Source organism: Hyla sarda, chromosome 1, assembly GCF_029499605.1.
Source record: "Hyla sarda isolate aHylSar1 chromosome 1, aHylSar1.hap1, whole genome shotgun sequence".
In the NCBI taxonomy this organism is placed as follows: domain Eukaryota; kingdom Metazoa; phylum Chordata; class Amphibia; order Anura; family Hylidae; genus Hyla; species Hyla sarda.
The window spans coordinates 379,364,607-379,436,695 of record NC_079189.1 but is presented as its reverse complement, the minus strand read 5'-3'; positions in this window follow the sequence as shown (position 1 = coordinate 379,436,695).

Sequence of the window (72,089 nt, the reverse complement as noted above, 5' to 3'; positions counted from 1 at the left end):
TCAGTCCTTAAAGTGAAAAAGGGCTCAATCCTTAACCCCTTAAGGACCCAGCCATTTTACACCTTAGGGCCCGGCCATTTTTTGCACATCTGACCACTGTCAATTTAAACATTAATAACTCTGGGATGCTTTTAGTTATCATTCTGATTCTGAGATTGCTTTTTTCGTGACATATTCTACTTTATTTTGGTGGTAAATTTTTGGCGTTACTTGCATCCTTTTTTGGTAAAAAAAAATCCCCAAATTTCATGAAAATTTTGAAAATTTTGCATTTTTCTAACTTTGAAGCTCTCTGCTTGTAAGGAAAATGGATATTCCCAATAAATTTTATTTTTATTCACAAATACAATATGTCCACTTTATGTTGGCATCATAAAATGGACATATTTTTGCTTTTTGAAAAAATAAGAGGGCTTCAAAGTAAAGCAGTAATTTTCGAAAATTTCATGAAAATTGCTAAATCTGAAGGGACAGATGTTACAGAACTACAACTCCCAGCATGCCTGGGCAGTCTAGGCATGCTGAGAGTTGTAGTTTGACAACATCTGGAGGGCTACCGTTTTGGCACCACTGTAACAGTGGTCTCCAAACTGTGACCCTCCAGATGTTGCAAAATTACAACTCCCAGCATGCCCAGACAGCCTTTGGCTTTGGCTGTCTGGGCATGCTGTGAGTTGCAGTTTGGCCTTCCTAGTGGTTGCCACAGTAAAGATCACTATCACTTTCACTTTCAATTCCCCCCTCCCCCACAGTAGTTTCCCTACCTGACCCAGGATCCAGCAGTCTCCAGCAACGATCGGGGTCTCCAGGCATCTTCTCCTGCAGGTACCGACCTCCATCTTCTTCCCACGATCCCCTCGACATCCAGAGGTGGCCAGAACGGGGGGTTGCCATGACAACCCACTGTCCTGCTCTGCCATTGGTCAGAATCAATTCTGATCTGGGCTGTCACTGACAGGTCAGATCATCACAATTTTCCGGGTGATCGGGTCACCAGAGACCCGATCAGCCCGGAATAGGAGAAAATCGCATGTCTGAATTGACATGCGATTTTCTGCGATCGCCGACATGGGGGGTCCCGGGACCCCCCTTGGCATTTGCACGGCATGCCTGCTGAAGGATTTCAGCAGGAATGCCGTTCTGATCTCTGCCCGGCGTGCGGCAGAGACCGGAGAAACACCAGGACGTCCTGGAACGTCGTTGGTCCTTAAAGCCCAGGGTGCGGGGACGTTCCAGAACGTCCTTGGTCCTTAAGGGGTTAAAGGGTTAAGGCTCTCTGGGTCAAAGTGGAAGGGGAAGCCACCTCCAGAAGGTGTCACTGTAGAGCAATTTTTTCCTTCTGGAAATTAGCTACCTTGCATACTCTTTTACCAAGGAACATTGCACAGCTTGTATGACTCTACATGCCAGTTTGGTAGACTCCTTTAAGAGACATACTAGTCCCCTAATCCCATGGATAGAATTCCAAATCCCAGATATATCATAAAGAAGAATGTTTAATGGAACCTATCTTGCTGGACTCTTTGCACCATTGTGATTATAAGATACTTTTATTTACTTATTTTTATATGATATGTGTTTGTTAATTTATTTTTCTATATATTTACGTATAGAATTTGCTCGTTTGTTTGAGGTTATTTAAAATATATTTCATACAATCAATACTAACATATGTATAATTTCTTTGTTATATTGTAATAGACAATGGTTTATGTCATCTGCCATTATGTGTATATGTAAAACATGACCAATGTTCTTTCCCACAAATGTCATTACCAAACTGAGTGTTGTATGTAATTGTATACAGGTTAATAGAATTAGCCTCTCATGGCTGGGCTATAAATCTGTCTCACTAATGTTTTGATTTATGTACATGTTCATTTTACCGGTTATTGATCTGTGTGTTGATTATATTTCTGCATTCTCTTAATGAAGGGGAATGTTTTTGTAATGTGTGGATGGTCAGCCTAAATGTATTTATAGTCAACCTGTCAGTGTGGGTTCACGTTGAACACTCACAATGTTTTATGACCCCCATTACTTATAGGGGAGCTATGCTGAAGAGTAATAAAATTGCAACTACATTTAATACAATTTTGACTTATTCGGTTTATTGAATATAGTAATTTTTTTGGAGTTCTTTAACTTCAAATGATCTCTGGGATTTTATCATATCAACTACTGGTTTCTTGAAGGTTTTGCCATCTTGTAAAGGTCTCCCCTAGCCACAAGATAGGGGATAACTAACTGATCACAGGGGGCCAGACCAATGGGATCTCCCTGCAAACTCAAGAGTGGGTACCTCAATCTCCTCTTAACGTGTAGCATGCATGTCATTTCTTTAGTCTCGCGGGAAAGTCCCAGGCTTCAAAGTTGCTGGGAATTTTTTACAGATATCCTGTGATCATCATCGGAGGTACGCTTTCAGTTAAATTTTCTTCCAAACATTAAAATGTTGCCACAAACAAACTTGACTTGTGCCCCTAATATCGGCATAATGTGAACTGCATGAGTCTGTTGGTGGCAGAATTAATGTTTGGAAAAAAATAAAGCTTGAAGAGAAGCTCTCACCATCTTAAAACATTTTTTCTGTCCATACCTATTGCTAATCTATCCCTAACCCCCTCCCTGCCTTTTAAAAATTGTTTCCTACCTATAAATGTCTTGGCTTCCGGCAGAGCTACAGCTGGCAGCAGAAGAAGACTTCCCCAGCAGGCGCAACGTCACTGACGCCTGCTGAACGCCGACTTCCGCCCTCACCTCATCTATGCTGCACTCCTGTCGGGAGCACGCATACATGAGCGGCCATTAGCATGGCAGGCTTCTCCGGGGTTTCCTCCTCCCTGTTTAGCAGATCATGTGCTACCCAGGGAGGAGGAGTATAGGAGCATCGCCATCCTGCTATGCAAGATATCCCTGCCGGGGGCGAGGATGGGCTGCGTGTGAGGCCAGTGAGCCAATTCGTGCAGCCCCGGCGTTCGCAGCGCTCACTCCTGAATTGACTGGCTGACTGAATTAGGACCGATTGCCCGGCCGGCATCGGTCCTAATTCAGTTGTGACGTCACATCAGGCTGCAGCCAGCCACTAGGAGTGAGACCCCCTAGTGGCCGGTTTTCAAATGTAAAATAAAATATTTTAAACAAAAAATAAATAATGGATACATAAGTACTACAACATATCCAAAAAAAAGTTTGGTGGCAGTGCCCATTTAAGTTTTTGAAAACAAACCTGACACCACCTTTGTCTATACTGTATGAAACTACTTACATTGCAAAATAGAGCAGTGGTGTGGAGCCAAAGCATGTACATGTACTGTAACAGTTTTGTCAGGACAAAACCATGATAGCAAAGTCACAGCCGGAAAAAGCCATTCTGTGCGCAAAACGTTCGGTGGTAGTGGCTCATCTGACCCTCCCTCAGCCACTTGGTAAATTATTGTATTTATGCTTTTTTTTTTCTCTTTTTTTTTTTAACCACAGGTTTTAATCGATAGTATACTTTTATGCAGTAATGCTTGTTATCATCCCTGCCTGCACTTTGCTATAGCAGCGAATCAGGATTGGCACTCACTTCTCTTATATATTTGACTATTATTATTCATACCCTGGTGGTACTGTGAACCTTTTTCTATTTCTTCTTAGTATATCTCCACAGTCTCTGTTTTTCATTATGCAAGCAGTGAGTTCTTTTCAATGTTTTTAAATGTGTCTTTGCTGCATGTATGTATTAATAAAATGTATGCTTTGATCTTTAAAGGCCGCTTTTTTTTTATGCATGATTTGCTTGAGTGTCTGTTTAGTGCAGCTTATGTTCTGTTCCCATCCACATTCTGCTCCTGTGTTCAGGCTGCCTCAAGTCATCCTATTCCTGAAACCTGATTCCATGTTCTGTATTCTGACCTGTTTCCTAGCCTGCCTCAAGTTGCCTTCTAGTTTTCACCAGGCTTGTATATGGATTCTGATTTTGGGTTGCTCTCTGGATTTCACACATGATATTGTATTCTATTATCCCGAAATTGATATGATACGTGCAGAAGGAATACGAACAGTATCTAAAAACGCTCCTACGCTTAGAAAGATTTTGCCTCCAACATTGTTTTCATCTTAACCCACCAAAACCTTTACATGACTTGACTCCAAACCCTAAATGTGGCCATAGGAGGTGTGTAAGATGTTCTTTTATGAACACTAATACTAAGTTTAAATCTAGTATTATCCAATAATGATAATAACCAGATAACGATATAACCAGTTTTATAGTGTATCCAGCAACTTGCAATATTTGCTATGTTCAGTATGTGGGTCTCAAAAGTAACTCCCTGAAAAACAGATTCCGTTGTCAGCTGACTGGTATAATAAATAATGCTGTAAATAATTCTACTCTATAAGGTACATGGAAACTGGCAGATGTAAATACCAGGGTTGTTCTTATTCTCACATACTAATAGACATCCTTTAAAGTAATTAATTTACAGTAAAACAATACAATTGTCTTATGTATCTTTGTAATTTTTACTACTTTTACTAGCTTTGTTGGGTTTGAGCTCACTTTCTGTATATGTGTTATTACATATAGTGGTGGTGAAGCCATGTAGGAGACAGTTGTTCACAGTGACCTGGTCAACGGTGCCTCGTACGTTATCTCATAGTGGAGCAAATATTGAAGTGTATGCGTTTTTACACTTCTGACTATGATACTAAAACATAATTTATATATATATATATATATATATATATATGTGTGTGTGTATGAAATGCAACATGTAAGATTTCCATCAACAAATAGTAAATTATCTGCAATATACAATGTTAATAGTTTTGTTTGAGTGTTATACTTTTGTTATGTGTGTATTGTGGCACTTGTTGTGCCTCAGTGTATGTCTAACGCAAATGATGTGATAGTGACCTGACTAATGAACAGGTTTTTAAGTCATCTTAAGGTTTACACACCTGGTCTGTGATTAACCCCTTAAGGATGCAGGGTTTTTCCGTTTTTGCATTTTCATTTTTTCCTCATCACCTTCTAAAAATCATAACGCTTTCAATTTTGCACAAAAAATTCCATATGATGGCTTATTTTTTGCGCCACCAATTCTACTTTGCAGTGACATTAGTCATTTTATCCAAAAATCCACGACGAAACGGAAAAAAAATTCATCGTGCAACAAAATTTAAGAAAAAATGTCATTTTGTAAATTTTGGGGGCTTTAGTTTCTACTCAGTGCATTTTTCGGTAAAACTAACACCTTATCTTCATTCTGTAGGTCCATACAGTTAAAATGATACCCTACTTATATAGGTTGCATATTGTCATACTTCTGAAAATAATAATAACTACATGCAGGAAAATTTATGTGTTAAAAATTATCATATTCTAACCCCTATAACTTTTTTATTTTTCCGCGTACGGGCTGGTATGAGGACTAATTTTTTGTGCCGTGTTCTGAAGTTTTTATCGGTACCATTTTTGTATTGATCAGACTTTTTGATCACTTTTTATAAATTTTTTCATGATATAAAAAGTGACCAAAAATACGCTATTTTGGACTTTGGAATATTTTGGCGCGTACGCCATTGACCGTGCGATTTCATTAACAATATATTTTTATAGTTCGGACATTTCCTCACGCGGCAATACCACATATGTTTATTTTTATTTACACAGTTTTTTATTTTATGGGAAAAGAGGGGTGATTCAAACTTTTATTAGGGAAGGGGTTAAATGACCTTTGTTAACTTTTTTTTAACTTTTTTTTGCAGTGCTATAGCTCCCATAGGGACCTATAACACTGCACACACTGATCTCTTATGCTGATCCCTGCAAAGCCATAGCTTTGCATGGATCAGCGAGATAGGGGCTCGATTGCTCAAGCCTGTAGCTCAGGCTTGGAGCAATCAAACCCCGATCGGACGCTGCGGAGACAGGTAAGGGGACCTCCGCTCACGTCCTAGCTGATCGGGACATCGCGATGTCCCGATCAGCCCGACTGAGCTGCCGGGAAGCGTTTACGTTTACTTTCAGACGCGGCGGTCAACTTTGATCGCCACATCTGAAGGGTTAATAGGGCGCGGCACAACGATCAGTGCGGCACGCTGTTAGCCCAGGGTCCCGGCTATGAATAGCAGTCGGGACCGACCTGGTGTGATGCGGGGTCACGGTGTGACCCCGTTTTAAACACCAGTACCAGGCGTAGGGCGTATAGGTACGTCCTTAAGAGGTTAAGGTGATTTCTGACCGAAACACATCAGATCCATGTCTGTCCTTGCGGTGTGGACTCTTTTTTTTAATCGTTATTATAAAGAAGGATGTTTTATGAAACCTACCTGCTGGACTCTTGTCACTCTTGTTATCCATTAATTGAAGACCTGCTGTAACCACTGTATTCGCTGTACCTGAGTGGACAATGGCGTGAGCCGCACAAGGGAGCGGAGTCTAAGGAGACGCTGGTTTTCACTAGAGCCTGCCGCAAAGCAAGATAGACTTGCTGCGGCAGGTGGCTCCCAGGTCGCTACCCCCGGCACAACTCTTCCATAAAGGCAGCAGAGGTGATGCGTGGCACAGAAGGATGAGACGTACTCAGAGTCAGGGACAGGCAGGTAGGTCAAGGCAAGTGGCAAGGAACAGGGGTTAGGAAACGTAGCACGAGAACACGAAATAGCTGATACAACAGGGAATGCTTACTCTAAGGCAACAGGGCACACAGATCTGGCAGGGAACAGGAGGAAGTGTGGGGTTAAATAGGGTCAGTTCCTGACAAGCACCAATCAATGGTGCACAGGCCCTTTAACCTCTTAAGGATGCAGGGTGTACCTGTACGCCCTGCTCCCGGTTTATAATGCGGGGTCACGCTGTGCCCTCACATCATACCGGGTCAGTCCCGGCGGCTAATGAAATCTGGGACCCTGGGCTAATAACGTGCAGCACCGATCGTTGTACCGCGTGCCATTAACCCTTTAGACGCAGCGTTCAAAGTTGATTGCCGTGTCTAAAATAAAAGTAAAAGCTTCCCGGCAGCTCAGTCGGGTTGATCGGGACCATCGCGGTCAAATCGCAATGTTCCGATCAGCTAGGACTTAGCAGGAGGGTCCCTTACCTGCCTCTGTCGTGTCCGATCAGCGATTGATTGCTCCAAGCCTGAAACCCAGGCTTGAGCAATCAACCACTGATTACACTGATCTTTGCCATGTCAATGCACAGCAATGATCTGTGTATGAGATCGGTATGTGAAGTGTAATAGCCACTAGGGGGGGCCATAAAACTGCAAAAAAAAAAAAAAAAAAAAAAAAAAAAAAAAGATAATCAAGATAATTTAATCCCTTCCCTAATAAAAGTAAGAATGACCCCCCTTTTCCCATTTAAAAAAACAACTGTTTAAATAAAAATAAACATATATGGTATTGCCACGTGCGGAAATATCAGAACTATAAAACTGTGTCATTAATTAAACGGCACGGTCAATGACGTACGTGCAAAAAAATTCAAAATCCAAAAAAGCGTATTTTTGGTCACTTTTTATATCATGAAACAATGAATAAAAAGCGATCAAAAAGTCTGATCAATACAAAAACGGTACCGATAAAAACTTCAGATCCCAGCGCAAAAAATGAGCCCTAACACCGTCCCGTTTGCAGAAATATAAAAAAGTTATATCGATCAGAAGATGACAATTTTGAACATATAAATTGTAGTTATAATTTTTTTCAGAAGTACGACAAAATCAAATCTATATAAGTAGGGTATCATTTTAACCATATGGACCTACAGAATAAAGATAAGGGGGTTTATTTACTAACGTGATCCCGAACCTTTTTTGTTGGGTTTTGCACCCAAGTTGTGTCGCACGTTCCATGCAACACAATTTGCGACCAAAAAAACCCGAAACCCTCCATTTTACAAGAAAAACCGGAAAAGGGGGCGTGGTCCCGACAAAAAGGGCGTGTCCCCGACGGTTTTGAGAAATCCCAACATATTTACTAAGGTCTCCACAGAAAATGTGGTGGATTTCAGCTGAGGAAAACCCGACAGATCAGAACAGTTGTAAAAAAGCAAAACGTAGGGAAAAGTGCAAAATATAGGGAAACCTCAGTAAATACCTTGGAAAAATACCTGTCGGAAATCAAAACCCACAAAGAAAACTGCACTCCACTCTTAGTAAATAAACCCCAAGGTGTCGTTTTTACCGAAAATTGTTGCACAATGAATATTTTTTCCGTTTTGCAATGGATTTTTTGGTAAAATGACTAATGTCACTGCAAAGTAGAACTGTTGGTGCACAAAATAAGCCATATTATGGAATTTTAGGTGCAAAATTGAAAGCGCTATGATTTTTAGAAGGTGATGAAAATGCAAAAACGGAAAAACCCTGCATCCTTAACGAGTTAAATCTCTGAGAACCGTCGCACGCGCGCTAGGAGGCGGGTATGCATGTGCCGGCATAGCAGGGAGAACGGAGGAAGCAGGAAGACGGCGGGGCAGGTGAGAAGCAGTGGACCGCGCGCTTTTGCATCGCATCATGTGAAGCGCAGTACAGTCTATGAGGGGAATCGTCAGGGAGAGCGGCCACGGCCAGCGGTGCTACTCATAACAGTACCCCCCTTAGAGCTCCCCCTTTTTTTGGGGGCCGCAGGAACCTACATACAAGATCCTGATCCAAAATGTTTTCATCGGGCTCCCAAGATCTCTCTTCCGGCCCGAACCTCTTCCAATCAACCAGAAAGAACCGTCTCCCTCTGACAGTCTTGATGGCCGGAATCTCATTCACCTCAAACAGATCAGAAGCATCGGACACCTGTGAAGGAGAAACGTGCCTCTGGGAAAAATGGTTAAGAACTAGAGGCTTAAGGAGGGAGACATGGAAGGAGTTCGGGATCCGTAGGGAAGAACGCAGGCAGAGTTTGTAATACATCAGGTTAATACGGCTCAGGATTTTGTAGGGACCAAGGAACCGAGGACCTAGTTTTTAACTGGGGATCTTTAAATGAACATATTTGGCAGACAGCCAGACTTTATCTCCAGGAGAGAAGATCAGAGTTGGTCTTGTTCTTTTATCGGCCTTCATGAGGGTAGAGGCATGTTTTAAGGATCGCTGGGTTTCCAGCCAAATAGCCATAAAATCTTAGATCTGAAGATCCACGGCGGTACCCCAGAAGAGGTAGGTAGAGAAAGAGGAGGGTGAGGATGGGGGCCGTAGACAATAAAGAATGGTGAATTTGTAGTAGCCTCAGAATCTCTGTGATTATAAGAAAACTCTGCCCAAGGGAGTAGGTTGGCCCAATTGTCCTGTCGTGCAGAAACAAAGTGACAGAGGTAGTCACCCAGAATTTGATTCACCCTCTCTCCCTGGCCATTGGTCTGTGGTTGATATGCAGAGGAAAATTCCAACTTGACTTTGAGACGAGAACAAAGAGCCTGCCAAAACTTGGAAACAAACTGGACCCCTCGATCAGAGACAATATGTAACGGTAATCCATGTAAACAAAAATTATGCCGGAAGTATTGATCCACCAGCTGTGGAGCAGAGGGAAGTCCAGGCAAAGGAACAAAATGGGACATTTTGGAGAAATGATCTGTGATGAAGTCCATGGCAATGTCCAAGGACAGTCCGCAATGGGCAGAGGTTGTAGTAGACCCGCAGGTCTAAGTTGAGGCGTCTTGTCATGGGAACAAGTAACACAGGAATGGACAAAAATCTGAAACATCTCGCTCCAAATTCGGCCACCAATAAAGTCGGGAAATGAGCTGAGTGTACTTTCATATTCCCTGATGCCGGGCCGGTAAAGAGGAGTGTCCCCAATTGAATACCTTAATTCTAAGGCGGGATGGCACAAAAGACTTTCCTGGTGGAACTTGCTGTAGGTCGAGAGGAGCGACTGAGATCAAACGTTCAGGGGAGGAGTCCAGGCCCACCACATCAGAAAGCCTGGAGAGAGCATCGGCCTTAATGTTCTTATCGAATAAGAAAATTTAATCTGCAGAAGAAAAGAGACCACCTGGCCTGCAGGGGGATTCAGACTGAAGATACAAAAGATTCTTATGATCTGTGTAGATACTGACTGGATGAGTAGATCCTTCCAGTAGATGACGCCATTCTTCCAGGGCGAGCTTAATGGCCAAAAGTTCAAGGTCTCCAATTGAATAATTTCTCTCGGCAGGCAAAAAAGTCTTTGAAAAAAAACACAAGTCACGGTTTTACCCCTGGAAGTCTTTTGGGTCAGTATGGCCCCAGCTCCTACAGAAGAGGCATCTACTTCGAGGAAGAAGGGTTTTTCTGGATCGGATCTCGACAAAACTGGTGCAGAGGCAAATGCCGATTTCAATTGGGAGAATGCTTCTTCGGCCTCAGGAGGCCAGGATTTGGGGTTACCATTCTTCTTAGTGAAAGCCCCAATCGGTGCAACCAGCGAGGAGAAGTATGGTATAAACTGTCGATAATAATTGGCAAATGTATAGCCCGCAGGCCAGAAGGTCGAGGCCAGTTAAGAACCGAAGACAGCTTATCAGGGTCCATTTGGAGGCCTTGGTTTGAGACAATATATCCAAGAAACTCAAAGAGGCATTGCTCGAGTTTGGCGTAAAGGTGATTATGCCACAGGCGTCGTAGGACCTGACGCACATGTGTGCAATGGGCCTCCAAGTTGGGAGAGAAGATCAGGATATCATCCAAATACACCACAAAACAAATGTAGAGAAGATCACGGACTATGTCATTGACGAATTCTTAAAAAAACGTCCTAGGTGTTACAGAGACCAAAAGACATCACAAGGTACTTGAAGTGCCCATCACGGGTATTAAAGTCTGTTTTCCATTCATCTACTTCCCGAATTCTGATGATTGTACTCTCCTCGCAGATCAAGTTTGGAGAAGACCTTGGCACCCTGCAGGTGATCAAAGAGCTCAGAAATCAAAGGTAAGGGGCACTGATTCTTGATAGTAATCTTGTTAAGTCCCCAGTAATCAATACAAGAGCAGAGAGACCCGTCCTTCTTTTCCACAAAGAAGAATCCTGCATCGGCAGGGGAGTAGGACTTCCGGATGAAGCCATTCTGGAGATTCTCGTTAATGTACTGTAATGTAATGGTAAATCGGGCAGTCATAGGGACGGTGCGGAGGAAGACTTAACGCCTGTTTTCACAGAAGACGTCTGCAAAGTACTGGTTTGGAACAGTCAAACCCAGTATAGATGAAGGAGGTAGAGAATACTTAGGCTAAGGTGACGCCAGACAGCGGTTTTGGCAGACAGGTCCCCAGCGAATGACTCTAGCAGTTTGCCAGTCGAGAACCGGGGCATGACGTTGAAGCCAGGGAAGGCCGAAGAGAAGCTCCGAAGTACAATGAGGAAGGACATAGAACTTGATCTTCTCATTGTGTAAAGAGGTGAATAATAAAACTGGCATAGTCAATCAAGGAGAGGGAGAATTCACACCTAGAGACGCCTCTCCCACGTGCCCTAGGTGCATGCGTTTCCCGAACGTGGGGGCCGTAGAGGACAATTTCTGAGGAAATGTTCCGTGCTGGCACAATACAGGCACAAGTTCTCTTCACGTCGACGGGACCTCTCTTGTTCGGACAAGTGGGCACGGTCCACCTGCATAGCCTCTTCGGCAGGAGGCAACCTTGGTGGATGAGGTGGCCCCTAAAAAAAACTGGTGCCAATTGGGGTAAACGACATGTCCGAACTGGTTCACGTTCTTGGCAAAGTTCCTCCTGCCTCTCGGCAAAACACACATCAATGCGAGTGGACAAGAGAATGAGCTCACTCAGAGAAGATGAGGATGTCGTGCAGCGAGAGCATCCTTAACTCTACTGGAAAGTCCCTTTTTAAAGGTAGCACACAGAGCCTCATCATTCCAGTCCAATTCGGAGGCTAGAGTGCAGAACTGGACCGCGTAGTCACCAACAGTAGAGTCCCCTTGACGGAGGTTCAGAAGTGTGGTTTCGGCCGAGGAGACCCGTGTAGGCTCTTCAAAGACACTGCGGGATTCCAAAAGGAAGGCTTGCAGATTGGAGGACACTGTATCATTTCTGTCCGAGAGAGGTGTGGCCCAGGCCAGGGCTTTCCTGGAAAGAAGACTGACCATGATCGCCGCCTTGGCACGCTCTGTCGGGAATGAATCAGCCATAAGTTCCAAATGAATAGAACATTGGGTCACAAACTCCCTGCACAATTTAGGGTCCCCTTCGAACTTTGTCGGCAGAGACAGACGTAACTTGGAGCCAACAGAAGCCACAGAAGCTGCAGACACTGGAGGAGCCACTGGAGCAGGTGGAGGCTGCTGCGACTGTTGAGCGGAGAGGAGCTTCTGCATCATTGCGGATAGCTGATTCAGCTGTTGGGCTTGTTGCTCAATCTGCAGAGATTGTTGTGCCACTATAGTAACATAGTTCATAAGGTTGAAAAAATCAACTCCATCAAGTTCAACCTATAACCTAATGAGTCCCTACTGAGTTAATCCAGAGGAAGGCAAAAAAAAAACTCATACTAGAGGTACAAATTCCTTCCCAACTCCAAATATGGCATCAGAATAAATCCCTGGATCAACGTTCTGTCCCTATAAATCTAGTATACATAACCAATGATGTTATTATTCAGCAAAAATGCATCCAGACCCCTTTTTGAACTCTTTTACAGAGTTCACCATAACCACCTCCTCAGGCAGAGAATTCCATAGTCTCATTGCTCTTACAGTAAAGAACCCCCGCCTGTGCTGGTGTAGAAACCTTCTTTCCTCTACGTAGAGGATGCCCCCTTGTTATAGATACAGTCCTGGGTATAAATAGATCATGGGAGAGATCTCTGTAAGGTCCCCTGAAATATTTATACATAGTTATTAGGTCCCCCCTAAGCCTTCTTTTTTCTAAGCTAAATAACCCCTTTTGATAATCTTTCTTGGTACTGTAGTCCTCCCATTCCCCATATTACCCTGGTTTGTCTTTGAACCCTCTCCAGCTCCACTATATCTTTCTTGTACACTGGTGCCCAGTACTGTACACAATATTCTATGTGTGGTCTGACTAGTGATTTATACAGTGGTAGAATTATTTCCTTGTCATGGGCATCAATGCACCCCATGATTTTATTTGCCTTGACAGCAGCTGCCTGACACTGGTCACTACAGCTAAATTTACTGTTAACTAAGACTCCCAAGTCCTTTTCCACATCAGTTGTCCCAAGTGTTCTCCCAATTAATACATAATCCCAGCCTGGATTTTACTTCTCCATGTGAATTACCTTACATTTGTCAGTCTTGAACCTCATCTGCCACTTCCCAGCCCAAACCTCCAACCTATCCAGATCCATTTGTAACAGTTCATTGTCCTCTATTGTGTTTACTGCTTTACAGAGTTTAGTATCATCTGCAATTATGCTATTTTACTATTCAACCCCTCTTAAAGGTCATTAATGAATATATTAAATAGGACAGGACCCAAGATGGACCCCTGTGGTACTCCACTAGTAACAGTCACCCAATCATAATAAGTACCATTAATAACCACCCTGTTTCCTATCACTGAGCCAGTTACTTACCCAATTGCACACATTCTTCCCCAGCCCAATCCTTCTCATTTTATGCACCAATCTTTTATGTGTCGCAGATAGATCAGCGACATTCGACAGAGGCACCTTGGCGGGATCCGCTGTACCTGAGTGGACGATGGCATGACCTGCACCAGAGAGCGGAGTCTAAGGAGCTGCTGGTTTTAACCAGAGCCCGCCGCAAAGCAAGATGGACTTGCCGTGGCAGGCATCTCCCAGGTCACTACCCCCGGCACGACTCGTCCACAAAGGCAGCCAAGGCGATACGTGGCACAGAAGGATGAGACGTACTCAGAGTCGTGGACAGGTAGGTAGGTCAAAGCAGGAGGCAAGGAACAGTGGTCAGGAAACATAGCATGAGAACTGGTACACGAAATAGCTGATACAACAGGGAACGCTTTCTCTAAGGCAACAGGGCACAAAGATCCAGGAGGGAACAGGAGGAGTGCGGGGTTAAATAGGGTCAGTTCCTGACGAGCACCAATCAATGGTGCACAGGCCCTTTAAATGTAAAAAAGCCTGCACATGCGTGCCCTAGGAGGTGGGTATGCGCGCGCCGGCTAGCAGGGAGAACGGAGGAAGCTTGCGGAGGGTCGGGCAGAGAGAGCTCCCACGGCCAGCAGCGCTACTTATATCACCTACTCCAGATTGTCCATGAAAGATAATGTCTATCAAGAGGTGATAGCTGGTTTAGTACTACTGTGCATTTTGTCTATATTTAGCTGTAGCTCTATATTTAGCTGTAGTTCTAAACATAAAGCTGTAGCTTTATGTTTATCCTTTTGGCTTAAATGGGCACTGTCAGATCCAAAACCTTTTATATGTTGTTACTGAAAGACCTTTTGTAATATGATAGTTACATTTTTTTTTTAATATTTAATAATGAAAACAGCTCCTAAAAAAAACACCACTAGGGGTCCCTATACCTACTGGGACACTAACCAGTCCAGCAGCATCAGGCTTGTCAATGAGTCATGGACAAGAGATGACTAATGGACAAGGCTGCATGAGAAGACAAACCAATCACCTCCCACCACTACAGGGGAGGGACACACCCCCTTCCCCTGAGAGGATTTCTAACACTGTGAGCTGGAGGGATTTTTATAATAAATATAGGTGATAGAGGCATAAACATTAGATGTACATGGTCAGGATTAGGTACTAACTAACATTTTTTTTTTTTTTTTTGGGATCTGACAGGTATGTTTTAATAAACACAAATATCACATCAGTAGTGGGACATCTGCCCCAAGAAGACGAAATAGCTGGATTATTCCTGCTATTCGTAACACACCTAACCCATTATTTACAAAATCCCACTACTCACCCAATACCCAGAGTTCCTTAAGGTTATATTAATGTCTTAACCTCTTCAGACATAGGGCATACAGGTACGCCCGGGGGAATTCCGATTCCCGCCGCTAGTCGGTTGGGGACCGGACGGGGATGCCTGCTAAAATCATTCAGCAGGCATCCCGGCACATCACCGAGGGGGGTCCCCATGTCAATTAAGACCGGCGACCACCCACGGTGGTCAGGGCAGAACAGGGGAACTGTATTGTGACCGGAGGCGGCGGTGGAGGTTACTTACCGGCGGCGATCGGCGATCCTCTCCCTGGTGCGGCGGGCGGTGATCCTGCAGACTACGGAAGCCGGTGAGTTGCCTATACAGTGGTCTCTAAACTGTAGCCCTCCAGAATTTGCAAAACTACAACTCCCAGAATGTCCAGAAATCTGTTTTCTGTTTAGGCATGCTGGGCTTCATAGTTTTGCAACATCTGGAGGGCCCCAGTTTGGAGATCACAGTGTGGTGGTTTCTAAACCGTGGCCCTCTATATCTTGCAAAACTACAACTCCCCGCATGCACGAACCGCAAACGGCTGTCTCGCCATGCTGGGAGTTGTAGTTGCGTACCTCCAGCTGTTGTATAACTACATCTCCCAGCATGCCCTTCGGGATCAGTACATGCTGAAAGTTGTAGTTTTGCAACAGCTGGAGGCACACTGGTTGGAAAATCCTGAGTTAGGTAACAGAACCTAACTGAAGGTTTTCCAACCATTGTGCCTCCAGCTGTTGCAAAAGTACAACTCCCAGCATGCACGGTCTGTCAGTGCATGCTGTGAGTTGTAGTTTTGCAACAGCTGGAGGTTTACCCCCCCATGTAACGGTACAGTCACCCTGGCGGGTTTACAGTGAGTTTCCTGCTTCAAGTTTGAGCTGCGGCAAATTTTCCACCGCAGCTCAAACTCCTAGTGGGAAACTCACCATAAACTGCCACCATAATAAAGGGTAAAACACTACATATACACCCCCTTATACTGTCCCCCCCAATAAAAATGAAAACATATCGTACGGCAGAGTTTCCAAAACGGAGCCTCCAGCTGTTGCAAAGCAACAACTCCCAGCATTTCCGGACAGCCACTGACTGTCCAGGCACACTGGGAGTTTAACAACAGCTGGAGGCACCCTATTTGGGAATCACTGGTGTAGAATACTCCTACCGTATATACTCGAGTATAAGCCGAGTTTTTCAGCTCGATTTTTCGTGCTGAAAACACCCCCCTCGGCTTATACTCGAGTGAACTCTCCACCCTCAGTGGTCTTCAACCTGCGGACCTCTAGATGTTTCAAAACTACAACTCCCACATGCCCGGACAGCCATCGGCTGTCCGGGCATGCTGGGAGTTTTGAAACATCTGGAGGTCCACAAGTTGAAGACCACTTCCCGGGCCTTCGTCATCATCCAGCCCCCATCCCCCCTTTAGTTTTTTACTCACCTCCGCTCGGCGGGATGTTCGGGTGAGCTGGTCCGGGCCATCTGTGCTGCAGGACCGTCTGGTGGAGAGGGATAGTCGTTCCGGGCTGTCCATCTTCACCGGGGGTGCCTCTTCTCCGCGCTTCAGGCCCGGAATAATGACGTTGCCTTGACGCCTTGACTGTGTGTCGTCGTCAAAGCAACGTCATTATCCCAGGGCCGGGCGCGAAGTGCGGAGAAGAGGCCTCCCCCGGTGAAGATGGACAGCCCGGAACGACTATCCCTCCCCACCGGACGGTCCTGCGGCACAGATGGCCCAAACCAGCTCACCCGAATGTCCCGCCGAAAACTAAAGGGGGGATGGGGGGCTGGATGATGACAAAGGCCCGGGCAGTGGTCTTCAACCTGCGGACCTCCAAATATTTCAAAACTACAACTGGGAGTTGTAGTTTTGGAACATCTGGAGGTCCGCAGGTTGAAGACCACTGTTAACTCAGACATTGACAAGCGGTGATGATGAAGGGGGTGGTGTGGGATGATGACAGGGTAATGATGAAGGGGGGATGATGACAGGGTAATGATGAAGGGGGGGATGATGACAGGGTAATGATGAAGGGGGGGATGATGACAGGGTGATGATGATGAGGGTGTTAATGACGGGGGTCTGGATGATGACAGGGGGGATTATGTATTTCCCACCCTTCCTGGGTTTTTGGGGTGAAATTAGGGGCCTCGGCTTATATTTGGGTCGGCTTATACTCGAGTATATACAGTATATCCACCCCTATGCAATCCCTAATTTAGTCCTCAAATGCACATGGCGCTCTCTCACTTCATAGCCCTGTAGCAATTCAAGGAAAGTTTAGGGCAACATATGGGGTATTTCCGTACTCGGGATCAATTGCCGTACAAATTTTGGGGGGCTTTTTCTCCTTTTACCCCTTATGAAAAGGAAAAGTTGGGGTCTACACCAGCCTGTTAGTGTAATTTTTTTTATTTTTTAACACTAACATGCTGGTGTTGCCCCATACTTTTTATTTTCAAAAGAAGTAAATGAAAAAAAAGACCCCCAAAATTTGTAGCGTAATTTCTCCTGAGTACGGAAATAACCCATATGTGGGCGTAAAATGCTCTGCGATGCACAACAAGGCTCAATAGTGAAAGTGCACCATGTACATTTGAGGCCTAAATTCCAAAGATCTGTCAAACACCAGTGGGGTGTAAATGCTCACTGCATCCCTAATTAAATTCTGTGAGGCGTGTAGTTTCCAAAATGGGGTCACATGTGGAGGGGGGGGGGGGGCACTGTTCTGGCACCACAGGGAGCTTTGTAAACGCACATGGCCCTTGACTTCTATTCCAACCAAATTCTCTCTCCAAAAGTTCAATGGCACTCCTCCTCTTCTGAGCATTTTAGTGTGCAGAGCACTTGATGTCCACACATGGGATATTTCCATACTCAGAAGAAAAGGGGTTACAAATTTTGAGGGACAATTTCTCCTATTAACCCTTGTAAAAATGTACCACTTGGGGGAAAAAACAGCATTTTGGTGAAAATTTTTTCTTTCATTTACACATACGACTTTAACGAAAAGACGTCAAAAACCTGTGGGGTGTTAAGGCTCACTGTACCCCTTGTTACGTTCCTTGAGAGGTGTAGTTTCCATAATAGTATGCAATGTGGGTTCTTTTTTTGCTGTTCTGGCACCATAGGGGCTTCCTAAATGTGACATACCCCCCCCAAAAAACCATTTCAGAAAAACTCACTCTACAAAATCCCATTATAGCTCCTTCCCTTCTGAGCCCTCTAGTGCACCCATAGAGCACTTGAAATACACATATGAGATATTTCCTTACTCAAGCGAAACTGGATTCCAAATTTAAGGGTGATTTATCTCCTTTTACCCCTTGTAAAAATTCAAAAACTGAGTCTACAAGAACATGTGAGTATAAAAAATTAAGACTTTGAATTTTCTCCTTCTTTCTCCACTTTGCTGCTATTCCTGTGATCACCTAAAGGTTTAACACACTTACTGAATGTAATTTTGAATCATTTGTGGGGTACAGTTTTTATAATGGGGTCATTTATGGGGTATTTCTAATAGGAAAGAACTTCAAATCCACTTCAAAACTGAACTGGTCCCTGAAAAATTCAAATTTTGAAAATTTTATGAAAAATTGGAACATTGCTGCTGAACTTTGAAGCCGTCTGATGTATTCCAAAAGTAAAAACATCTCAACTTTATGATGCAAACATAAAGTAGACATATTGTATATGTGAATCACAATATAATTTTTTTGGGATGTAAATTTTCCTTATAAGCAGAGAGTTTCAAAGTAAAAAAAAATGCAACATTTTCATAAACTTTTGGAATTTTTCACCAAGAAATGATGCAAGTATTCACGAAAATTTACCACTAACATAAAGCAGAATATGTCACGAAAAAACAATCTCGGAGTCAGAATGAAAAGTAAAAGCATTCCAGAGTTATTAATGCTTAACCTATTGGGGATTCTATAATGCCCGGCCGTTGATCTATCAATGGCAGTGACCCGTGGCTAATAGCACGCGGCACTGATCGCCGTGTCTAAAGTGAAAGTAAGACATTGCCGGTTAGCTCAGGGAGCTGTTCTGGATCGCCGCGATGAAATTGCGGCATCCCGAACAGCTTACAGGACAGCAGGAGGGTCCCTACTTTCCTCCTCGCTATACGATTGCCGAATGACTGCTCAGTGCCTGAGATCCAGGCATGAGGAGTCAAGCGGCAGAATAATTGATTAATGGTTTCCTATGAGAAACCATTGATCATTGTAAAAGATCAGTGTGTGCAGTGTTATAGCCCCCTATGGGAGCTATAACACTGCAAAAAAAAAAAAAGTGAAAAAAAGTGAATAAAGATCATGTAACCCCTTTTCTAATAAAAGTTTGAATCACTCCCCTTTTCCCATTTAAAAAAAAAACTGTGTAAATTAAAATAAACATATGTGGTATCGCCATGTGCAGAAACGTCCAAATGATAAAAATATATCGTTAATTAAACCACACGGTCAACGGAGTATGTGCAGAAAAATTGCAAAGTCCAAAATAGCAAATATTTGGTGATCAAAAAGTCTGATCAATACATAAATGGTACCGCTAAAAATTTCAGATCACGGCGCAAAAAATGAGCCCTCATACCGCCCATAGCTACGTGGAAAAAAGTTATAGGGGTCAGAAGATGACATTTTTAAACGTATTAATTTTATATATAAGTTATGATTTTATATATAAGTTATGATTTTTTTCAGAAATACGACAAAATCAAACCTATATAAGTAGGGTATCATTTTAATCGTATGGACCTACAGAATAAAGATAAGGTGTAATTTTTACCAAAAACTGTACTACGTAGAAACGGAAGCCCCCAAAAATTACAAAATGGCATTTTTTTCTTCAGTTTTGTTGCACAATGATTTTTTTCCGTTTTGCCATGGCTTTTTGGGTAAAATGACTGATGAATTGGTGGTGCAAAAAAAAAGCCATCATATGGATTTTTAGGTGCAAAATTGAAAGAGTTATGATTTTTAAAAGGTGAGGAGGAAAAAACAAAAATGCAAAAACAGGAAAACCCTCCATCCCCAAGGTGTTAAAGCACAGTGGTCAGATTTGCAAAGGTGAAAATTAGCTGTGTCCTTAAAGGGTTAAGGAGGAAAATACCAGACATTTTACCAGATCCAATACAAAAATAGACACCAAGTTAACTGCCACCTGTAAAGAGTCTGGCCAAATGTTGAAATCTGAACTGTAATTAACACAATATTGTGACAATAAAATATGGGTTTTGATCTCAGACTTAAAATATCTATCCTGACCTATGTATTTACAGCCCGTATTTACAGACAGGAAATGGTTTTATGCAGAATAAAGGTGCTATTTTTAATAAACTATTTTATAGCTTTTAATATTGCACTTGGCTTAGATTGTTTAGATGTTCTAATGTTACATGTAGGTTATGTTGAGCAGACACCTGGAGGAAACATGGCAATATCTATCTATCATCTATTTCATATCTATCTCATATTTACGGTTACAAAAAAAAAAAAGTATGTGAACTCTTTGGAATTATAAATAAACCGAAAATACAGTATGATTCCTATGTATAAGAGGGGAGCTAGTATAATTCTCCTTAAAGTACTCCTAGGATAGTATAACTGGACATGTTAAACTACTGCCAATATAGCAAAAATTTTAATAAGAATCCTATACAAAGAACTGTGGCAGACTCAAGTATAATGCAAATAACAACAAATTTTATTAATTAAAATTATGCAGTATGAAAACAGGAATGGCGTCTGACAAACATGGAACGTCTCTCAAACCGTGGTTACAAGTAAGTATATGAAAACATAAAGCCAACCCACAAATGAATGTTGGAAACCCAATTATAGCAGCATAATAATAATAATAAAGTGCTGAAACATACATAACGTGCATATAATTCTGTTTGCAAAGTGCAATAGTATACAGGTACAGCACAACAATGAGACAGCAGTAAACATTACCCACATGTATGAGCACAAAGCACGATGAGAGATGTCCACCCCTACGTCCGTTTCGGACTTGCGTCCTTCTTCCGGTAGTGGTTTGTTCATGGGGGTGGTACATAATTATGGTCCATAGTGTCCAATCACAGTGTATGTTTCTAGATTATAAATTATTTACAGCTGTATAACCTGGTGCAGTCTGGTATAGAGAGGCACAGTGAAGCCGTCATCAGACTGAGTCCGGGAGCGCAGGCACTTGACCCCCCGGCGCAAATCCCACATCAAACAATAAACAAAAAAACTGAAAACAAAAAAACGTGAAAAATTATGCATATAGATTTAAGTAGATTTAAGTATGAAGTGTAGCATTTCCACATACACATCTATATGCATCATTTTTCACTTTTTTTGTTTTCAGTTTTTTTGCTCTTTGTTTGATGTGGGATTTTTTCAAATTTTTTCACATATATTTTGCACAGCCACATGTACACATGCATAGGTAATTATATGCATGTGCATTTACACATTGAGCATACACATCACGATTTCATATTTATTTATTATCGTATTAAAAAAATGTTTTCCACACATTCATGTCCCACTACATGCAACATGAGTCATACATTTTTTATTTAATATTATGTCACAACATTCTGTTGGGTATTTTTAATGCTTTGACATGATATATTTATTTATTACTAGCTGAATACCCGGCGTTGCCCGGTTTTTCCTTCCTAATCCTTGTTGGGGAGGAAAATAAACAGGAGGGAGCTTTTGACTTCATATCCTGACCTCCTATCCCGACCTCCTATCCCGTCATCATATCTCAACCTCATATCCCATCCTCACATCTCGTCCTCATATCCCGACCTCCTATCCCGACCTCCTATCCCGTCCTCATATTCCGTCCTCCTATCTCGACCTTCTATCTCGACCTCCTATCTCGACCTCCTATCCTGACCTCCTATCTCGACCTCCTATCTCGACCTCCTATCTTGACCTATCACGACCTCCTATCCCGTTCTCCTATCCCTTCCTCCTATCCCGTCCTCCTATGTCCCGTCCTCCTATGTTGACCTCCTATCCCGTCCTCCTATCCCAACCTCCTATCCCGTCCATCTATCCCAACCTCCTATCTTGACCTCCTATCTTGACCTCCTATCTTGACCTCCTATCCCATCCTCATATCCCATCCTCCTATCTCGTCCTCCTATCTCGACCTGCTATCTCTACCTTCTATCTCGACCTCCTATCACAACCTCCTATCCTGACCTCCTATCCCGTCCTCCTATCTGGACCTCCTATCTCGTCCTCCTATCCCGTCCTCCTATCCCGTCCTCCTATCCTGACCTCCTATCCCGACCTCCTATCCAGTCCTCCTATCTCGACCTCCTATCTCGATATTCTATGCCGACCTCCTATCGGTCCTCCTATCCCGGTCCTCATATCCCGTCCTCATATCCCGACCTCCTATCCCGACCTCCTATGTCGACCTCCTATGTCGACCTCATATCCCGACCCATAATATGTCTACCAGGTATTGAAATATCTCCAGCCATAGGGAAGTTATGTGGGAACATACATTTTCTATTGATTTGCATGGGCCTTTAAACAAAAACCCCGACCCTCACAAATGGGGGTAGTTAAGGGTTAAATTAACTATCCTATATTTTAAGTGGACATATAAGTAACATGTGACCAAGTATTATCAAAATATCTCCAGCCATTTGGAAGTTATTTCCCATAGACTTGTATGGGACTTTAAATAAAAACCCCGCCCCTGGCAAATGGGGGTGAGTAAGGGTTAAATCACCTATCCTATGTTTGTTGTTGACATAATAGTAACATGTGTGCCAAGTTTCATGTTAATATCTTTAGCCGTTTGGACGTGATGCTGGAACATACACACATACACACATATACATACATACATACACACATACATACACACACATACATACACACATACACATATACACACATACAAACATACACACATTGAGTTTTATATATATATATATATATATATATATATATATATATATATATATATAGATAGCATCACATTATATATATATATATATTATACATTATGTATATTTTTACATTTATATATTTTTATATTTGCTATTACTTGTGATTATTTATAATTTGTGATTATTTCTGAACTTATAATCTTTACGTTGCATGTATCTTTATCTTTTTCTTTTCACCCTTTGTGCACAACTTTTCACTTTCTCCTTTACACCTTTCCCTTCCTTTCTTCTTTTTCTGGTTGCACTCACCTGCATCATGAATACCAATTTGTTTGGCTTGTGAACAAGGATAAGACTATGTGTATTGGCCGTTATTAGACAAGTGTATGATTGTAATATGTATTGTAAACCAATAGAGGGCGCTCTATTTGTATAGTTACTAATGTTTATCCCAGGTATGTCCTATAGATGGCATTAAGGTGCCGATCAAGAATCCTCTCATGCGCATGCTCTGAGGTTGCAGATCACGTGTCCACCGTTGCTAAGCAACGTGTCGTCACGTGGTCGCGCCTCCGAGTGTGACGCATTACGGAAGTCAGGATGGGCGGTGCATTGTATTTCCTCATCGGCTGGTTCCGGGTATCGCGGTCATGTGATCGTCAGCAGAGAGCACTGTGCTCGTGATGTCATCAGTGTTCCAAAAAGAAAGGAATTTCCTCTGTAGCATTCAGCAGCTAATAAGTACTGGAAGGATTAAGATTTTTTAATAGAAGTAATTTACAATTATGTTTAACTTTCTGCCACCAGTTGATTTAAAAGAAAAAAGGTTTTCACCGGAGTACCCCTTTAAACTAATAACACACAAAGAATTAAATCTTACCATGTTTTTATTGAACACACCATGTAAACATTCACAGTGCAGGTGGAAAAAGTATGTGAACCCTTGGATTTAATAGCTGGTTGAACCTCCTTTGGCAGCAATAACTTCAACCAAACGTTTCCTGTAGTTGCAGATCAGACGTGCACAACGGTCAGGAGTAATTCTTGACCATTCCTCTTTACAGAACAGTTTCAGTTCAGCAATATTCTTGGGATGTCTGGTGTGAATGGCTTTCTTGAGGTCATGCCACAGCCCTCAGGTTGAGGTAAGGACTCTGACTGGGCCAATCCAGAAGGCTTATTTTCTTCTGTTTAACCCCTTAAGGACCAGGCCATTTTACACCTTAGGACCAGAGTGTTTTTTGAACATCTGATCACTGTCACTTTAAACATTAATAACTCTGGGATGCTTTTACCTATCATTCTGATTCCGAGATAGTTTTTTCGTGACATATTCTACTTTATGTTATTGGTAAAATTTTGTTGATCCTTGCATCGTTTCTTAGTGAAAAATTCCAAAATTTGATGAAAAAATTGAAAATTTAGCATTTTTCTAACTTTGAAGCTCTCTGCTTGTAAGGAAAATGGATATTCCAAATCATTTTTTTTTATTCACATATACAATATGTCCAATTTATATTTGCATCATAAAATTGATGTGTTTTTACTTTTGGAAGACACCAGAGGGCTTCAAAGTTCAGCAGCAATTTTCCAATTTTTCACAAAATTTCCAAAATCACAATTTTTCAGGGACCAGTTCAGGTTTGAAGTGGATTTGAAGGGTCTTCATCTTAGAAATACCCCACAAATGACCCCATTATAAAAACTGCACCCCCAAAGTATTCAAAATGACATTCAGTCAGCATTTTAACCCTTTAGGTGTTTCACAGGAATAGCAGCAAAGTGAAGGAGAAAATTCACAATCTTCATTTTTTACACTCGCATGTTCTTGTAGACCCAATTTTAGAATTTTTACAAGGGGTAAAAGGAGAAAATGTATACTTATATTTGTAGCCCAATGTGTCTCGAGTAAGCACATACCTCATATGTCTATGTAAAGTGTTCGGCGGGCGCAGTAGAGGGCTCAGAAGGGAAGGAGCGACAAGGGGATTTTGAAGAGTATGTTTTTCTGAAATGGTTTTTGGGGGGCATGTTGCATTTAGGAAGCCCCTATGGTGCCAGAACAGGAAAAAAAACACATGGCATACCATTTTTGAAACTAGACCCCTTGAGGAACGTAACAAGGAATAAAGTGAGCCTTAATACCCCACAGGTGTTTCACGACTTTTGCATATGTAAAAAAATTTTACAAAAATTTCACTAAAATGTGTGTTTCCCCCCAAATTTCACATTTATGCAAGTGTTAATAGCAGAAAATACCACCCAAAATTTGTAACCCCATCTCTTCTGAGTATGGAGGTACCCCATAAGTTGACCTGAAGTGCACTATGGGCGAACTACAATGCTCAGAAGAGAAGGAGTCATATTTGGCTTTTTGAGAGCAAATTTTGCTCGGGGGCATGTCGCATTTAGGAAGCCCCTATGGTGCCAGGACAGCAAAAAATACGCACATGGCATACCATTTTGGAAACTAGACCCCTTGAGGAACGCAACAAGGGGTACAGTGAGCATTTACCCCCCACTGGTGTCTGTCAGATCTTTGGAACTGTGGGCTGTACAACATTTTTTATTTGCACAGCCCACTGTTCCAAAGATCTGTCAGACACCAGTGGGGTGTAAATTCTCACTGCACCCCTCATTACATTCTGTGAGGGGTGTAGTTTCCGAAATAGGGTCACATGTGGGGTATTGTTTTTTTTCGCGTTTGTCAAAACCGCTGTAACAATCAGCCACCCCTGTGCAAATCACCTCAAATGTACATGGCACACTCTCCCTTCTGTGCCTTGTTGTGCGCCCCCAGAGCACTTTGCGCCCACATATGGGGTATCTCCGTAGTCGGGAGAAATTGCATTACAAATTTTGGGGGGCTTTTTTCCCTTTTACCTCTTGTCAAAATGAAAAGTATAGGGCAACACCAGCATGTTAGTGTAAAAAATTTATTTTTTTACACTAACATGCTGGTGTAGACCCCAACTTCACCTTTTCATAAGGGGTGAAAGGAGAAAAAGACCCCCAAAATTTGTTAGGCAATGTCTCCCGAGTACGGCGATACCCCATATGTGACCCTATTCTGTTGCCTTGAAATACGACAGGGCTCCGAAGTGAGAGCGCCATGTGCATTTGAGGCCTGAATTAGGGATTTGCATAGGGGTATTCTACGCCAGTGATTCCCAAACAGGGTGCCTCCAGCTGTTGCAAAACTCCCAGCATGCCTGGACAGTCAACGGCTGTCCGGCAATACTGGGAGTTGTTGTTTTGCAACAGCTGGAGGCTCCATTTTGAAAACAGTGGCGTACCAGACGTTTTTAATTTTTATTGGGGAGGGGAGGGGGGCTGTGTAGGGGTATGTGTATATGTAGTGTTTTTTACTTTTTATTTTATTTTGTGTTAGTGTAGTGTAGTGTTATTAGGGTACAGTCACACGGGCGGGGGATTACAGTGATTTTCCCGCTGCGAGTTTGACCTGCCACGAAAAATTTGCTGCATCTCAAACTTGCAGCCTGATACTCACTGTAAGCCCCCTGCCCATGTGAATGTACCCTGTACATTCACAGGGGGGGGGGGACCTCCAGCTGTTGCAAAACTACAACTCCCAGCATGCACAGTCTATCAGTGCATGCTGGTAGTTATTAGTTTTGCAACAGCTGGAGGCACACGGGTTGGGAAACACTGAGTTAGGAAACAGACAATGTTTCCCAACCAGTGTGCCTCCTGTTCTTGCAAAACTACAACTCCCAGCATTCTCAGGCATGCTGGAAGTAGTAGTTCGGCAACATCTTTAGAGCCAAATGTTGCCGAACTACAACTCCCAGCATGCTTGGAGTTGTAGTTTTGCAACATCTGGAGGACTACAGTTTGCAGACCACTAATACAGTGGTTCCCAATCTGTGCCCTTCCAGATGTTGCAAAACTACAACTCCCAGTATGCCCTTACTGTCCAGGCATGCTGGGAGTTGTAGTTCTGCAACATCTGAAGGGCCAGATGTTACAGAACTACAACTCCCAGCATGCCTGGACAGTAAGGGCATGCTGAGGATGTGTAGTTTTGCAACATCTGGAAGGGCACAGTGGTCTCCAAACTGTCCTATAAGACGCACCCAATTTTTAGGGGCAAAATCTAAAAAAATAAAGATTTTGAACCCAATAGTGGTCTTCAACCTGCGGACCTCCAGATGTTGCAAAACTACAACTCCCAGCATGCCCAGACGCCAAGGGCTGTCTGGGCATGCTGGGAGTTGTAGTATACAGGGTCCCAATACAGCAATGCATGTCGCTTTACGGCGACGTGCATTGCTGTAAAGAGCCCGACCGCGGCTGAAGATCAACTCACCTGTCGCCGCCGCCGCCGTCTTCATCGCAGGGATCCGGGTCTTCAGGGACGAGGTAAGTACCGGGGCCGGGCCCCAGCACTCCCCCGTCCCCCGCCGCATCCTCCGGTCTTCCTCCCGTCCTCTCCGGACTTCCAGGGGCCGGGCAGGGCGGGAGGAAGTAACCGCCCCCCCCCCCCTGCGATTGGTCGGTTAACTAACTGAAGAATCGCAGGGGACCAGAGGAGGTGGCAGGCTTGCCACCTCGCTCCTAGTCTTCAGCATGGTCCTGGCTGTCTGTGACCGCCAGGATCATGCAAAATTACCAGGCGGTCGGGTCCCAGAGACCCGATCAGCCCGGTATCACCGCAGATCGCAAGGGCGATTTCCCTTGCGATTTGCGGCAATCACCGACATGGGGGGCCTACATGGCCCCCCTCGGCGTTTGCCCTGGATGCCTGCTGGAGGATTTCAGCAGGCATCCAGTTCCGATCTCTGCCCGGCGAGCGGCAGGGACTGGAAAACGCCATGACGTCCTGGGACGTCATTGGTCCTTAAGGCCCAGGGTGCCAGGACGTCCCAGGACGTCATTGGTCCTTAAGAGGTTAATCCATTCTGTTGTCTATTTACTTCTATGCTTTCGGTCGTTGTTCTGTTGCAACACCCATCTTCTGTTGAGCTTCAGCTGGTGGTCAGATGGCCTTAAGTTCTCCTGCAAAATGTCTTGATGAACTTGGGAATTCATTTTTCCTTCCATGATAGCAATCTGTCCAGGCCCTGACGCAACAAAGCAGCCCCAAACCATGATGCCCTCACCACCATACTTCACAGTTGGGATGAGGTTTTTATGTTAGTGTGCTGTGCCTCTTTCTCTCCACACATAGTGTTGTGTGTTTCTTCCAAACAACTCAACTTTGGTTTCATCTGTCCACAGAATATTTTGCCAGTACTGCTGTGGAACATCCAGGTGCTCTTGTGCAAACTGTAAACGTGCAGCAATGTTTTCTATGGACAGCAGTGGCTTCCTCTGTGGTATCCTCCTATGAAATCCATTCTAGTTTAGTGTTTTACGTATCGTAGATTCGCGAACAGGGAAGTTAGCATATGCCAGAGACTTTTGTAAGTCTTTAGCAGACACTCTAGGATTCTTCTTCACCTCATTGAGCAGTCTGCATTGTGCTCTTGCAGTCCTCTTTACAGGACGGCCACTCCTAGGGAGCGTAGCAGCAGTGCTGAACTTTCTCCATTTATAGACAATTTGTCTTACCGTGGACTGTTGAACAGTAAAGCTTTTGGAGATACTTTTATAACCCTTTCCAGCTTTATGCAAGTGAACAATTCTTAATGATAGGTCTTCTGAGAGCTCTTTTGTGTGAGGCATCACTCACATCAGGCAATGCTTCTTATAGGGCAGCTGTAACCAACACCTCCAATCTCATCTCATTGATTGGACTCCAGCTGGATGACACCTCACTCCAATTAGCTCTTGGAGATGTCATTAGTCTAGGGGTTCACATACTTTTTCCACCTGCACTGTGAATGTTTACATGGTGTGTTCAATAAAAACATGGTAACATTTAATTCTTTGTGTGTTGTTAGTCTAAGCAGACTGTAATTGTTTATTTTTGTGACTTAGATGAAGATCAGATCACATTTTATTACCAATTTGTGCAGAAATCCATATAATTCCAAAGGGTTCCCATACATTTTCTTGCAACTGTATCTATTCATCTATCTATCTATCTATCTATCTATCTATCTATCTATCTCTCTAAACTCCAATCAAAGCAGCACTTCCATAGAAAAATGCATGGGTTCAGGCTGTGCCGGATCTTGGTCAGGGGTCCCACAGTGGAATACTTTACAGCATTCAATTCAAAAGATGATGTCACGCCTGCTGGGTAACGCCCCTTCCCAGTCTGTGAACCTGAACCAGATGCTGAGCAGAAAATACAGAGCAATATCAAGGTAGAAAACTAAAATTAATAAAAATAAAGGCAGGGGGTGGTTTATCATGATGGGGGCAGTGAACTGGGAAGATTACAAAATGTATCAAGTTAATGAGAGGTACTCTTTAACTGCTCACAGATGTCTACCTTCTCCCCTACTTACTGTTTTCCACCCTTCCCCTTGAAGATTGTAAGCCTTCAAGGGCAGGGCTCTCTCTTCTTCATCTCAGTCTGTCATTTACTCTGGTTCATGTTCATTGTACTTCCGATTGTATATGATTTGTATTTTAACCTCTAATCATATGTACAGTCCCCTGGACCAAGGGGGTTATAACAGTAAATAAATAAGTTAATAAATACCGTATTTTTCGCCGTATAAGACGCACTTTTTCTTCCCCAAAACTGGGGGGAAAAAGTCGGTGCGTCTTATACGGCGAATACACCCCTATGGCGGCGGTCCCTGCGGCCATCAACGGCCGGGACCCGCGGCTAATACAGGACATCACCGATCGCGGTGATGCCCTGTATTAACCCTTCAGACGCGGTGATCAAAGCTGACCGCCGCGTCTGAAAGTGACACTAACCCGGCTGTTCAGTCGGGCTGTTCGGGACCGCCGCGATTTCACCGCGGCGGTCCCGAACAGCCCGACTGAATAGCTTGGTTAATGCTTACAGGACACCGGGGGGACCTTACCTGCCTCCTCGGTGTCTTCTCCGTTCAGGGTTCCCCTGTATGCCGGCGCTCACCTTCGTCGTCATCACGTCGTCGCGTACGTGCGTCGGCGTGCGTAACGACGTGATGGTGGCGACGGAGAGCGAGGATACCCGGCCGGCAGCAGAGACGTTCCAGAGCGACGGGGACGCGGCAACAGCGATGGAGCGACATCCAGGGCAGCGGTGACGGGTCCGGAGCGGCGGGGACACGTGAGTATTACCTTCTATGCAGTGGTCTTCAATCTGCGGACTTCCAGATGTTGCAAAACTACAACTCCCAGCATGCCCGGACAGCTGTTGGCTGTCCGGGCATGCTGGGAGTTGTAGTTTTGCAACATCTGGAGGTCCGCAGGTTGAAGACCACTATTGGGTTCAAAATCTTTATTTTTTTAGATTTTGCCCCTAAAAATTTGGTGCGTCTTATAGGACGAAAAATACGGTAATAATCATAAAAATAATAATGATCCCTATGAAAAAAAACATGGGTTATTATTATTACTACATTCTATTACTGTAAAAGCTGTTTTATTTTGATGAGAGTATTTTATGTCTGTTGTCGTGATTTCTTTACACTCACACACACACACACACACACATATACATTTAGTTAGAATATAATTAGTTATAGTCTACAATAAGTTATATTCTACAATATAAAGTATTCTGGTTGGATGCTGTAGCCACAAATGGGCTAAACAAGAGAAATAACATTTCATGATGGGAAGAATTCTATTTAAAGCACTAGATGACGTTCACACCTTGTGCGCCTGAAAACATTCTGCTCTCTCAGTGGCATATTACACTTGGTAAACAACCATTAAAATTCTGAGCAGAGATACATGGCTGGCGGAGAAGCCTCTCAAAACAGCAGCAGTCGCCTCCATCCAGTAACATTTAATAATACTAGATCTTTCCATGATTTTTTTTTAGCAGTTCTCTGATATAATCAAATGGTTTTACAGCAAGAATCGTACAATTCCATATAAAGGGCTCCGTTCTGACCTTCTCTGATACGTTGCCATGGTGACAACATACATCCATTGTTAAATTCCTTCTTTTCAAGCACCTTTATGTAAAACGTTTTGGTATTTTGATACACAAGGAATTGAATTCATACAGGAGATTTTATTTTAAACAATAAACATGAGATTAGCCTAAAGTTGAATGATTTGGCATTTTCGTTTATTTTTTCTTTATTTGTTAGGCGAAGAACTCACTTGTGATTTAGGCAGGAGCCTCTAGATGTCAGCAAAGAGCAGAGGATAACAGGGTCTATGCCGTTGCTGCTTGCTGACACATCTGGATTTACCCGATTTTTAGGGTGCCACTTATGAGTTACATAACCAAAGCTTTGACCATTAAATCAAATTTCAAGGTTTAGAAATACATTGACTCCAAACCAGAGCATTGTGGGCATTTGTACAGTTTGCACAGACATTCATGGCTATTCAGTTGTGCTCAAAAGTTTGCATACCCTTGTAGAATGGGTCACATATCTATCCATTTTTAAAGAAAACATAAAAGAGCAGGCAAACACCTTTATTTTATTTCTTATAGGATTTAACTGTAGGCTATGACACAATGATACAATCATAAAACTAACATGGCAACAAATAAAAAACATTCACCTATTCACCTTGGCAAAATGGCTCCAGGTCATGTAATATCTTTGGTCTTCTTGCACATTGCCCGCAAGTATATTCTGATAACATGCTGCATCTTGCCATCAATTTTTACAAGATTCCCTGTGCCTTTAGAGCTCACACACTGCCAAAACATCATTGAGCCACCACTATATATTTCATATATAGGTCTTGTTGACCCCTCTCAAGGTCCAATATCTCTGTATTGTGCACCATAAAACCCAAACCATCTTTTTCTATAGCAGCCAGTATTTCTCCTTAGATTACATGTGGGTTTTTTTTTGGCAATTCTTCTGGCAATGAAATCTTTCTTGGTCTACCTGACTTAGGCTTTGCATTAAAAGAACAGTACTGACTGCACCTTTAAAGTGTACCCGTCAGATCCAACCAATTATTTTTTTTAAATATATCACTCAGTACCTAATCCTGACAATGTACATCTAATTTTTATTTGTCTAGCACCTTTATTTATTTTTTATTACACTTTTAATTTAGCTCACTAGTCTGAATTCCTCTCAAAAGGAGGGGGCGTGGCCTCACTGTGCCGGTCTCCACCCCCTCCCTCAGTATGCTGTCTGCTCACATCTCCCCAAGCATTAGCAAAACTACAACTCCCAGCTTGTCCTCACTGACAGTAGCGGGACACAAGCTGACAGTGGGAGGATTTTTCCTCTAGATGTGAGCCCTGCGCTACCATCTGTCAATCAAGGAAGTGTGTCCATGACATAGGCGATGATGCATGGACAAAGCAGGACTAGTATGTGTCCAAGCAGGGGGGGGGGAGGGGGTCAGTTGTTTGACTGGCTTTTTCAGTATGAAATACTGAAAATGTTCTAATGAAAGCAATTGCAAAACCTATTGGTTATACATGCTTTATAACATATCAAAAGTTTTTGTATCTGACAATGCCCATTTAAGGCTGTGGATATTTTTTTTATATCCTTTTCCATATTTATAATGTTCCAGTACTTTGGAACTGTAGACACAAAGTTGTTTCTGATCAAGACTGTTTAGAAGTGTTTTTTTATTTTTAGATTAAATTAAAAAGTTTGTAGAGGTGTATATATATTATTTTAAATATAGTCCCTGAGTTCATAGGGCCCCATAGCAAACTAAGATAGGTCCCCACCACGTAATGATATGGAATGAAAACAGCAACATAAGTACAATAGCAATAATGTAAAGGAATAAATTGTGGGGTCATGTTAAAGTAATAGAGAGCAGAAAGCCACTAATATGTTATTCTCTTCAAAAAGGTACAATGTATTTGCAGCAGTGGGGGCCCCCTCAACCTCTGGGACCATACTGCTAAAGTTAACCCCATGCCCCAATCTTGTTATGGGATGCAGTGCAGTGCCTGAGAAGGGAGGCAGCTTGCTTATCCATTGATACCTACTTAGAGACACAGACTACCACATGCAGCTGTATAGTGTCAGCACAGTCTAAATGCAGTTACATGGATAACACCATAAATATGTAAAGACTATTACTATTTGTCATAATATACAGTCTTTACCATCTCCCCTCCCCAATATAGCCCTTCTATTACTTTGTTTGGGAAACTAATGCAGACAGGAAGCAAAGTGAACTAAGGTTTAAGAAACTTGGCCATAGTCAACAAGCCTGCCCACGCAAACAGCATTCTCCATCAGCGAGCACTTTGGTTTGGTTTTATTTTTAAAGCATCCCCGGGTTTATAAAAAGAAGCACACGCACAAGTGAGTCAGATATAGCTGCATTTCTTTCATCGGCTGTCATGCTCACAGCTATCGACGTGAGAATCCACCCCAGCAACGGCTGAGCTGATTGTTAGAAGGCTTTAATTTCTGTGCAGATTTGCGTAAGAGGAGGCATGGAACACAAGGGTAGATGGGGAGAGGGAGGGGAGGGATGAAGGAGGGGAAGCATCTTGCAGACCGGGGACAGGAATTCACACAAGCATAAAATCACAGACATTGAGCAAAATCTTTATTATTCAACACCAAAATAACCACAATGAAAACTCTCATTGTAGTTTAGATCATAACCAAGGTATACATTTATCATAGAGAGATTACAGGAGCGTGCAGCGAAGCCTACTAGGTATTTGTATCGGTGACGTTTTGTCAGTCTAGTCATGCAAAATGTAACATCTTTCAGTTATTATGTAGACTTATTCATGTAAATAAATAGCTTATATTTATTCTTGGCTATTTTGGGACATGATTGTTAATAGATCGAGGTCCCATTTACAATCTGTTACTCAGATGTCACATTTATGTACGTTACGCATTATGTTTGTAGCATTCAATAACGTAAAAGCTGCATACACATATATTAGGTCTTTCCTAAAGGGTTTTCTCCATGTCTCAAAATGATGGCATATTGCAAGGATATGCTGTTACTTTGTTATCAGTATGGGTCTGACTGACAAGACTCCACATTTCTAACATTGAAGTGGCTGCAAAAATAATATATTGCTTTACCCCCTCCACTGTTTTTCTTTGCACTGCCAAATGCCCACTGGCTGTGCAGGAATCTGAAGCACAGCACCATTCCCTCTGGAAAACTGACAGCAGCACAGTGGCCACTTCAGTCCCAGGAATGGTGAGGGTCCTGGCCATCAGACTCCAATCATTCACAAAGTGATAACATAGCGTAATCCTATAATCCTCTTGTGGGTCCAGGCTGCAACATAGAAATGGCCCAATTACAACAAACTCATAAGGTACTTCTAAAGCTTACTACCTACTGTTAGGACTGGCCAACTTTGTGATGTGAATGAGGGCCTCCAGATTCTCCCACAACAGATGATGTTGGGGTAGAAATCAGTCAAGCATGTTGAATGCCAACTGCCCGATCATTTTGTTTTTAGGGAGATTTTGTTTTTAGGAAGCCATTACCTGCCAGCAGGTTAATGTTCCTTTCCTCATTTGGAGTGCATGAACGCTTGACCAAGCTGAACATTCATGTGTAATAGTGAAAGTACATGTGTGGTGGCCCAGCACAGCTGTACCAGCTGCTATCCCAAACGCAACTTAGGTGCCCGTGTCTACAGTGCTGAGGCTTAGATCTCCTGACATTAGTGTTTCATGTGCTAGAACATACATGCGTTGAGGGTAAGAGTGAAAGGGGTTAACAAAAAATGTGTTCCAATCTTAAATAAGGTAGTATATAGTCACATGTCCAACCCCTGTCCATTAGTTGTTCAGTTTCAATCTCTATCCAAGGATTAGAGGTGGAGATCAAGTCTCCAGTTAGTCTGAACTGTGGCTCAAGCACAGTAAGCACACGTGTCCTGCAGCCCTTAAACCACATGTGGAGCTTGCCACATTAAGACTTTAGGTGTAGCAAGAGTTAGGCACACATGGTACAAGTAGGTCACACTATTTTTAGTCATGTCTACAGTTATCCTAACCCTGCTTCTACCTTTCCCCTTGCACCTGCATGATTCTCCTGTGCATGCCTCTGTCTGCTGATGAAGCCTATTCCACCTGGGTGCATCTAAGCTCCTAAACTATGCTGTTCTAACAGCTCCATCTCAGCCAGAACTCCAGATCAGCTCTCCTTCATCAGACTCTGTTGCTGCGCTAATACCATCTATTAGAGGTGCACCGAAATGGAAATTTCAGAACCGAAACAAAATCGAAATAAAAAAAAATGTCCGGCCGAAACCGATACCGAAAATGACTTCTCCCCGTCTTCTGGTAAAATGCAGCGCTCCGCTCATTAGATTAGATTCCCCCACATTAGATTGCCAGCTCCCCCACATTAGGTCGGGAGTTCCCCCACCTTAGTAGGCAGCTCCCCCACAATAGTAGGCAGCTCCCCCACAATAGTAGGCAGCTCCCCTATAATAGTAGGCAGCTCCCCCACAATAGTAGGCAGCTTCCCCCACAACAGTAGGCAGCTTCCCCCACAACAGTAGGCAGCTCCCCCACAATAGTAGGCAGGTTCCCAAATTAGGTCAGCATTTCCCCCACAATAGTAGGCAGGTTCCCAAATTAGGTCAGCATTTCCCCCACAATAGTAGGCAGGTTCCCAAATTAGGTCAGCATTTCCCCCACAATAGTAGGCAGGTTCCCCACAATAGTAGGCAGCTCCCCCCAACAATAGTAGGCAGTTCCCACACAATATTAGGCAGCTTCCCCCAACAATATTAGGCAGCTCCCCCCACTTTTTTAGGCAGCTCCCCCCCACATTAGGTCAGCAGTTCCCCCACAATAGTAGGCAGGTTCCCCACAATAGTAGGCAGTTCCCCCACAATATTAGGCAGCTCCCCCCACATTTGTAGGCAGCTCCCCCCCACAATATCAGGCAGCTCCCCCCAACAATGTTAGGCAGCTCCCCCCAACAATATTAGTCAGCTCCCCCCACAATATTAGGCAGCTCCCGCCAACAATATCAGGCAGCTCCCCCCAACAATATTAGGCAGCTCCCCCCCCACAATATCAGGCAGCTCCCCCCAACAATATTAGGCAACTTCCCCCCCCCCCCACACAATATTAGGCAGCTCCCCCCCCCACAATATTAGGCAGCTCCCCCCCCACAATATTAGGCAGCTCCCCCCCCACAATATTAGGCAGCTCCCCCCCCACAATATTAGGCAGCCCCCCCCCACAATATTAGGCAGCTCCCCCCCCACAATATTAGGCTGCTCCCCCCACATTTGTAGGCAGCTCCCCCCCACATTAGGTCAGCAGTTCCCCCACAATAGTAGGCAGCTTCCCCCCACCCAACAGACATACAGCTTCCAGCCATATACAGTGTATGGCTGGAGGCTGTATGTCTGTACTGCTGCCCCCACAGTGTTCCGGTCACTGCTCCTCCGGCCCGGGGTCACATCTACTGCTATGGCCTATGGACCATAGCAGTAGGTGCCGGGACCGGAGGAGCAGTGACCGGAACACTGAAGAAGATGACGCGGTCACTTACCAGGCCCCGGCCAGCGTGCGTTCTCCCGCGACGATCCTGCGGTCCTTCTGCATCTCTCTGGTTGTGCGCACGGGACGTCACTGACGTCGCTATGTACGACCATAGAGGCGGAGAAGCGAAGGACCGAAGGAGGATCGCGGGAGAATCGCAGGAGGACGCCGGGGAATGGTGAGTAACCGCCGGACATCCTTCCCCCACAACAGTAGGCAGCTTCCCCCACAACAGTAGGCAGCTCCCCCACAATAGTAGGCAGGTTCCCAAATTAGGTCAGCATTTCCCCCACAATAGTAGGCAGGTTCCCAAATTAGGTCAGCATTTCCCCCACAATAGTAGGCAGGTTCCCAAATTAGGTCAGCATTTCCCCCACAATAGTAGGCAGGTTCCCCACAATAGTAGGCAGCTCCCCCCAACAATAGTAGGCAGTTCCCACACAATATTAGGCAGCTTCCCCCAACAATATTAGGCAGCTCCCCCCACTTTTTTAGGCAGCTCCCCCCCACATTAGGTCAGCAGTTCCCCCACAATAGTAGGCAGGTTCCCCACAATAGTAGGCAGTTCCCCCACAATATTAGGCAGCTCCCCCCACATTTGTAGGCAGCTCCCCCCCACAATATCAGGCAGCTCCCCCCAACAATGTTAGGCAGCTCCCCCCAACAATATTAGTCAGCTCCCCCCACAATATTAGGCAGCTCCCGCCAACAATATCAGGCAGCTCCCCCCAACAATATTAGGCAGCTCCCCCCCCACAATATCAGGCAGCTCCCCCCAACAATATTAGGCAACTTCCCCCCCCCCCACACAATATTAGGCAGCTCCCCCCCCCACAATATTAGGCAGCTCCCCCCCCACAATATTAGGCAGCTCCCCCCCCACAATATTAGGCAGCCCCCCCCCACAATATTAGGCAGCTCCCCCCCCACAATATTAGGCTGCTCCCCCCACATTTGTAGGCAGCTCCCCCCCACATTAGGTCAGCAGTTCCCCCACAATAGTAGGCAGCTTCCCCCCACCCAACAGACATACAGCTTCCAGCCATATACAGTGTATGGCTGGAGGCTGTATGTCTGTACTGCTGCCCCCACAGTGTTCCGGTCACTGCTCCTCCGGCCCGGGGTCACATCTACTGCTATGGCCTATGGACCATAGCAGTAGGTGCCGGGACCGGAGGAGCAGTGACCGGAACACTGAAGAAGATGACGCGGTCACTTACCAGGCCCCGGCCAGCGTGCGTTCTCCCGCGACGATCCTGCGGTCCTTCTGCATCTCTCTGGTTGTGCGCACGGGACGTCACTGACGTCGCTATGTACGACCATAGAGGCGGAGAAGCGAAGGACCGAAGGAGGATCGCGGGAGAATCGCAGGAGGACGCCGGGGAATGGTGAGTAACCGCCGGACATCCTTATGTCCCGAAAAGATGTCCGGGATAGGAACAGGGATGTCCGGGATAGGAATACTTCTTTTTATGTGCCCGGGCCGGCTCCCGTGTGTGGCTGCAGGCGGGGGCCGACCAGAGCATATAAAAACTAATACTGTGTACTAAAAACTAGGGGGCCTCCAGCTGTTGTGAAACTACAGACTTTGCCGGTCCGGGCATGCTGGGAGTTGTAGTTTCACAACAGCTGGAGGCCACCTGGTTTTTAGTACACAGTATTAGTTTTTATATGCTCTGGTCGGCCCCCGCCTGCAGCCACACACGGGAGCCGGCCCGGGCACATAAAAAGAAGTATTCCTATCCCGGAGAGCGCAACCCCCCCCCCCCCCGATGTTGCGGCCGGCCCCCCCTGCACCCCCGACGAGTGCCTCTGCCACTGGCAGTGTTTGTAACTTGTACTGTGGGCAGGCAGGGGAGGTGGGTCATTATCGGCACATTTTTTGCTGTTTCGGCATTTTGCCGAAATAGCTATTTTCGGCCGATATGTATCGGCCGCCGATATATCGGTGCATCCCTACCATCTATACCATCAGCTCACCTCACCTGCCTGTATCCCCAGTGCATGGCCCAAAGACAAGCCAGTACAACAGGTCCACACCTATTGGAGCGTTACAGGCCATAGCTTGTTTTTAATGCTTATACTTCATGGTGGGATTGTACATCTTCTGTGCCAAACACATCCATAAATAAAAAATGCTAACATCATCAATAAAAAGCCTTTGACAGTACATTTTTGGAAGAAAATTCTGTGATAATACCAGTCTCATAAATGGTGCTATTTCTGGCAGTAATGGGCAGAAATTGACATAGTTTGATGCACTAGTAAATGTTCATAAATCAATAAATGCTTACATGGCAAATCCACACCACATTTCCTACCTTTATAGATGGGACAGTACATATAAGATCAACATTATCATCATACTTTGGATGATACTAATATAGGATAACTGATAATGCAGAGATGAATACAATAAAGAATGTAAATTAAAATGTCATTAAAGGAGTAGTCCAGTGGTGAACCCAGTGGTGAACAACTTATCCATTATCCTAAGGACAGGGGATAAGTTTGAGATCGCGGGGGGTCCGACCGCTGGAGCCCCCTACGATCTCCTGTACTGAGCCCCGACAGCCCGCGGGAAGGGGGCTGGTTGACCTCCGCACGAAGCGGCGGCCGACACCCCGCCTCAATACAACTCTATGGCAGAGCCGAAGTGCTGCCTTCGGCAATCTCCGGCTCTGCCGTAGCGATGTATTGAGGGGGCGTGTCGGCTGCCACTTCGTGCGGAGGTCGACACCCGCTATCTGGCTGGAGAGCCTGGCCCCCGTACAGAGAGATTGCAGGGGGCCCCAGCGGTCGGACCCCCCGCGATCTCAAAGTATCCCCTATCCTAAGGATAGGGGATATGTTTTTCCACCACTGGACTACCCCTTTAAGTAATAGTGATAAAAAAGTGAACCCCATTTTCAGAGGAGCTTATTTGCTACATTGAAAACCAGTGGCTCCCAGTTAAGGGAATGGGTCATCAGAAAATAACTTACTATCTGAATAAAGTGGGAGATTTATCAAGATGTCTTAGGAGATATTTTGGACAGAGATTACATCAGAAGCGGGCTCTGTGGAAATCCTTTGACCCTATGACCGCTCAGACCTGTGCCATGATGGCAATGCCGACAAAAAGTAAGGACATGTTCATTCTTTCATTGGGTCTGGATCCAGAATTTCTGCAGCGTGGACAGGTCAACAGAAAACCACTTCAAACCAATGTTGTCTTCATGCAGCAGAATTTTTATATGGAATGCCACTCACAAATGGGCTCTTATAGTAAGATTCTCTTTGTTGCCCAAATCGAACAATCACAGTTCAGCTTTCATTCCTTATATTGTTCTGGTAAAATGAAAGCTGAGTTGTGATTGGTTGTTACGACTCGAGCAACAAAGTGAATCTTACCATAAGACAGCTCGATAAATCTCCCCCAAAGTCTTTGCACCTGCAAAATTGCGTACGCAGTGTTTTTTTATGCTGAATTTGGTGTGCTGAATTTGTCAAGTGCACATTTATGGATAATAATTCACTTTTGGGTGGGTTTACATTTTGGGGTTATCACTGCCATGTGAATTGTGTAGTAGTTGGCTGGCACTGGGAATGTTTATATGTTGTAAAGTATGCTGAAGATTATAATGCTTCGGCCTTGCACAAACCTGGCCTGAACGTCTAAAGTCATTTCCAAGCATTACATATGATTGGTTCTATTGTCAACAATATATTTCATGAATCTCAAAAAAAATGTATCAACTAATTCCAAAGTGTAATAAAACATGTTGTATTTAAATACAGTTTCAATTAAATTTTTTTTCTTTTTCCTTTTTTGGCAACAATCGCACCATATGTAATATTTTTGCTCCATCACCTGTTTTCTTCACCCGGGCAGACATGTCATTATAGTGACTAGATTAATGAGTCTTTTACATGCGGGATTTGATGTGTAGTGTAAGTATAAAACCTGCAAGATGTTAACTGGAAATCCAACAAACTCAAAGGGAAGTCTTTACTCAGCTGTGAAATGCTACAATACTTTTTTTTTTTGCCTGTGATTATTTTTCAATATGAATATTGTATATATCGTATATATTGTATCATATATTGTATGTATGGTTCATATTATTTCAGCTTTAAACATGGAGTTTGTATTTAAAGTGAGAACGCCTAAAAAATTACAGGGACCAATGTCAGAGATCAGTCATAAATTCTTATTATAGCTTATGATGGAATCGATCTCTGTAAATGTGGTGAGCAGGAGGAAGAGCAATGGTGACTGGGGTGTTGCGATGATAGTGTAGGGTCTATTGGTGTTAATTCGGGTAGAAAAACAGACATGGTCACACATCTACAATCTTGTATAATGATCTGATTGCTTCTCAGCATAATATCAAAAACTAACAGGTTGTTAGTATACATTTTTGATCAAAAAGTACAAACCCACTCGCCACGTCTAGGCCACCTATCCAGAGTGGGTCCCTAACGTCCCTAGCATAAAACGGCGCAGCACCGAGCGGCGACCACCACCGCCGCAACACCAATACCCACAGGGGGGGAATGACCCACCGGCAGAGCGGCCCCAACGCCACTCAAACCAGTCCATGGGCCGCACCCCCCCGCAGACACGGCGCCACGGCAGTAACGGACACCGCAAAGCACCAAACCAATGTGAACAAGGTGTAATGGCTCACTTACCATGCTCTCCCAGTCAGACTGGGAGGCTGCTAGGATAGAAATGACCCATGTGTAGCTAACTACTACTTATATAGGGTTGGGCTGAGGGGGTGGGGAAGAGTGCAGCACATGTTATAGCTTATGATGGAATCGATCTATGTAAATGTGGTGAGCAGGAGCAAGAGCAATGGTGACTGGGGTGTTGCGATGATAGTGTAGGGTCTATTGGTGTTAACCCTTAAATGTCGTGACGCCAGGGTGAGGTTTCCTCAATATAGTAATCTTACCGCCAACCGTCCCACAAACGGAAGGGAGAAATAACGGAATGTCCACAGCAGATTTTATGAAGTAAACTTGAAGTAACTTTACTGTATATTTTTTTGCAACAGCATGGAACATAACAGTCTTTGCAAGAGAGAACCATGGTACAGGTTTCTCACAGGTTTGCTGAGACTCCGGGATCAATGAGCTTTGATTGCTAGCCACTGTGCTATTATTTTTAGGAGATTTGAGTTTCTAGTAGTCACACAGGATTTAGCATTTTAAGCTTGGAGTAACTCACGGTTTTGGGGCTGCTAGGTATTAGGCTTCAGGCCTAGCTTGAATTGATGATGCTGAAGATATGAGATGTGCTTTCTTTAAGTGCCAGGAACCAGAGGAAAGAGAGTGAATTTAGTGGCTGCAGCCCCTTATATATTAAGGGAGTGGGACAAAGCTAATTGGTCAGCAGAACCTGTCAGTCCTGACCCAGTGAACTCTTGGTATAGCATGACCCAAAGGTCCTTAAACCATAGTACAATTTAATTAAAGTGACCTCTAAGGTCCTATACAGAGGTATTCCTATATAACATATTAAATATATATATATATATATATATATATATATATATATATATATATTGTACAAAAAAGAAAGTTGCAACAGCACTCTTGGTCAAAAAATGGAGGCTCTTAGCGCACTTTTTGATCAAAATGCGTCCCCCCATCCACCACGCGGAGGTGGCCTCATATCGGATGGGACCCTAACATGATAACTCACCTCTGCTGTGCATATAGCCTCTGACTGTGTGACATGTTGGATCAGCCATTGACTAATCCACCTCCAGTCTGAGAGAGGTGGGGTGCACGGCTAAAGAGGGTGCCACCCCCCCCAACTTTCAAAGTAAAAATATATATAAATATATATACATTATATACCATTTATATGAGGCAACTAGGGGTTAGCCCTACAGGAGAGCCCTATTGACATGGAGGGACTCTGGCTGAGGGGACTTTAGACAAAGGGACAAGACTAGGTCATGTACCGGGACACCACATAAAGAAAAAACAGCGGTGTGGGTTTTCATCCATGTGAAAGTACAACATTTCCGCTCTCTTATAGAGCTTTTTCAAGTAGATCTACTTCAGGGGAGGACTGGTTGGTCACTATGTACCTGGTCTGAGGGTCCAGCCACAGAAAGGGCCACCCACTGCACAGCCACTACACAGTTCATTGTCAGTATTGGCAAAAGTAATGTAAGGTATCCAGTTTGTAATTTTCCAGGGCGAGGTCAGGGGAGGGTCCCCAGATGCTGACTCCTAAGTGCAGCCTGCTGGCTGCTGCAAGGGCTTTCTGGGACTTCAGTCACTTAACTGGGGTCATGCAGTGTGCCTCCTGCACATGCCAGGCAGCCAGATCTTTTTTGTTGCAGAAGGATCTTATTCCTCTCTGCTGACAAAAGGGAGGAGGGGGGGTTCTGTCTGTATTCATAGGGCGTGGAGGTGGGGTGTTGGGTTCTACCTGTATACATAGGGTGGGGGGTGGGGTCTTGGTGAGAGCTTAAAGGGGTCCTCCACCCCTAGACATCTTATCTCCTATCCAAAGGATAGGGTATAAGATGTCTGATTGTGGGGGTCCAACCACTGGTACCCCCTGCGATCTCCGGAATGCTGGCCTAGGGCGGCTGTGGTCTTGATTTCACACCACGCCCCCTCCATTCATGTCTATGGGAGGGGGTGTGATGAGCAACCATGGCCGCCTGGACCTGGCGTTCTGAACATAAATCTCCAGAATGCTCTAGTGCCAGCCTGGAGATCGCAGGGGTCTGGCCGCCTTTGAATAGGGGATAAGATGTCTAGGGGGAGTACCCCTTTAAATAGAGGTGGGGTTGGGGTTGAAGCAGGAGCCTAAAATGTTTTTCTGTGGAAGCTACCAAAACCCTTCTTCTTTATTGTAGCTCATATCTAATATGTTTACTCCCTTCCTTCAATCTATCCTGGATGCAGCATTCAGGCTTATCTTCCAACTACTCACTGATACCTCCTCTCTTACTCACTGATACCTCCTCTCTTACTCACTGATACCTCCTCCCTTATCTCGGTCTACTACCCTATCTGCTGGGTTCACATCACTTTTTCAGCCATACGGGACCGCATAAGGGGCAAAAATGAGCCGACCGGAGTCAGCGTTTCACTCCGGTCGGCTCATTGAAATGAATTACATACGGGCAGCATACAGCAGGGATACGGGAGCGCCCGGTTTTAGCTCCCCCCCCAGCCGTATGCGGTCCCGTATGACTGAAAATGTGGTGTGAACCCAGTCTTACTCTTCTGTTCCTCATTGACATGATGATGGTTTGTCAATACATACTGAAAATAACATGAGGATTCCATTTTTATTTTCGTTTACACACTTTTACTATACATGTGCTTTCTGTGGTGTTTTAATGTACCTTGGAAAGGCCCTAATCTTAAGGCCATCTTCTTTTATCATATATTTGATGGTTACTGTGACCATAAGTACTTCACTGGAAAACTTACTGGAAAAAGTAACTTACTGTAAATTACTTCTATTTAAAAATCTTAATCCTTCCAGTATTTATCAGCTGCTATATGCTCCACAGGAAGTTCCTTTCTTTTTTAATTTCTTTTCTGTCTGACCACAGTCCTCTCTGCTGACACCTTTGTCCATTTTTGGAACTGTCCAGAGCAGGAGCAAATACACAAAGCAAACCCATCCTGCTCTGGACAGTTCCTGACATGGACAGAGGTGTCAGCAGAGAGCACTGTGGTCAGACAGAAAGGAAATTTAAAAAGAAAAAAAAATTCCTGTGGAACATACAGTATCTGGTAAATGTTGGAAGGATTAATATTTTTTAATAGAAGTAATTTACAAGTATGTTTAACTTTCTGGCACCAATTGATAAAAAAAAAATGTTTTCCAGTGGAGCACCCCTTTAAAGCCATCTGTCCTCTTGGTATTTGTCTAATTGTTCACCATGGGCAGATTATGCCGTTGTTCTAATAGACTGACCCTTAAAGAAAAAAAAAAGGCTTTTGGGGATCATCTTCAAGTGGAGAGCATATAAGGAAACAAAATAATGTCTGCAATAATTGTTCGTTAAGTAAAGGTTATTTTATATGACCCATTAATTTCTAAAAAGAAGACAATACAAAAAGGCCATCAGACCAATATGTTAACAGGACAAGGAAGCTGGGCTGTGTCAGTGATTCAGATTAGCTTCTTATGACAAGATTCCAATTCATGCTGCCATCATACTAACATGCCGTACACACTATTGAATATGATTGTATGACTATCAAAATATTGTATTAAAATATAGCCACCAAACAAATGTTTTCACTCATCCTGTAAGTGGGCTGGGGGTGTTGAGTGTCTATATATTTTACTGAAATTCTAGATTAAGTTTTTATTTTAAAAATAATTGACAAAGTTTTGCTTGAGAGTCATCAAAAATGTATGCACCATAGTGACTTGGGTCCCAATGAAAAGTTGGTTGGAGGGTTTTTCTTTTTTAATTCTGCCCATTGTGTGGGGTATGAAAAAATAAACATCTTCTTACCTCCAGTGCTCCCTTGGTTGGCGCCTCTGGTGTCCTGCTCTAGTCCGCCACAACGATCAACTTCCTGAAGCTGCAGCGTTGTCTATGGAAACCCCCGAATCCAGTGAATCGCTGGCTGAGGCAGGACCATTCTGCGTCTAGCGATTTGCTGAGCTGCAGTCTGACACTTTGGACCCCTGTGCTTCTATAGACGATAGTCACTCTGCAGCTGCAGGAAGATGATCGCACTACAGTAGTGCTTGAGGTAAGTAGATGTTAATTTTTTTTAATACCACTCACAATGGGCAGAATAAAAAAAAAAATATTATTTAATGTTTTCTTCTTTAATGTTTCCCTAAAATAACTTATAATATTGGAAAAAAGTAATAATACAATTGGAAAAAACCTGACATGGTCAAATTGCTGAACTGATGAAAATTCAATTGAAATGTGCAATAACATTGTTATATAGCAGAAATGATCAGATCCTTGGAACGACACACAAACATCTTTGCCCCACACTTGGGACAGCTTTTCATCCTAAAGCAAAATACAATTTTGAGTCTCCTTCCATCTCCAGTCATATAATCTGTTTATATTTGCTGTAGAGCCAAAGTTAGGCATCTCTTCACCCCAAGATTCAATTCAACGTTGTGCCCCCTTTACACCCACTCTAAACAAAATTTTCCTCTCTGTTAAAGACAAGTAGTGGTCGAGCAAAAAAACTTCTGTGTGGCGCTGCTGGTTCCGTGGATAAGTGTAATGAACCAAATCCGCAGAAGAGTAGGTTTAAAAGCTGGGGGGTTTATTGCATATCAATAAAAACGATAAACCAGTGCAGGATAATATTACGTATTTCGGGGGAGCCACCTACTTCTTCAGATGAGTGGACCTGACTTCTACTTCTTAACAACATTGTCCCTTATGTGGTGTCACGTACCATATAGAATACTGTACTTCGTTCCAGTAGGGTTCTTTTGGTGAGATGGCCCCTAGTCGCCGCATGTAACTAATAGTTTATCTACACAGGGTGCCTTCAGCTGTTTCAATACTACAACTCCCAGCATGCCCTGACAGCCAATAGATGTCAGGGAAAGCTGAGAGTTGTGGTGATGAAACAGCTGGAGGCACCCTGTGTAGATGAACTAAGGGCGGAAGTCCCCCCCAGCAGGCATCAGTGACGTGGTGCCTGCTGGGCTAGTCTGCCTGGTAGTGAGCACACTGCCAGGCAGACAAAAAGCATTTTTAATATAGTAAAAATTAAAATTAAAAGCAAGGAGGGGGTTAGGGATAGATTGGCAATAGGCAGGGACAGAAAAAAAATAGGATGGTGGGAGCTACCCTTTAAGGCTGTAATGTACCAAAATACGAAAAATGTCAAGGGGGTGAATACTTTTGCATGACACTGTATATGTTTTGGGTAGCTGAGATGATTTTGTGCTGAAGAAAACAGTGAAGGAGTCATTGGCTTCCCCCTAGCTACGCTCCTCTTGTGCTGAAGGGGCTGTAGGTTTCTTAAGACCTGCTCAAGTTTTATGGTCTCTTCCTGGATTTCTGTTGTAATAAAAAGTTATCTTTCTGAAATTGCCTTGTTGATTCCAGACAATTGGACAGGTCAGTACATTTAGTATTCACTGCAGAGAAATGATTCCTAGAAAACAGTACTTATGAAAGGAACGAGAGGGAAGAACGGAAGACAATAGGCTTTTAACTTGCTCATGATAATGATGGACTTCCTTTGAAGAGCACTGGGGGCTTTCAAAAATCACAGGAGTGCATGAAGGTCGCCCATAGATTTCTGAATTATTAACACATGCTTAACCATTAAAAGAAGAAAATATAGATAGGATATCTGTGTTATCAATTATTTACTCGCAGAGAGCAACACTCCACAGAAAAATTTACTCCTCTCTGCTGTACCATCATGGCGAGCCTTGAATAAATGCACCACTTAATTGTTTCATCCCTTTGTTTTGCTCAGCCTGTTAATACCTATCAGTTAAGTGACCTTACTCTACACACTTTAATGGGTTTTGTTTTGGCTGCTACTGAATCCTGCATCACTTCATTATTAGGGATGCAACCTTGGGTTTTGTGGTTCAATCTGACAGAATAGGATGCAGTCTGGGAAATAGCAAGTGTAATTGTGTTCCATGGAAATGGCTTTCTTACGTTTTTCATAGATACAGCAGCAACAACTTGTAACTTATCACTGGCAGTATGTAACAACTGTTGCAATAAAAGCCAATGGTATTGAAGTATTCCTGGAAATGTAACTCATTTATTTCCCCAGGTAGTGTGCACCAGTTAGATACATTTCTACCATCAACCAAAATATTGAGGACAATGCTGTGGTTGTTTCTAATCCATTTACATAGGTTTTAAAGGGGTACTCCGCCGTTAGACATCTTATTCCCTATCCAAAGGAGAGGGGATAAGATGTCTGATCTCAGGGGTCCCGCTGCTGGGCCCACCGCAATGTCCTGCAGCACCCGGCGTTCTTAAAGGGGTTCTCCGGTGAAAACCTTTTTTCTTTTAAATCAACTGGTGGCAGAAAGTTAAACATATTTGTAAATTACTTCTATTAAAAAATCTTAATCCTTCTTGTACTTATTAGCTGCTGAATACTACAGAGGAAATTCTTTTCTTTTTGGAATGCTCTCTGATGACATCACAAGCACAGTTCTCTCTGCTGACGTTATTATAATAATAATAACGCTTTTTTATTGTTGTCCTTAGTGGGATTTGAACCCAAGTCCCCAGCACTGCAAGGCAGCAGTGCTAACCACTGAGCCACCATGCTGCCCTTAGCATACATCTGCTATGCATGGTTGCTAAAATAGACAGAGATGTCAGCAGAGAGCACTGTGCTCGTGATGTCATCAGTGTTCCAAAAAGAAAGGAATTTCCTCTGTACCATTCATCAGCTAATAAGTACTGGAAGGATTAAGATTTTTTAATAGAAGTAATTTACAAATATGTTTAACTTTTTGCCACCAGGTGATTTAAAAGAAAAAAGGTTTTCACCGGAGTACCCCTTTAACATACAGTGGGTTCCTGCAACAGTGGACTCAATGTCACGGCCATGCCCCCTCCTGACATCACGCCCCCTCCATTAATGTCTATGGGATGGGGCGTGTCTTCTGACACGCCCCTCCCATAGACATGAATGGAGGGGGTGTGGCATGATATCACCAGGGGGAATGGCCGTGACATCATGATCACGGCCTCCTGCTCCGAGCATTCTGAACAAAATGTCTGGAGCCCCGGAGTACCCCTTTAATTGTTTTTGTTTTCTAAAAAATTGGCAATCCCTTGGGATTGTGTTAAAAATAAAGAAATAATTAAATAAATAAATAAATAAATAAATAATAATAATAATAATAATAATAATAATTCATTAGTCACCTTTATAACCTTGGCCTGCCAGCCAAAGTCAGTTTCCTTCCCTAAATGATAGGTTTTTATACATGTACGCACTACAGTATCAGATTATTATAATGTGGCCTGGGAAAAATATGCAGACAAGCATAACAATATCCTTGCTATTAAAGTAATTTGTGTAAAGGATTTAGCCGTGCCTGTAAAACCTAATACATGGGAGGTTTTGGTGGCCACACACAGAGTGTAGCTGACTAGGGTGGTAAATGAAACAGTCTTCACAGGTTCTGACATGTACGTGAGATGTAGGTTATATGAAATGTTGGTTATATATATGCTTGATTTTTATTTATTTTTAGTTATCAGAATTTAAACAGGATTATAATAATTTTGTTTTGTATGCATGGCCTAATAATGACTCCCCTAAGCAGGTTACACCTTCTCTTTCAGTAAATCGCAGATACAAATGTTACGGTAGATTTCCGATTTCAGTCAGATATTATTGGAAGGAATTCTAGGGTATGGTCACATGATGTTTTATTTCTCTTTCAGTACATATTCCATGCCAAAATCAATATAAAATCAGACAATAATCCACGGCTGTCCGGGCATGTTGCAATAGCTGGAGGCACACTGGTTGGGAACCACTGTTCTAAAGGAAGAAGAAATACTGTATTTTTCGCCGTATAAGATGCACTTTTTCTTCCCCAAAACTGGGGGGAAGAGTTGGTGCGTCTTATACGGCGAATACACACCTATCGCGGCGGTCCCTGCGGCCATCAACGGCCAGGACCCACAGCTAATACAGGACATCACCGATCACGGTGATGCCCTGTATTAACCCTTCAGATGCGGCGATCAAAGCTGGCCAAGGCTGCTCAGTCGGGCTGTTCGGGACCACCGCGGGGAAATCGCGGCGGCCTGAACAGCTTACAGGACACCGGGAGGGACCTTACCTGCCTCCTCGGTGTCTGCTCCGTGCCGGGATCCCCTACATGGCCGGCACTCTCCTTCAACGTCATCACGTCGTCGAGCACGCCGTCCCGTCATCCAATAGGAGCGGCGTGCGTAGCGACGTGATGACGGCGACGGAGAGCGTGGATCCCGGGGAAGAAGACGTCCGGAGCGTCTGGGACACCACGGGGATGCGGCGGCAGCGGTGACGGGTCCGGAGCGACGGGGACACGTGAGCTCACCCAACAGTGATCTTCAACCTGTGGACCTCCAGATGTTGCAAAACTACAACTTCCAGCATGCCGTTGGCTGTCCGGGCATGCTGGGAGTTGTGGTTTTGCAACATCTGGAGGTCCGCAGGTTGAAGATCACTGTTGGGTTCAGAATCTTTTTTTTCTAGATTTTGCACCTTTAAAATTGGGTGCGTCTTATATGCCGGTGCGTCCTATAGGGCGAAAAATACAATAGATTGTGAGAGCTACTATATAAAGGGAGATTTTCTTTATAGCTCTACATAATGCATTATTGCTCTTTAAATACTGAATAATAAATATATGATGTCAAATTGACAGTACAATATACCATATAATAGCTATTTTATATGTTCTTGCCCTTTTATTGCTCTCTACGTAGAGGACCGCAATACAGCATTTCACCTGCAGGTGGCCATATAACACACGTTACATCTTCTCTTTGTTGTTCACGGCCTCTCTCTTCCAATGACATTTGAGAATCGCTAAAGTGATCTTTTCCATTGCGGGTTCCTGTGAAATGTTCAAAGATTTAGATAATTGTCATTGCCTTTACTCTCATCTGCTCTCCTTTTGCTGTTTTCCACTTGACAACACAGGTGTGAACACGTCAGCCTCTGGCTGTTGGTCTCATAGTCTGGGCGGATATGTTGGTCACAAATGAAATTGAATCACAACATCTTAAGTAGGGATTTGGAAATGTCAGAAATGTTTTCCGCTGCCTTTAGGACTGTACAAACTAAGTAAACACAGAGATTAAATAAGCAGGTTGGTTTTACAGCACAAGTTTTTTTTTGGGGGGGGGGGGGGGGGGGGAACTGCTACTGCAGTTTTTGAGCCAAAGTCAGTATATGTCCTTCCTTTATATTTCACATTCCTTTTTATTCCACTTCTGGCTTTGGCTCAAAAATTCCCAGTGGCAGTTCCCCCCCAAAAAATGCAAAAAAAAAACGTGTGGAAACCTAGCCTTAGGGTGCATTCACACCACATTTTAATCCTATGGCAGGGATATATGAAAACTGGGCGACCCCTTATCCCCACCAGACCCGTGCAGCTTCTCATTCATTTGAATGAGCCGACCGGAGTCAGATAGCGACTCCGGTCGGCTCATTTTTGCCCGTATCCGGTTTTGTGAAGCTGCGCTGGTCCTGCAGGGATACAGTAGCGCCCAGTTTTCAAATATCCCCCCCCCCCCCCCGGATCTGGCAACCGCAGGATTAAAACGTGGTGCGAATGCACCCCAATTGGCTCTGGCTTTAGTGACTTCATCCTAATGAGCTGGTCATTATAAGGCCATGTTCAAATACTAGGATTTCTCGGAGATGCACTGTCTTCAAAGACCTCAATGCCTTTCCTGAGCGGATTTTGCAGAATCAGGCTTTCTCATGGCAAATGTTTCCGCCATGCACACGGGGCAGCAGAAATCCATTTAAAACAATGGGCCTCTGCTGCAATGAAATGTCAAAGCAGAATTTCTCTGCCTGGTTCTGCTCAGAAATTCTTTCATGTGAACAAGGCCTAAGGCTTCAGTCTTCTGCCTGTTGCTTGTGATTACAGTTCATACTATCTTTAGCTTTTTGTCTGCTTTTGCCTCTAAGCTTTTCTCTGACCTTCTGCCTGATTATTGCCTGATTATCGACCACAGCGTGATAGCTGTGTACTTCTGCTCCACAGCCATCACGCCTACTCCCATATGAATGGAGGGGGCTGGCCCAGAGATCGTAGGAGTCCCAGTGACTGGACCCCCCGCAATCAGACATCTTATCCCCTATCTTTAGCATAGGGAATAAGATGTCTAGGGGCGAAGTACCCCTTTAACCTGACCATTGTCCTGTCCTGACCTGTTTTCTTGACCTTTTGTACAGTGTTATTTTATTGTTTTGTGGCACTTTCACTTACTAATACAAGTAAAGGGACTGCCTTTCAGTTGAGGGTACGTCAATTATAGTGGAGGCTCAAGTAGGCAGGGAAAGTGGCTGTGGGTGAGCTCAGGGCTGCACATATTCCTGTCTGATGTGACAAAAACCATGTAGAAATACCTGACACAAGACAAGAGTACTTATGTAAGAACCCGAAGGGTTTAAGGGAGAACTCCAGAATATAAAAATTGTTGCCCATATTGCCGGCAGTAAAAAAATAAAGATGTACATACCTTCCTCCGCTCTCCGGGGCCTCTGGTAACCGGCTCCGATCTCCGCCGTGATCCACTTACTGGTTGCCGGTGGTCGGAGAATCATACTGCGCTCAGCCAATTACCAGCCACAGCGAAGTCTGACTCGGCCCGGGATAGGCTGAGCAGCAGTATGAGAACACTTTAGGACACAAAATTCTTCACTACACCAGCACCTGATGCTGGGGCCGAAAATGTCACACTGCCGCTCAGCCTATCACCGGCCAAGTCGGGACTTTGCTTCGGCTGGTGATTGGCTGAGCGCAGTAAGACTCTCCGACCACCGGCAACCAGGAAGAGGATCACGGCGGAGACCAGAGCCGGTTACCGGAGGCGCTGAGAAAGGTATGTACATCTTAATTTTTTTACTGCTGGCAGTATGGGGGACAATTTTTATATTCTGGAGTTCTCCTTTAGCATCCATGAGAGTGTTTGTTTATCAGGTTGCTGTGGCTATGCCCAGCTCTGGGCTGGTCAGCTGAACATGTTAGTTCACCTGTGTGTTGCCTATATAAACCTGCAGTCTGCTTTCAGGCCTGGCCTGTCAAAGAGCTTGCTCAAGTAACTAGTGTTTATTATCTGTATTCGGCTGGGTTCACACTACGATTTGAACTACGGTTCCCGTATACGGCTGGGAGGAGGGGTGGGTGGGGCTTAATTGCGGCGCCCGCACTCAGCCGTATTCGGGGACCGTAGTTAATGTATGTTTATGAGCCAACCGGAGTGAACCGCAGCCTCCGGTCGGCTGCTTTTTCGGCCGTATGCGGTTTCCCAACCGCAGGCAAAAACGTGGTCGACCACGTTGCGGTTCACTCCGGTCGGCTCATAGACATACATTAACTACGGTTCCCGAATACGGCTGAGTGCGGGCGCCGCGATTAAGCCCCGCCCACCCCTCCTCCCAGCCGTATACGGGAACCGTAGTTCAAATCGTAATGTGAACCCAGCCTTCCTGATCTTCCTGTATTTGTGACTTTCTGGCATGGCTTCCTACGTCTTATCTGTATTTGTGACTTGGCACCTTTGACAACTCCTGGTATTGACTCTGCTAGAGGACATTGACTCATTGTGTGTGTGTTAGATATTATTTCTGTTAGTCTGTGTGCTCCCTTACTGTATCCTGAACTGTGTCTGTATTATAGTTTATTTTGTTCACAGTGACTTCCATCACATATTTAGGGAGGGACTGTCACTGTGGTTGTCGATCCACTAATTAGGGTGCATAGGCACGTAGGCAGGGATAGAGGGAGTGGGTGAGATAAGTACTGCACTCCTTCCCTGCCCATACATGACAATTTATGAGAACCTAGCAGCCAAAAGTATTACTTAAAGGGAAGCAGAGAATATGATGCAAATGGCCTGGAGCCTTGAGCAGGCAAAAGTTCCTTTTACCCCAATAAACCAGTGGTACATCTTACATGTGACACTAAGGGGACATGTTACAACTTAGTCGCACAGTTTAACTACTGTACATCACAGTATATGTAGCATATAATACAGTGGTCCCTCAAGTCACAATATTAACATCAATGACTGAAGTGGCCAGTGATTAACTGGGTAGGGACGGCGCATCTCAAAAGCAGGAAAAAGCAGTAACAAGCAGGGAATACTTGATTGCAGACTAAAATCTGAGTGGAACTGGTGGAGATGAGTATGACTTATTTTCTATTTTTAAACCAACTCCTGTCATATAGAAAAAAAATGTATGTCCCTGAACAACCCCTTTAAGGCTTGGTTTCCACACAGGTTTTTCTCTGGCATTTTTTTTTTGGAAAACTGCCACTGCAGCTGCTGGATCCTGCTGGATCCATATCTGGCTTTGGCCCAAAAAACAAAAAAAAAAACAAAAAAACAGGAAAAAACATGAACAGAAACCTAGCCTGAAAGATACATAAGTGTGATCGCGTAGGGTCCAAGCACTGGAACCCAGATCTCCAGAATGGACCCGGCTCTCAGGGATTGTGCGTGCTGCCCTCGACAAACACTCCCTTCCTTTCTATGGCAGCATCAAAGATATTCTAGTAGAGCACTCGGGCATCTCTGGCGCTCCCAGATGACATACTGTCTGCAGTACACACTCTCCCGTTCTGAGGATTGCGAGGGGTCCCAGCAAGTGGACATACAACCCCCCCCCCCCCCGTCATAAGACACTGATATGTTATTTTTTACTAGACAACCCCTTCAACTGTAGTTGACTTTTGTGTCTCAGCTAAGACTCGCTCAGCCAGGGGTCTTTTCAGGAACTGATGAACCTGCTCTGTTGACTCCAAATTTCTAAGGGCTGATGGTAAAGCGTGCTTGGAAATAATATTTAAAGGCTGCTAAGTATGTATTAATATAATCCATATTGTTAGGCGCAGAACTGAGCCTTTAAGCCTCCCACTGAGATGCTTTGTGGTCTTCTATGTATACAAGGTTTGCACTCTCCGTTTCCTCAGCTGTCCCATTAATATGATGAAGCTGACCACAGAATTACATGTTAGGAATGGAGACTTTAAACCACACGGAGAGAAGAGAGGCAGTCGGCTGAAATGGCTGTGATTTCAACACTGATCCTGATTACTGTTAGCATTTAATGGCCACTTCCCCTGTGTTCTGAATGCTTCCCAACCTATCATTACACATTCAAAGCCCGCTTCCTCGCAGAGCGTTATTTATGTTATGGGGGAGCAATGTTATGCAAATTTATAATGACGTACAGCTGTCAGATAATCACAATGTAAGCATGTTTCTTACCACTAAATTCATTGTGGAGCATAATGGCTCATCAGACAATATTTCAATAAGCACTGTATATGTATATTTATAAATACATATATATTCAGGCACGTTGGCATTTTCATGCCAGCTGTCTTGTGAAATGTCTGCCGCAATGGAGCACACCTGCAAATCAGAAATATTTGTCTGTGTTTATTACAGATTTTGGAAAAAAAAAATGTCCCAATCATATTCATTTTTCTGACTGTTAGAATAAATTAAAAATAAAATTTGTCAAATGATACGGAAAGGTTTTATCCATTTCAAGCTTCTCTAATATCAGAGTTTCCTTTATATACCAAACAGTGGGCCTCCAGCTGTTGCAAAACTACAACTCTCAGCATGCCCGGACAGCTTAAGGCTGTCCGGGCATGCTGGGAGTTGTAGTTTTGCAACAGCTTGAGGCACACTGTTTGGAAAAAAACTTATATACTGACTTTGTTATAGTGTAAGTATTGAAATTTGTATTGCTCAGAGGACTACCATGATGATCTCTCTTTTTTTTAGGGTATGTTCACACGGCGGAAAGTCCGTGCGGATTTTTGCCAGAATATACCGCACGGAAATTCCGCCTCGACAGCCGGACGAAGTGCTTTTGCACGAAATCAACCGGTTAATCGCCTCCTGAGCTTCCCGCACTTACCTCTGCCCCATGGATGGATTTCAAGCCAATCAGCAGCCAGCATCAAAACCGTGAGTTTCCGGACCCCCTTTCTTTGTTACTATTATAATTTACAAATCTGTTTAACTTTCTGGCACCAGTTGATTTAAAAAAAAAAAAAAAAAAGTTTTCCACCGGAGTACCCTTTTAAGTTTCCTTCTTGATTTGATTGACAGCATCTGTGCTGTGGGGGATGGTAATGTAGGGCACTTGAGAGGATTGGCCCCACCCTGTGGGCACTTATCGGGCCCCTGCACTTATGAAAGAAGGTGATTGCTCAGCTCACAAGAAGTTCACGAATTGAGAGGGGTGCTTTTTAACCCCTACCTGGCAATGTGAGTAGTTACTTTATGCGAAACCCTCTGAGAGGTTACCTTAAAATATATTAATATACTTTGATACTGTAGATTTTATTAGACCAGTGTTTGCAAAACTACGACTTACAGCAAGCTGGAAGTTGCTGGAAGTTGTAGTTCTGCAACAGCTGGGGGTTCACTGGTTGAGAAACACTGTGATAGACTAGGAGGACTGGCAGATAAAATTTGCTAGTATCCAGATGACTATAGCATTGGAATAGAGCTTTAGAAAGTGAACATGGGCTGATCCACTTCCCTCTTAGAGGACGTGTAGGACCACAAGCGAACTGGACTACTGCTTCTATATACTGCTTTATAGTATAATCCTTTGAAACATCACAAAACTCCTGGAAGTCCATTTTAATAAGGATGTACAAATGTACTGTGACACTGTGGCAAGGGAAGGGTGTATTTCCCTAGCTAACCCTGGAAAAACCTCCACCTGTGGCCTAATTAATGAGGTAACAGAAATGGGAAGTGTGTTTAAAAGGAAGTCAGACAGAATAGTTGGGGCTCTCCCCAGAAGACAGCAAGGTGGCTGTAGGGGGAGGCAGGGGTCCTTGTGAGGAACACACAGGCCGAGCTGAGCTGTGAGTGGCCCCAACAGTGAAGTGTGGATGAGACACACAGCAAGAGGTTGCAAACGCTGTGTGTGAACAGTGAGTAGAAGGTTGCAGGAGGCATAAGTTTAACTGGCTGGGAAAAGCCCACCAGCTGATAGTCAGGGCATGCTGGATTGTTTAGTTCGTTACTGGACGGCCTAGGATTTTGTTTTGTTCCTGTGTTATGTTTTTATTTATCTGGCAGCCTGTCTAATAAAGCTGCCGAAGGGCCGGAATTGCATAAAGAACGTTTGCCTGCTGATTGAAGTGGAAACGTCTTCTGTGGCGGTGTCAGGGATGATCCCAGAGATATCCTTAGGGAGAAATCCTTACAGTATATGGGGGAGATTTATCAAAACCTGTCCAGAGGAAAAGTTGCTGAGTTGCCCATAGCAGCCAATCAGATCACTTCTTTCATTTTTGAAAAGGCCTCTGAAAAAGTAAAGAAGAGATCTGATTGGTTGCTATGGGCAACTCAGTAACTTTCCCTCTGGACAGGTTTTAATAAATCTCTCCCACTGTATGTGCAAACAGTATTTGTACATCTGATACTATGGCTCCAAAGTGAGTAAGTCTTGGTCTTTCCGGGGAAAGACTGATTGAATCCATTTGGTGCATAGAGGAATTCTAGGTTATTTATTATCTTTTGTCCTAAGGATTTGTAAATTAAAAATGTCAGAGAACGCTGATGTACACCATGTTCTGTGCTAACATAGCAATACTGGTCATGAGATCTATAGGAGAAAGATTTACTTCCAATACTACATAGTGGTTTCCTGGATTATTTCAGGGAAATCCTGTAAACTAGTCTAGCCTGAGCCCGGCCATAAAACTTCTTTATTTATACCATGTTGCACATGCAAGACATGGCTTTCAGTCTAGAAGATCACAGATATAGTACAGCACCAAATATAGTTTTTTTTAGTATTTCCCTATGTGCATTTTACATTTACATCTTAACAACCAATGACTTTAATTTTCATCAATGCTGCCACCTGTTAAGCCATTTTTACACGTCCGGAATTTCCGTGCAGAATTCCACATTAGAATTCCGCCGGAGATCCCAGAGCAGCAGAGTCCTGTTGAATTGAATGGGATTCTGCTGCATTGTGCACCTAGCAGAATTTCTGGGCCATATTTTTCTGGCACGGAAATTCTGATTTCTCTGTCCCCAGAAAGAATGAACCTGTTAATTCTTTTTGTGAACTCGACATGGCACAGACAACCGCAGTCTCTGGAATTTCCGCAAGGAGATTTTCCGTGCTGACATTCTGGACGTGTGAACATAGCCTTACAGTTATATTAAGCAAGCTCACTCACTGAGCTCCCTTCATAGATGGTGAGTGATAGCTGCTATTAGCAGCCCCCACTCACCGTCAATGACCAACATCAACTCCTTAAATGCCACACCCAATAGGCATGAGTGTTTAGGAAGTCTATTGACAGGATAGTCACAGGTCGGGTGCCCAATCAGCCCCTCCGCAACATACTAGTGGTGTGCGAATTGGCTACTATGACAGCCAGAGGCCTTTTAAAGGCCTCCATTCCTACCATAGTTAAATCTGCCTCAGACAGGCTGTACCAGCAAAGCACAAATCTAACAGATCAACAATATGCAATAGCATAGCATTAATCAGTATAAGCATTCTAGTGGTTTCTTAAAAAAGTCCCCTATGAGACTTGTAAAAACAATAGAAAAATGTTCTAAAAATATGAAAAATTTCCTCCTTATAAAAAATTCAAATAATCTTCCTTTACCCATTTTCCGAATAAAAAATGTTAAAGAATGACAAAAGACAATCCTTGTAAATAAATATAGGCTAGATCTTTAACCCCTTAAGGACAATGGACGTACTCCTACGCCCCTGTTTCCGAGTCCTTAAAGGGGTTATCCAGGAAAAAACTTTTTTATATATATCAACTGACTCCAGAAAGTTAAACAGATTTGTAAATTACTTCTATTAAAAAATCTTAATCCTTTCAGTACTTATGAGCTTCTGAAGTTAAGGTTGTTCTTTTCTGTCTAAGTCCTCTCTGATGACACCTGTCTCGGGAAACGCCCAGTTTAGAAGCAAATCCCCATAGCAAACCTCTTCTAAACTGGGCGTTTCCCGAGACAGGTGTCATCAGAGAGCACTTAGTTCTTAGCTCATAAGTACTGAAAGGATTAAGATTTTTTAATAGAAGTAATTTACAAATCTGTTTAACTTTCTGGAGTCAGTTGATATATATTAAAAAGTTTTTTCCTGGAATACCCCTTTAAGGACCGAGGGCGTAGGAGTACGTCCTGTCCATTCCCGGCCCCCCGCCGCTAGCCGGAGGGGAGCTGGTGCCCGATGCCTGCTGAAATCGTTCAGCAGGCATTGCGGCATATCGCCCAGGGGGGTCATGATGACCCCCCATGTCGGCGATCGCAGCGCATCACTCGTCAATTCAGACGAGCGATGTGCTGCGATTCCGTTCCCCGCCGCTCGCCGGGCGGGGATCGGAATCGGATGTCTGCTGATTTAATTCAGCAGACATCCCGGCAGTGTCCAGGAGGAGGTCCGGAGCACCTCTTATACCGGCGATCTTTGCAGGGCGCCGGTAACTTCTTACCGGCGTTCTGCAGCGGTTCCGCATTATCAGGGTCACGTGTGACCCTGTGACCCGGATATAGATGGTGACTGGTGGTGTAATATACACCACCAATCACCATCCGTGCTGTATTGGGGGCTGGCATTGTGGCCACAACCCCCTCAGTACAGTTGTGATTGGGTGGCCAAAGTGGCCACACCAATCACAGTGTAATGGGAGGGGATGGTGGGGGCTAGGAGCATGTTGCTCCGTTCTGCCCACCATTCCACAGAGATCTGGTGAGCAGGACGGAGCCCCGTGCTGCCCACCATCCCCTCAGTTAAAAAAAAGTGCCCCTTGCCCCCTTTCTGTGGCCCCTTGGCACAGAAATCCCCCAGGGTTAGTTTTAGATTAGGTAAGGACAGGTTAGGATTAAAAAATATATATTTTTCTTTTTTCAGCGTACATCAGTGGGTGTCCGTGGGTCCGTAGCACCTTTAGCTGCGTGACCCCGACCCTGCTGGTTCGCTGCGATCTGCCACCAGCATTTTTTTTGGCACAGATCTTTTTTTTTCATCTAAGCGTGTGTGCGGACCCTCTTAGTTATAAAAGAGCGGTCCGCCACCGTTTGTTAAAGCCCACCCGCCGCTGATCATTCCCGTAGTACTGATCAGCGTTTTTTTTTGTGGTGCCGGCGCTTTTTTCGGGTTTTCTAGCGCTTTTTTGCACCCATAGGCGGTCCGTGTCACCAGTAGCAGGCGTGTGCTGTGTGGCCAGACCGTACCTGTGTGTGTGCGGCGTGCCTCACCGCTGTCAGTGATTTATCACTGTTCATCGGTTTTTTTTGTGGTAAAGGCACTTTTTTCGGTTAACACAGTTTTTTTTTTTTGCACCCATAGGCGGTCTGTGCCACCAGTAGCAGGCGTGTACTGTGTGGACGTACCGTACCTGTGTGTGCAGCCTGTCCCACCGCTGTCAGTGATTTATCACTGATCAGTGTTTTTTTGGGGGTTCAGGTGGGAGCATTTTTTTCGGAGTAATGCTTTCTTTTCTTTTATTTTTCGTTTTTTTTGTGGGGGTCTGTGTACAAGCCACCAGCCACTGTTCAGGGCTGAGTGGCCGGACCCCCCACTGACTTCTGCGCCCCCTGCCGCCACTAGCGCTAATCAATGCGCCCACCAATGATTAGATAAAACTTTTTTTGGCACAGGGCTTTTTTGCGCTAGAAGTCTCTTTTTTTTAAAAAAAGGCCCCTTTTTATTTTATATTTTTTTCTGTTAGGGCGGGTTAGTTTAGTTAGGTTAGGGAGGGTTAGGGCGGGTTAGGGAGGTAGTCTCGCACCACACCACACACAGCACACACATCAATAAAGTTTCCCCCCCCACACACACACCCGTATCCCCATTAGAGTAGCGAAATGGCCCGCAGAGCGTTTTCGGCGGAGGGGACATATGCCATAATTCAGAGGACGATGAAGACCCCACCTTCCTTATTTCCTCGTCCTCCTCATCATCTAGTTCTGATGATGAGCCACCAAGGCGGCGGAGACACCGCCGTGCGGCGCCACAAACCTCCTCTGTCCTTGACCCTGTGCCCCATGCTAGTATGAGTCCCCCTGGCGCTCATACTAGTGAAGCCCCCCAGCCAAGATCACTGGTACATCATACCAGAGAACTTTACTGGGCTGAGCCAGCAGACCACGAGCCCGTGATTTCTGAGTTTGTTGGCGACTCAGGAATCAAAATTAACATCTCCGGGTTCACTGAAAAGGACTTTTTCGGTCATTTTTTCAGTGACAACTTTGTTAATTTGATGGTTACACAGACGAATCTGTATGCCCAACAGTTCGTCGCCGCTAACCCGGGCTCACTTTTAGCTAGGCCCAGCGGCTGGACTCCAGTCGATGCAGCCGAAATGAGGACCTTTTGGGGCCTCGTGCTGCATATGGGTATAGTTAAAAAGTGTCAGGCAATATTGGAGTGGGGACGTCTTTTACCAGACACCCCTCTACAGTATGGCCATGGCACGTTCCCGGTTCAAGGTCATTCGGAGATGTTTGCATTATGCTGATAATGCGGCATGTCCCCCCCCGAACTGATCCTGCGTATGACCGCCTGTATAAAATCAGGCCGGTCATCAATCACTTCGGGGCCAGATTTTGGGAGGCCTATGTCCCGGGGTGGGAGGTCTCTATTGATGAGTCTCTAATCAGCTTTAAGGGGAGACTCAGCTTCCGTCAATACATTCCTACCAAGCGCCCATTGCACCCATTGCTAGATAAAGGTTACCACCTTTACGTGGATAACTTTTATACTAGTATCCCTCTCTTCACATCCCTCGCCGCCAGATCCACGGTCGCTTGTGGGACAGTCCGGAAGAATCAAAGAGGCCTTCCGCCCATCCCCTACATGCTTCTATACCCCGGGCTGAGTCCCGTGCCTTTTCCCATGAGAACCTGTTGTTAGTCCGGTATAAGGACAAGAGGGACGTCCTTATGCTCACTACTGTTCATGGGAACGGCAGCACCCCTGTCCCTGTGCGAGGTACCGCGGGACCGGTCCTCTACCCGATTGTATTCTGGACTACAATCTGTATATGGGGGAGTTGATCTTTCTGATCAAGTCCTCATGCCATATAATGCCATGCGGAAAACACGTGTATGGTATAAAAAGGTTGTGGTCTACATGGTACAGGTTGCCATGTACAACTCTTTTATACTGTACCAGAACACTGGCAACACAGGGACATACCTGGAGTTTAAAGAGGTAGTTCTAAAGGCCCTCATCTTCGGTGACTGCCAAAGAGCGGGCCAGAGCACCTCTGGAACACACTTTCCCGGCCAACACTTTCCAGGTGTGATCCCCAACACTGGAAGGACGGGACGAACCCAGAAGAAATGCAGAGTGTGTCACAGGATGGGAGACGGAGGGACACCACCATTCAGTGTGACACTTGCCCCGATCATCCGGGCCTCTGCATAGGCTGCTTCAGGGAGTATCACACTTCCATGGAGTACTAAATTTTCCATCCTTTGCCCTAATTTTCATTCCCCACAATTCGACTCCAATGTACCAGTCCAGGGTACATTGTCTTCCAAATTTTATACCACCCCTCCCCCCCCCAAAAAAAAACAAAAAAAAAAACAAAACCAAAACCTTTTTCCCAATACCCCCAATATCTTTTATTTTTCTTCCCCCTAAAAAATGGGTCATGGGACACAGAGTCAACAGCATTGGAGGTTTGCAGTTGCCTCAAATGCGCAACGCTCTCTCTCCCCACCTGAGTGGGGTGCGCATTTGAGGTAATAGAATAGGGACGGCCCCACACATCCCTTTCCAGAATGATGATTCAGAGGATAGGGTTTGGGGCGGGCATCATTTTTACTTTTGGCTGTACTCTGGGTCATCATTCTGGGAAAATAATTGGCATATCAGTACTGAAATTGCAATTTTCTTCCCCCCATAGTACACATCATCCATTCCTGGAAAATAAATGAAGGGAACACCCGTCTGTTCCAAATCTCCACTTCACCCTATACACCTTCCCTAGGGGGTGTACTGTTTGTAATAATCTCACATATGGGTGTTTCTTTCTTGTATTTTCCTCTGAATGTATGTAACTGTTAGGTCCGTAACAAACATCCGCCTCAAATGCGAAGAGTTCTCGCTGAGCTCTGTCGTATTTCCAGGCGACAATTCAGAGTCACATGTTAGTTGTTCCCAGAAAAATGAAGCAGAGCATAGGTTGAAAATTGCAATTTTCAAAAAGCTACCCTTCATCCATTCCTGGAAAATAAATTTAGGAAACACATGTGCGTTCAAAATGTCCTCTTTACCCCTATACCCATTCCTCAGGGTGAGCACTTTCTGTAATGGTGTCACATGTGGGTGTTTCATTTTTGAATTTTCCTCGGAATGTATGTAAACGTCAGCTACTGATATGCCATAGGCCACAAATACAAACTGACCTCTATGACTTCTGAGCCTTGTTGTGCTCCCGTCCAGCACGTTACCCCATATGTGGATGTATTTTCATAGTCAGGGGAAAAAGCACTCCAAAATTTGTAACCCAATTCCTCATATTACCCCATGTGAAAATGTTAAAAATTGGGTAACCCCAGCATTTTAGTGTAATAAAATAAAAATTTTCAATTTATGGCCCACTTTTCAAAAAACCTGTGAGGTGATATTTCCCACTGTACCCCTTGTTACGTTCATTGAGGGGTGTAGTTTCTAATGTGGGTTTTTTTTTTTTTTTGCTGTTGGGGGCTTTATAAATGCACATGACCCCCGACTCAACAAAATTTTCACTCCTTCCATTCTGAGCATTGCAGTGCGTCCACATAGCAATTTACATCCACATATGTTTTTTTTTTCTCAGACAAAATTGTTCTACAAATTTTGCGGGCCTTTTGCCCTATTACCCAATGTGAAAATGAAGCATTTGGGGTAACACTATCAATATAGTGCAAAAAAAATCAAATTTTTCACTTTTACGGCCCACTGTTCAAAAAACCTGTGAGATATAAGTACTCACTGTAACACTGTTACGTTCCTGGAGGGGTCTAGATTCCAAAATGTGATGCCATGTGTTTTTTTTTTTGCTGTCCTGGTACCATAGGGGCTTCCTAAATGCGGCATGCCCCCAGAGCAAAATTTGCTTCAAAAAAGCCAAATGTGACTCCTTCTCTTCTGAGACCTGTAGTACGCCAGCAGAGCACTTTTCACCCCCATATGGGGTGTTTTCTGAATCGGGAGAAATTGGGCTTCAAATTTTGGGGGGTATTTTCTGCTTTAACCCTTTGTAAAAATGTAGATTTTTTGGGAAACCAAGCATTTTAGGTATTTTTATTTCTTTCTTTATTTTTACATATGCAAAAGTCGTGAAACCCCTGTGGGGTATTAAGGTTCACTTTACCCCTTGTTACGTTCTTCAAGGGGTCTAGATTCCAAAATGGTATGCCATGTTGTTGTTTTTTTGTTGTCCTGGCACCATAGGGGCTTCCTAAATGCGGCATGCCCCCAGAGCAAAATTTGCTTTCAAAAAGCCAAATGTGACTCCTCTTCCGAGACCTGTAGTGCGCCAGCAGAGCACTTTTCACCCCCATATGGGGTGTTTTCTGAATCGGGAGAAATTGGGCTTCAAATTTTTAGGGGTATTTTTTGCTATTACCCTTTTTAAAAATAAAATTTTTTTGGGAAAACAAGCATTTTAGGTAAAAAATTTTTTTTTTTTTACATTTGCAAAAGTCGTGAAACACCTGTGGGGTATTAAGGTTCACTTTATCCCATGTTACATTCCCCGAGGGGTCTAGTTTCCAAAATGGTATGCCATGTGTTTTTTTTTTGCTGTTCTGGCACCATAAGGGCTTCCTAAAGGTGACATGCCCCCCAAAAACCATTTCAGAAAAATGTTCTCTCCAAAATCCCCTTGTCGCTCCTTCGCTTCTGAGCCCTCTACTGCGCCCGCCGAACACTTTACATAGACATATGAGGTATGTGCTTACTCGAGAGAAATTGGGCTACAAATTCAAGTAAAAATGTTTTCCTTTTATCCCTTGCAAAAATTAAAAAATTGGGTCTACAAGAACATGCGAGTGTAAAAAATGAAGATTTAGAATTTTCTCCTTCACTTTGCTGCTATTCCTGTGAAACACCTAAAGGGTTAACACACTTACTGAATGTCATTTTGAATACTTTGGGGGGTTTAGTTTTTATAATGGGGTCATTTATGGGGTATTTCTAATATGAAGACCCTTCAAATCCACTTCAAAACTGAACTGGTCCCTGAAAAATAGTGAGTTTTAAAATCTTGTGAAAATTTGGAAAATTGCTGCTGAACTTTGAAGCCCTCTGGTGTCTTCCAAAAGTAAAAACTTGTCAATTTTATGATGCAAACATAAAGTAGACATATTGTATATGTGAATAAAAAAATAATAATATTTGGAATATCCATTTTCCTTACAAGCAGAGAGCTTCAAAGTTAGAAAAATGAAAAATTGTCAATTTGATTATTAAAGAGCTTTTTCCACTTTGGGCATTTATGACATTTCTAAAAGATACCACTTATTGAAAGGCTTCCAGCTCTTCAGAGGTGTGAGCCCCCTTGGCATCAGTCATGTTCTGTAGGTATGCCTTAAATGTCTAAAGTGGGAATATGCCTTTACGTAATATAACTATTATAGGTGTACTCCAGTGGTATTTATTTTTATTTTTTATTTACATCAACTGGTGCCAGAAAGTTAAACAGATTTGTAAATTACTTCTATTAAAAAATCCTTACCCTTCCAGTACTTATTAGCTGCTGATTACTACAGAGGAAATTCTTTTCTTTTTTGGAACACAGTGCTCTCTGCTGACATCTCTGTCCATTTTAGGAACTGTCCAGAGCAGCATATGTTTTCTATTGGGATTTTCTCCTACTTTGGACAGTTCTTAATATGGACAGAGATGTCAGCAGAGAGCACTGTGCTTGTGATGTCAGCAGAGAGCACTGTGTTCCAAAAAGAAAATAATTTCCTCTGTAGTATTCAGAAGCTGATAAGTACTGGAAGGATTAAGATTTTTTAATAGAAGTAAATTACAAATCTGTTTAACTTTCTGGCACTAGTTAATAAAAAAATAAATAAATTAAGTTTTACACGGGAGTACCCCTTTAAGAATGCTCTGAAGGTGGGAAGGGTCCAGAAGAGCTTGCTGTGTCATACAGTGGATTAGACGTGTCCCACACTTACACACACTTCACCATTTCATAGAATATTAATAACTAATAAATAGTTATCATGTTAAAGTTAAAAACAACACAAAATCTACTTTTATCTACATTATTTGTGACTTCCATTTAGTGCTATTATAGTGTTCAACCTAGAGGTCAACAAGGGCAGCATTATTGTTTGCATTACTTTTGTTGTTCTCAAAACAGAAATAATTTGTCATTGAAAAGTTAAAAAACATTACTAGACAGGTAAACACCAAGTATGTAGATAGCCTGCAGTTAAATGTTTTGAGTAATTTCTATCAGCACCATGGACAGCGCTATTAGTCAGTGAAACTCTGTAATACATATAATAGATATGCATACGGCACTGTGCGTACGGATAATTAGTGCAGTCTCTCTGGGCAACGCTCGCACTAGTAAAAAGCGTTCATGTATATCCAACAAAGTAAAAGACGAAATGATAGCCGGCACTCACCAGTCTTCTTATATTCTTCTTTATTATACTCACATATAGGGTGGGTAGGGAACAGACGTGATGGGGTTACATAGGCAACAAAGCTCCGTTTCGTGCAGCAGGTGCACTTCGTCCGGCCGGACGAAGTGCACCTGCTGCACGAAACGGAGCTTTGTTGCCTATGTAACCCCCTCACGTCTGTTCCCTACCCACCCTATATGTGAGTATAATAAAGAAGAATATAAGAAGACTGGTGAGTGCCGGCTATCATTTCGTCTTTTACTTTGTTGGAAACTCTGTAATACAATAAGTCCTGTACTGTATCTATAGCTTCCATATTCAATATATCATAATGATAAATATTGATCATTTATAATTCAATTATCAGTATTAGTAGTTTTATGAGGATAATAAAGGCTTCTCTCTTAATGTCTCATTTGTTTCTCAATTTACCTGTTTAGTACTTTCCAAAATGTACAACTCCATAGAACATGTTCTTTCTATATCGGTTAGACTGTTTTTACATCATGTTTGGCCTTTACATTTGGCATACACAAAATAATAGAAACCCTTAGGGGGAGATATATCGAAACCTGTTTAAAGGAAGAGTGGTGCAGTTGCCTATAGCAAACAATTAGATTGCTTCTTTCATTTATCAGAGGCCTCTTTAAAAATGAAAGAAGGAATCTGATTGGTTCCTCTACACACATTTATCTCCCCCTTAATATATGCCGTATAGTCTCATAGACTGCCATGAAAAAGACTTGTTTCTTGGCGGGATGCCTCTGTACTGGAAACTTAGTTGACTATGTTTTCAGTAGAGCAGAAAATATGACCAAATCCATACCAAACCCCCCTCCCCCCCTTTTTTTTTTAGCATATATATTAGGTCAATGGGTACCTATAGTTACATTTAATGTATGGGCTGGGAGCATCTACGACATATACTCTGAACCTAAGAAAAACCATAGAGTGAAAAGAAGAAGATACCGTATTTTTCGCCATATAAGACGCACTTTTTCTTCCCCAAAACTGGGGGGAAAAAGTCGGTGCGTCTTATACGGCGAATACACCCCTATCGCGGCGGTCCCTGCGGCCATCAACGGCCGGGACCCGCGGCTAATACAGGACCTCACCGATCGCGGTGATGCCCTGTATTAACCCTTCAGACGCGGCGCGTCTGAAGCGAAATGACACTAACCCGGCTGTTCAGTCGGGCTGTTCGGGACCACCGCAATTTCACCGCGGCGGTCCCAAATAGCCCGACTGAATAGCCGGGTTAGTGCTTACAGGACACCGGGAGGGACCTTACCTGCCTCCTCGGTGTCTTCTCCGTTCAGGAATCCCCTGTATAGCCGGTGCTCTCCTTCCTCGTCATCACGTCGTCGTGTACGTGCGTCGGCGTGCGTAACGACGTGATGACGGCGACGGAGAGCGAGGATACCCGGCCGGCAGCAGAGACATTCCGGAGCGGTGGGGACACGGCGACAGCGATGGAGCGACATCCAGGGCAGCGGTGACGGATCCGGAGCGGCGGGGACACGTGAGTAATTGCCTCCTATGCAGTGGTCTTCAATCTGCGGACCTCCAGATGTTGAAAAACTACAACTCCCAGCATGCCCGGACAGCCAACGGCTGTCCGGGCATGCTGGGAGTTGTAGTTTTGCAACATCTGGAGGTCCGCAGGTTGAAGACCACTATTGGGTTCAAAATCTTTAATTTTTAGATTTTGCAACTAAAAATAGGGTGCGTCTTATACGCCGGTGCGTCCTATAGGGCGAAAAATACGGTATGTGTGAGCATCAGTGGAAACAGATTAAAAGTACTTCTTGGGGCTAAAGTTGGCATAGTGAGGAATTACTTGTTGAAATTTTAATTCAGTAATGGCAAATTTGTGTGTAACTATACAGGAACTAAAAAAGAGATAAAGGGATTATGCCATATCCAAAAACCTAGCTGCTTCCTTCCAAACACAGCGCCAACTATTGTCAGTGGTATTATGACTAGTGTTGCTCGCGAATATTCGCAATTCGAATATTATTTGCGAATATCGCATATTCGTGAAATCGTGAATTTCGCGAATATAGCGCTATATATTCGTAATTACGAATATTGTTTTTTTTGTTTTTTTTCTTCACAGTACACATCACAGTGATCACCCCTCTCTGCTTCCAGCTTGTGTGGTGTAAAGAAGGCTGTAATACTACTGTGTGAGACTGGCGTGCGAACATTCGCATATGCGAAAATTAGCATATGCTAATATTCGCATATGCAAATTTTCGTATATGCTAATTTTGTATATGCAAATTTTCACATGTTTTAATTTTCGCATACGCGGATTTTCGCATATGCGAAAATAAAACGAGGAGATAACGAATAAGCGAATATTCACGAATATATGACGAATATTCGTCCATATATTCGCGAATTCGAATATGGCCTATGCCGCTCAACACTAATTATGACTTGGATCCATTCCGAAATGGAACTGAGCTGCAATACCAAATACAAACTGAGGACAAGGGTGGTGCTGTTTCTTGAGAAAAGCAGCTACGTGTTTTCTAATCCTGATAACTCATTTAAGAAGTAGAAGAAAACGATACAATGGAGATGTACAGAAAGAGTCAAAGCTCAAATTAACACCAGTAATGCCACTAAAACAGCAGCTAGAGATTCAGCTAATGTGTATGGTGACATTATGGTTTTGTATAAAAACAACATTAGAAGTTGTTAGCGGTTAAAGGGGTTATCCAGGAAAAAACTTTTTTTTTATATATCAACTGGCACCAGAAAGTTAAACAGATTTGTAAATTACTTCTATTAAAAAATCTTAATCCTTTCAGTACTTATAAGCTTCTGAAGTTTAGGTTGTTCTTTTCTGTCTAATTAACCTCTGATGACACATGTCTCGAGAAACGCCCAGTTTAGAAGAGGTTTACTATGGGAATTTGCTTCTAAACTGGGCGGTTCCCGAGACACGTGTCACCAGAGATTACTTAGACAGAAAAGAACAACCTTAACTTCAGAAGCTCATAAGTACTGAAAGGATTAAGATTTTTTAATAGAAGTAATATACAAATCTGTTTAACTTTCTGGAGCCAGTTGATATATATATGTATTTCCTGGAATACCCCTTTAAGAAGAATGGATTAGGTCCCATGTGATGAATATTACATGAGCACATTTTCTTAGTAAACTGATCCCCTTATTCAGCATTCATAGATATAAATAGTATGGACAGGAAATGTTCTGTTTTATTTGTACTTTGCTTTACATAGAGCAAATTAAGAATAAGTTTATTAAATTGTTAAATGGAAATAGCTATGTTGCATTATGCAGTATAATCAGGAACGATGGATATAGAAATGAGTCTCCGACTAACAAATGTGCTACAGGGAATAAATAGAGAAAGAGACAGCAAGTACAGAAATATGGAAGGAAAGAGATAACAACTACAATTATACAAAAGGGAAAGAGACATGGAAAAAGTAACAGTATTTTTACACACAAATCTGACATACATCATTTATACATAGTATGAGCCCTGGTGGACAAATATAGCAATAACTATATAATACCCCCTAATATGGTTTACCTATCAGGGGGTGCAGAGATAGAATTTCAGTGTTTTCTTTTTTAATAATATGCTACTGGGCCAAGGGATATTTTAAAAACCATACAAATCACTAGTACTTAACTTGTCCTCCTAAGCAGTTTGTTTTAATGTGATACATTTTTGATGTATAATAAAGATTTTATATTTTTTCCATGAATTTATTGTTGCATTTGTTGTCTAGAGCGGTGGTTCTTTTGTAATTTGTAGGTTAAATTGGAACTAGAGCATCAGCTCCTATATACAGCTGTCATCTCAGAATTTGTTGGATAGGTTATTTACAATATTTAAAGGGGTTATCCAGGAAAAAACCTGGCTCCAGAAAGTTAAACAGATTTGTAAATTAGTGCATGAGAAGACAAAGAAAAGTCGGCACTCACCGGGTTTCCAAATCAGCAGATTTTATTGCACGTTGCTCACAGCCGTAGTACAATTCTCGGGGAGACGACGGATGGTACAAGGGGGGTACCACAGAGAGGCGACACCTGTGTTTCGCACTTAGTAGTGCTTCAACGGGCCTAACTCTTTACCGGAACATGTCATCTTCTTATACAGGTGAGTTTAGTAATTGGACCTATCACCATCTAACACACCTTGTGACGTTAAAAGAAGGGGAGGAGGTTGCTTAGTTAAGCTTGTTCCTACTTAGATCTAGCTCCTTGTTCAGACTGCCAGGACTAGTATAATAAAAAACACTCTTAGAAGCAAACTGAGACATCAACTTTATCATTAAGCTCTAAGACTCCCGTTGCGTCAGTAGCAATTATCCATTGTGTCTCTCTTCTAAGAAGGTTTTTATCAGATCTTAGCCCCGGTCGTGCAACTACTTTTTCTATTCCTGCAAACCTTAATGATTCGTGACTTCCTCCATGGGCTTCCACTACATGAGAAATAAATCTGGGAGCTCCCTTTTTAGTGCGTAGAGAGTAAAAGTGCTCTCTGATTCTAGCGCACATTTGTCTGATTGTTTTCCCTATATAGTAGAAGCCACATGGGCAAAATATAACATAGACCACATTTTTTGTTTTACACGTGATAAGTTCGCTAACCGTATGGGTAATTGGACCTATTCTGAATGTTTGCAAGCCGAGATTATATTTACAAAAATTACAATTTTTACATTGAAAATTCCCTGTTGGTACATGACTAGTTAACCAGTCTGTTTTATTTTTCTTTTCTTTATCTTTTTGTATGTTATGTGCACGTTTCAATACTTCTCCTATTGTTTTCGTTTTTCTATAGGAGATTAATGGTTTCTTTCCTGCCATTTCTTTGAGGTCTTCATCTGTCTCTAGTATATACCAATTCCTCCTAATTGCTCTCTCTATCATTTTATTTACCGGTGAATTCTGAAATGTGAACGTGAACCTATTCAAGGGCGCGTTTTTATGTTTTTTTCTGCATAATTCTTCTCTATTTTTCTCATCTGCTTTTTGTCTCCCTTTCTTAATTAGATCTGCTGGATAGTTACGTTCTATTAATCTTCTTTCTAGCTCGATTGCCTGTTTTTGATATGTTGAATCTTGAGTGTTATTTCTTTTTAAACGTAAAAACTGTCCGTATGGAATACCATTTTTAACTGCTTGTGTGTGGGAACTTTGATAGTGAAGTATCGTGTTCTTAGCCACTTCTTTCCTGTATCCTTCACTTATTAGTTTCCCTTCTTTCACTAACAATTTAATATCTAGGAATTCTAGTGTATCTCCACCATATTGGTGTGTAAACTCCATATTATAACCTTTAACGTCATTAAGGTAATCTACGAACTGATAAAATTGGTTTCTGGTTCCTGACCATATTAACAAAATATCGTCCACAAATCGGACATAAGTTCTAATATATTTTATGAATGGATTAGCAGTAGTATATACTATGTTATTCTCAAAATTAGCTAGATACAGATTAGCGTATGTACAGGACACCGGTGTCCCCATCGGGGTCCCGGTGTCCTGTCTATACCACCTGCCTTCATATACAAAAGTACTGTTCTGTAGGACGAATTTGAGGGCGTCTTGTACGAATTTAATGTATTGTTTGGAGTTCTCAGTTCTTTTCAAAATTTCGGTCACCGCCTGCACACCCGTATCGTGGGGGATACGGGTGTACAGGCTAGTGACATCAATGGAACATAAACTCCAACCTTCTTCCCATGGTAAGTCATTAACTATAGATAATAGGTGACTAGTGTCCTTAATGTACGCTGGAATTGTGGGCAAAATAGGACGGAGCAAAAAATCTATATACTGTGACAAATGCTCAGTCACCGAGCCGATCCCCGCAACAATGGGTCGCCCTGGGGGTCGGCTCAGTGACTTGTGCACTTTAGGTAAATGATACCATTTTGCGGGGCATGGGCAATCGGGAGTTAACTTATCAGCGGTTTTCTTCGAGATAATGCCTTCAAACACAGATTTACTCAAAAAACCTTTTAAACTCTCTAATATTTTGTTAGTCGGATCACTTAAGAGGGGAGTGTATGTGGTATGGTCTGACAATTGCCTTTCGGCTTCTTCATTATATTGTGTCTTAGAGACCACCACTACACTCCCTCCTTTATCCGCTCTAACTATAACGATATCACTTCGTTTCTTTAATTCGGTTAAAGCTTCTTGTTCTTTAACAGGTAAATTATTAACTATTAGAGGATATAAGACAGATTTCACATCTTTTTGAACTGCTTTTTGGAATAGGTCGACACACCCACCCGGTGCCACTGGGGGTGAGAATGTCGACCCCTTCCCTTCATTAAACCTATAGGTTAAGTTGTCTGGACTCGGTGCATCACTCAATGTCCCAAACTCTGTGACCATCATTTCGATACATTTCTTTTCT